The sequence below is a fragment of the Dipodomys spectabilis genome, unplaced genomic scaffold, assembly GCF_019054845.1.
Source record: "Dipodomys spectabilis isolate Male_0828 unplaced genomic scaffold, ASM1905484v1 ptg000567l, whole genome shotgun sequence".
NCBI classification, from domain to species: Eukaryota; Metazoa; Chordata; class Mammalia; order Rodentia; family Heteromyidae; genus Dipodomys; species Dipodomys spectabilis.
The window spans coordinates 1,476,840-1,548,928 of NW_024871244.1; positions in this window are offsets into that span (position 1 = coordinate 1,476,840).

The window sequence follows — 72,089 nt, forward strand, 5'->3', positions numbered from 1 at the left end:
ATGTGCTATGTGATTTCTGTTTTCTTTGGGGTTTTTCCCCTGTGCTTTATTCCCTGCTGTATTTGATTTTGGTAGCCTGTGTATTGTGTATATATTTACGTTAATTAGAGAAGGGAAGAGGAACAAAAAAATGGTGAGACAAAGGACAAAGGCAAACCAATGCAATAGCAATACTCACAAGACAATATGTTGTAAATATACATTACAACTTGTGAGGAATATTGGGGTGAAGGAACACTGAAGAAAATCAGGGAAGGGGTATCAAGTTTGCAAAGTTATTTATTCATTACCTTAAAATTGCTGTAACCCCAATGTACATCACTTTGACAATAAAATTAAATTTAAAAAATAAGCTGCATGAAATAAAATTTCACTGTATTGGTATAGTAAATATTATTCTTTATGTAGTACCTTTTTAAAAATCAATACTGTTTGGCGTCTCATTTGAATTAACTATCCTTTTTAATCAGAGGACCATCAACTTGAATGCTATCTGACTAGACAATATTTTCACAATATACTTACCAATATTTTTAAAAAAGAATAAATATAGTACTTTCTCATACTAAAAGCGAAAACAGTTTAATTCTATGGAAACCTATAACTTTTAAAAGTAAATAAGTTGTTAAGAAGACAGAATATATGTGTTCTTCAACATTCCAATGACCAATAACTACTCATTTTCAAATTCAGAAAATTCCATACCTGAGAGATTCAAAACAGTACCGGCTTGCATGTTACGTAATTCTGCAATAGATGCATTTTTCCATGGGGTGTTACAGATTGAGAGTCAACAGAAAAATAACCACATTCTGGTAGAGGATAAAACTATGTACCATAGGTAATAATTCTTCAAGAGTAAGCAATTGTTTATCACAGTAAGCTATGTTTTTTATGACCACCAATCCCAATATTTATGACATAGAGTCATCCTAGTCCAACAGTTTTCAAATTTTAGGGTGCACCTCAAACTTCCCTTAATTCACATCATGAATAGCTTATCTCTACTGTGAAAAAAATACAACTCTGCTAATGGGATGCCACACATGTTTTGGAAAGAACACCACAATAAACTGGGTTGCATCATTTCCCCCCCCCCCTGTTATTCTTGAGATGGGAACACTTGCAAATATTATTTATATTTATACTTTTTTAACTATCATATAAATTCTGGATGCTAAGGTCAGAAGATTACAGTTCAAAGCCCATCCAGGCAGGAAGATTCCCTAGATTCTTATCTGATAAACTTATCAGCAAAAGTCAGACACAAGTGGCATTGAGGTTGAAGGGGGAGAGCACGAGCCTTGAGCATAAACAGGCTCAGACACAGTGTCCAGGCCCAGAGTTCAATCCCTAGGACAAACCAATAAAACAAAAACAAAAATAAAAAGAAACCTCAAAACTAACATTTTTCTCATTGTATACAGTGGCAAATAATTAAGGAAATTGCTTCCTGTGTTACGTACAGGTAGAAGAAAGTAGAAGTCACATGATCATTCTCTTCATACCATGTTATAACAAAGACTCCAAAAATTGCTCTTATTCTAAATTTATAAATTAATATCATCAATTTTTGTCAACTCTGTCTACACCATTCACATTATCATTTTATACATTAATTATTGGAATTATCTATTAACTAAGTTCTAATTATAACTCTCTTGAAAGAATATTCTAGGAAAATAGAATGCAAAATCATTTGTGAATTTGTCAATTAAACCCTCTACTTAAAAAGAAATTTTAGCATCCGATAGAATATGAAATTAAAAACAAAATCAAAATATTTATTTTAAATCTAAATTCTAATTTAGCAAGATCTTCAAAATCCTACATTAGACAAACTTTTCTATTTTTCTAGGCTTAAATTGTTGTAATCCTACATCATTTCTTTGAGATACAACAGAATGATGATTATTTACTTTTTCAAATTTTGGATGGGAATCATGAGTCATTTTGCATCTAGGAATGATCTGTAATGAAGAGAGAATTTAAAACACAAGTGAGGATTAAGTATGAGTTGCATTTCAACAGAAAATTTGACTTCTCAAAACATAGTGACAAAATTAGCCCAAACGTCCAGTTATGTATTCCTTTCTGGTTTGTTTTTTTTAATTAAGACAAAATTATACTACCTGGTCCAGGGAAGGTATCACTATGTAATTCCACTCTCTAGTCTCCTGTCTTAATCTCAGTGCTAGAATTCTAGGCTTGTATCACATTGCCCTGCCATAGTTTCTTGGTTTATTTAATCTAGATACAGACTACCAATTCTGAACTTCTCCAGGGATATTATACACCATAGTGACTGTTCAGACTGCTTATCTACTATTTTCAAAGATGTTCTCACATTTGACACAGGATATGAATATTTTCAGAATCACTTGCGGGGTCTCTGATTCATTCCTCCATGGATGCGATCCCTATAATAATGATTAATTGACTCTCTTACTATGTCTGGACAGTACCTATGTAATATTCTCAAACTTTTTTGAAGGAAGTTCACGTGAGGACTTTCTAATATTAAAAATTATCCCTTTATTCGAGTCTTAATCAGGATATATATTCTGTTGTTTTCTAACTTTTCTACACATTCTGAGAGTTGTTTCATTTGTGTATTTGTGTGTGCACATATAAGTGCCTCTGTGTGTTTGTGTATGTTTCTATGTATGCATGCAAAAGCCTCAACCTCTTATTCGGCAATCTTGCTCATAACTGGTATTCCACCACCTGAGCCATTCTTCCAATCCAGCTTTTGGCTGCTTTTTTATATGTACTGTTGGAAAGACTGTTCTGCCAAAGCTGGATGCAAACTGAACTTCCCAGACTCCTTTTCATTCTAAGGTTTTATTTCTCCAGGAGTATCAACTTTTAAACTACAAACATTTTTGTGAGGGTAATGTCTAAGCTGTAGCCCAGATTTTTAACTCAAGAATTCTTTTTTTTTTTTGTTTTGGTGGGGGGGGTCCGGTCATGGGGCCTGAACTCTGGGTTTGGGCGCTGTCCCTCAGCTCTTCATCTCAAGACTAGCACTCTACCACTTGAGTCACAGCGCCACTTTCGGCTTTTTTCTTTTTGCTTATGTGGTGCTGAGGAATCGAACCCAGGGCCTCTTGCATGCAAGGCAACTGCTCTACCTCTGAGCCACCTTCCCAGCCCCTAACTCAAGAATTCTTATAAAGATAGATGAACACACACATTACTTATCCTCAGTTACACTGTTAGAAATGTGATCTAAGCTGGGTTGTGGTGAGATATGAGGATTGGGGTTCAAAGCCAGCCCAGGTATGAAAGTCCCAGACACTCTTTTCTCCAATTAACTAAAAGTAAACTGGAAATGGCACTGTGGATAAAGTGGTAGAGCATTAGCCTTGAGCTGAATAGAAGAGAGACAGCTCGCAGGCCCAGAGTTCAAGTGCCAAGACCACCACCAACAAAAAAATATACATATGCAAGTGAAGAAAAAAAAAGAAATGTGATCTTAGCCACCAGTTCATTGCTAATATAATCCCTGCTCTCACAAGATGGACATTTTTTTTTTCAGTTAAATCCATGCTCATATATCTGACTTGCTTTGGGAACAATATTATTCTTCCATTCTACTTTCTACAAAATTGCATGATTAGCAAGCATGATTTAGAATGAGAGTGGCCTCATAATTCATGTTCCATGTAGGAGTCTTGCTTTCTGTATATCACTCCCATAAATCTACATACTGGACTTGGCTTTATTGTTTCAATGTTGTCTTATTTGTAGTTTGCTATATTGTATTGAAGCCTTATACTTAAACACAGAACTTCTCTTTCTCCTATTATTGCTATTGATTCCCTTACTGTTAGCTCATGTACATTTGAGAAATTATGAACAGCACATACACTCACAAAAAGAATGTCCTGAGAACCTTCTTCCCATTTAAAATTCACCTTAATTTACAGAGAACTTACAAAGTTTGAACTCAATGTACTCATATATAATGTATTTATAAGCAATATGAATTTCATATTTTCTATTTACTGAGTTGTCTCTGTAACACGTGTTACCTCAGGTCCAAAGGTGTCCTAGTGTTATTTCAGTGAAGCCAGAAAGCATTCATTATATTTCAAGCAGCACCATCGATTGTTACTGGAAGTAACTTTTACTGGATGTGGAAAATGACACCAGGAGAGGAATGGAACATAGAGGATTAACAAAGTTCAAGTTACCTTGTGCTTTCCTTTTTACTGTACAAGAAAAGTATCCCAAGACTTGAAGGAAACTCTGTCCCTGGCTTTTCCCGAGTGTGTTCTTTACTCATATAAAATTTTTCTGTAAACTTCTAGTTGAGAGTATTACAAAAGGAAATAATGTACCATTTGACGACCAGCATAGTACAAAAGGAAATAATGTTGTTTTAAAAGTGTTCTCCTGCAAAGGAACAAAGAGGTTTTAAAGGGTCATATGGATGGACATTTCACCCCGAGATGATTCTCTTGATGCAGGAGTCAGTTATCAATTCCTTTGGTCTGGTCCTGAGTTCTCCAGAGCAATAAGGATTCCAAAAAAGCAGGATCCAGTGAGTATGATCAGCAAAAGGAGCCTCTTTTCAGACCAGTACTCTTTTAAGGAAGGTCCCAAAGAAATATCTGGGATTTTTGTTTGCTTGTTTGTTTAGTTTGTACTGGTTCTGGGGCTTGAATCCAGAGCCTGGATCCTGTCCCTGAACAGTTGTCTTTCCTGCCCACCTGCCCCCAAAGCTAGTACTCTACTGCTTGAGCCAAAACTCCACTACTGGTTTTTTGGTGTTCAATTTACTATAAGAGTTGGACAGACTCTCCTGCCTGGTTTGGCTTTGAATTAAGATAATAAGAAAGCTAAGTGACATCAACTGTATAGACTTCTCTTTTGGAACAAGAAATGTTAGATGAAGTTTATTGTAAAGCTAATATATGACAATTTTTAAAGGAAGAGGATATGTCTAGCAAAGAAGCCATAACTTAAATAACTCAGCAAAAATAGATGCACTGAATCATTTTGAAATTATTTTTTCTGCTTGGGAAGATTACTGATCTTGTCCGTCCTTTTGGGAAACTTAAAGTAATATTTGCACTTTTTGTTGGTTGTGGGGCTTGAACTCTGATCCTGGGGGCACTCCCTCAGCTCTTCAGCTCAAGTTGAGCGCTCTACCGCTTAAGCTACAGCAACACTTCCGGGTTTCTGGTGGTTAATTGAAGATAATGGTCTCAAGGACATTCCTGACCAGGCTGGCTTTGAACCACAATCCTCGGGTCTCAACCTCCTGAGTAGCTAGGATTACAGGCGTGAACCACCAGCACCCAGCTCATATTTGCACTTATGTGCACTGAATGACACTATGTAGACAAATAATGGAAATTTGAATCAAATGATGGCATTGCAGCTTTTCAGAAAATATGAGGTAGCAATAAATATGTCCTCTTTTCCATGTTGTTTCATTAATGACTCATGAGCTATGGGACCCTTACATTAGCATCCTCTGCCATCTTTGTAGTTGTATTTAGTATCAGGAAATGTTCAAAGAGGAATATAGAACACTGAGATTTTTAGAAAGCAAAACAGATAAGGTATGAAAGAACAGCACAGAAGGAGATACATTTATTACACAGAAATTAAGAAGTAGCCTAAGAGATTAAGAATGCTAAAGGCAATATGGAATAAGACTAGTTGATAACTATTTCTTCAATAACCAAAAATGGTTCTCTAAAACAATTTCTGGTATACCTTATTTACTGTCATTTGTTCATTAACTCTGGAATTATTCCTTCTCTTCTGTCACTACTGTTAATTTGTCTCTGCCGTTTTGGTGACATGAATGACCAAAAATATTTCCAAATCTCACTTAGACTACCCCTCTCATTGTGATTAGCAGTGACCATTCAAAAACCTGGAAACTTTGAATTTCCAGAATTAATCTTCACCTGACTTGTAAGCACATTCAAGCCATTAATTGCTGTGACCTAATGAACAAAACTTTTTTTTCAACACAATATCCTAATATAAGTAAAGTACATGAATTAGGGACTATAGTCAGGTGTCAGTGTGACAGACCAGCTCAGCCAGAGCACTGGGACCGATGGGACAGGGATCTTGGGATAGGTGGGCAAGGTGTCAGCGAAGTGACAAACAGACACAGACTCAAAAGTGTTGCATCTGGGTGTATCTTTATTGAGGAGAATTAACATTTTTATACAGTGTGTGATTGTGACATAGATTCTTTGTTTATTTAAGCACGTAATCAATTTTTTTAAAGGCAAAGCATTGATGAATTACATGAAAATTGATGACTATCCCACCAACAGTTTAAGCTAAGTGGTGTGAAACAAGTCTAGCATATTGTTTAATAGAATGCGTCATCTATTCAGCCTTTTTATGTTTAATAATTAAGAAACCTAAGGCAGGGATGTACTTATATTGTACTCTTTTTATTTTTATTTTTATCCAACAATTTTCATCTTTATAAGCTCCTGTATAAGGAAATGGTTCTTCGGTTGGTTATATTTTGTGTGAAACCACCATCTATTCCCTATAACGTAAGTTGGACTAAACTTAATATTAACTGTTGGGAGAATCTTTCTTTTTCTTTTATAAACAGAGGTCCCTTTTTTTTAGAACTCTCTGAACTACTGGGATAACTCTTTCTAACTTAGTTTAATTCATTGATTTTGTCTGTTGGCCACATCTGGAAATTTTAAGTCTATATATTTACTATGCGTGAGTTGCAAAACCGCTTGTGAAGTTGTAGGAGTTTCTGGAGGCAATTTAACATCAGATGATAGATTGATTGGGGCATTGCCCACATTTAAACTTTGGTCTTAGTCTTTATTACTTAGAGAAGCCATCTCTATTGGCCTGGAAAGATATAACATGCTCTGTTCGCGGATCAGTAGAAAAATAGCCGAAACGAGAATAAAGGCAACGAATGTACAGCCAAGAAGAATATAGTAAAAATAAAGGTAGAGGCTATAAAGGTGCAGCGAAGTGTATGGGAAGCCTTGAACCAACACCCCCTCCCTGCAGGCATGCTTCCTTGAAGCTCTTTGTCTAACATGATCTCTCACGCAGACTCCGCAGAAGGTGGCATGGCACCAACTGGCCACAGAAAGATGTACACTCAGCTGGAGATACCAGGAACCACTGGAAGTGCAGAAACTTAAGCGTTTGACTTTGTTTCTCTGGCCAGAGACTATTCATTGAATTTGCAGCCCCTTATTCTGTTGCCGATGTCAAATCAGAAGCCATCTATCCACCACAGGCAGCTTTATTAGATGTTCAAATTGGTTATGGAAGTGCCCCGCTCACCTACGCCAGCCTCTCTTTGCTGAACCCAGCTAAGGACTCTTTGCAGACACATCCTCATGGCTGTTTTGCCTGCTGTGATCTCTGCTCCTTTCCAAACGCTTGCTTCAGCAGCTTCCCCTCCATTGTGCCTGTGCCTCTCGGACTGGGTTCCCATGGTGTTTGGATATTGAGCTGCTTGTTAGAGGAGGAAACAAGGGTTGTTGTGTACATTGGCAGGCCTGAACTGGCCTGGAGGCAGGACAGACGCTCTCCCAAGTGGGACTTGTCAGGGCACAGGGCAGGCATCCTGCCACTGGGCCTTGGGTAACTGTGGTGAGCAGCAGTCACACTGGAACTTCTCTTTCTCAGAGAACAACCGGTTAAGTCTAACCAGATTGTCTTCTCTAGGGAATCCGGTTCTTCACCAACTCCTGGGGGATGCCTGGGGCTTGAGTCTATGCCAGGCTCCACTCCTGTCCAGAACCTTTCATTCCAGAAGTTTCAACCAAGTGTATGTGCCATGGCATGTCAGTATGGAGAAGCAATTTTATATTCCAAGTGTGGGTTCCTTATTTTGTATTTATTAACTAAATGTTTTTTGCGTTTGTTTTGTTTTGGTTTGGTTTGTTTTTTGCTAGTCAAGGGGCTTAAACTCAGGGCTAGGGAATAATTCCTGAATTTTTTTTTTTGCTCAAGTCTATCACTCTACCACTTGAGGCACAGCACCATTTCCAGTTTTTCTTTTTATGTGGTACTGAGGAATTGAACTCAGGGTTTCATGCACGCAAGGCAATCACCATATCATGAAGCCACATTCCCAGAACCCTAAATGACTTTCTTAAGTTGACATTACATTTTCATTCCATAACTATGTACCATAATATTGTCCACATGCTAGAAAATGATGTAGAAAGAATACAATAAAATAAATGCAGTATGGCTAGATGGACAATGAATAACCCTCACAGTCTAGCAAGGGCACAGAGGGCTTACCTCATGGAAATGTATCAACACGCTGAGTGAGACAGCTCCTGACCCACAGCCCACCTCCAGAATGAGTAGGCCATCTTGGCTTCCAGCCACCTGGGGATGTTGGGCCACCTCCTACAGCATGGATTCAACCAGTTCCTGAGACAGAGAGAGAGAGAGAGAGAAAACCAGAATTACAGTTAAATCCAATGCCAGTGGCTTAGAACTCTAATTCTAACTAAACAGGAGGCTGAGATATGAGGATCATGGTTCATAGAAAACCCAGGCAGGAACGTCTGTGAGAATCTTATCTCCAAAGAACCACCAGAAAACTGGAAGGGGCACTGTGGGCTCAAGTGATAGAGTGGTAGCCTTGAGCTGAGGAGCTTGAGAACAGTGCCCAATCCTAGAGTTCAAGACCCACTACTGAAAAGAAGTGGACTTCCCACCACAAGAAGTAGACTGAATAGCACCCATTGTCCTAGGGATCATGGTAGATAAGTCAGGCCGAGCTTCCTGTGAACTTGAGGTCATAAGTAGGTCACCTGGCTTCTCTGTGCCTCGGTTTCCCCAGCTGCAAAACTGAACAGGTAATAATGAAAGAGAGCCATGTATAGGTTCATAATCCCACACCTGTTACACTATTAATAACAGGTCACACCTGAGCCCTTTCTGGTATCTTCCAGTCATATACTCACAGAATTGCCAAAACCTTATCTGAAGGCCGCTCCCTCTCTGCCTAGCCATTCTCCAGAGATCTCTCTGTATAAATCCCTTGTTTCCTCACAACTGTCCTGTGAGGAGAATGAGGTTCAATGTCTGAGGCTCTACAAAGAACTTCACGTGTGGTCAAGAATCCAGTGCTGTGGACTGAGTTTGTGATAATCCATCTAAACCAATGACTGAGCATGGTGCCACATGTTTACCATCCCAACTAGAGAGGACCAGGCCCGGTGGAGCATATCTTTCACAGGAGGACTGTGATCCAGCCCAGCCTGAGCATATATTTAGTTTCTATCTCAGAAATGCTCCAGAGAGAAAGGTGGCTCATCAGAGGCGAGGCGAGGAAACAAGTACGGGGGTCATGGTGCCCCAAGGGGGGTGTTTGACCCCGGTTGAATTGGTGTTGGGGCGGCCACTCACCTGCTGAGAGAAGCTGTTGGCAGCTCCTCCAAGTGCGGCAGCAGCAATGGCAGCAGCATTGCGGACATATAGGCCCAGAGCAGAAGACTAGGGGCAGGGACCAGGTCGGGGATTTAGGCCTGCTGGCAGCACGCCATTGCCTGAGGTTTGAAACCTGGCACCACATGAACAGAAGGAAGGGGCCAGGTGGGGTTGGGAGCATCAATTTCCTACTATACTCCAAACTCACCTCAAGTCTCTTCCTCACCACTCAGCCACCTCTACATTCCTCAACTACTGGTAGTGGTGTAAACTAACAGAGAGAATCCCAGTGCTACCTGGCAGCATGGAATGTGGACGTGGCCAGCATTCTTGTATCCCATTGGTCAGAAAGGAGCATGAAAGAATGGGGGTGTGGTCAGAATCCTGTGAAGCAAGTAGAATGGGTGAGTGTCAACAGGCCATCCTGGGGCAATTTGAGCTGACAGGATGTTCCCAAGACCTGAGAACGAGCCCTAGGGCTTAACAAAATAAGAACAGATTGACATGCAGATGGCAGTATGCTAATAAATATATATCTTTATAGAGTTCCAGAGATGTCTGTACATTACTCAGTTATATAGACTATATTCCTACCAATTCCTGAGTATTCATTATGTGTCCATGTAATTAATGTTATTGTTTAAGTCCTTAAACTATTAATGAAAGCACTCAGTGTCCTGAAATTATTGTGTTCCTGTAAGTAATAATATTCTTTTAATGCTTAATAAATATTAAATAAAATCAACCAGCCTTCTGAAATGATGCTGTTTAATTTTATAGGATCATCATTCACTATCAACTCATTCAACTGTGACATTGACAAAATTCCAGTAGTATTGCTTTGGATGGGAACCAGTTTCTTAGTATCTCATGCCATTGGTTGGTGTCAGGACCAGGATTTGAAATGAGGACCTATGTTGCCACATGGGCCTATGGCTTCCATGATAATCTGTCAGCCTTCAGCAATGGAAGGTGATGTACCCTTTGCAACAGTGTCATTCAGACCGAGAAGGGTCACTGCAAAGGAAGAAAACATAAAAGGCATTGTTTTCCCTGCAATACCTGGGGTTCTAGGATCACAGGAGCACCTGCGTGTCCAGTGGCTTTACCCCATCCTAGGGTGATTGAAGCAGAGGCAGACTTGCCATGACCTGAGTTCAAGCCCCATGCTGAGAAAAAAAATTAGCTCCCTGGCTTGCAATTCACAGTTTATTCTTACAGGCTTTGGATTTCAACTCAGGATCTGGGTAAATCTGCAGCAATGTGGATAAAGGGGAAGATCACCTTACATGAAGATAAAAAAGTCATGCCTGTTCACTAGTCCTGTATTCAAGACCCAGCCCTGGAAAACATACTATTTATATATATTGTAAACCTAAGATTTATACATACCTATAGATGTTCAGTCCATACATGTTTGGTGTGGTTGTTCCTTGTATCTTTTGTTTTATTCATTTATTTACCATTGATTTTACTATGATGAAACCCATTCTCTTTATTACATTGATGACAACTTATCACAGAACATCTAGATTTGTAGAAATGTTCTCCATCATGCCTGACCCTCAGAACTCACAGAGAAAAGGAAAAAAAGTTTCACACTGTTCTTTTTACTCCACGATCCACTTGTTGGTAGTGCTGGGATCTGAACTCAGGGCAGAGCAAAACCAATTGGCCAATCAGTCAAGATAATCATATGAACCAATGAGCAACTAAGGAGTGTGGCCATTCCCAGAATCTGACATTGATCCCCAGGGTGGTCCACTATAGTCATAAATTCATAATTTAAACATAGGATCTATATTGACATACATGTGTGGACAGCATCTTGTGTTCAGTGCAATTGTTCTCCTTATTTTGTCTCTAAATCATGGAGGTATTGTGTATTTTAATAAGTATGGTGACAGATATACCTGTGCTGACATGAATGACAACATGTTCGATGGTTACATTGTTGTTTATGCATTTTCCATCGTATTTGAGACCCAGGACTTTCATAGGAGAGGATAAAAGGCACAACGACTGGCTTCTGACATCAGGATGGAATTTTGTCAGTGCTGGAATTTGAGCTCAGGACTGGGTAACTCTGTTGCACTGTGGGGGACAGGGAAGCTCACCATCTTTGAAGACTAGAATGTCAGGCCTGGTTCAGGGCCTGATTTGAAACCCCAGCACTGGACAAAATAGCAAGCCCACCATTTTTAAACATAGAATTTCTCATTACCTAGAGGTGTGGTATGCATCTTGCATTCAGTGTAGTTATTCGTTCTATTTTGTCTTATTCATGGATGTATTGTGTATTTTATTGCACATGGGTTGACAGATATAACTGTGCTGACATGGATGACAACCTATTCCCATAGCTAAGAGTTGCCTGTATAGCATTCTCCATCCTCACTGAGACCCAGGACATTGTCAGGACAGGAAAACATGTGCCAACATAGGCTTCTCACATCAGAATGAATCTTTTGGTAGTACAGGAATTTGAACTCAAAGCCTAGCAGGCACAATTGGTGAATGTGTCATGGTGAGCACACCAGGCTGTGAGCCACTAAGGAACTAGGCCATTCCTGGGACCTGAGATGGAGCCCTGGTGGGGGCCAATATAGACATAAATTCATAATTAAATAGAGCATCTGTATTACCTAACATGGGTGGGTGGCATCTTGGGTTTGGTGTAGTCATTCTCTTTGTTTTGTGTCTTATTCATTGATGTATTGTGTATTTCCTTGAGTATAGGATGACAGATATAACTGTGGTGAACTGGATGACAACCTATTCCCATGAGTATAGAGTTGCGTATACATTCTCATTCCTAGTTGAGACCCAGAACTTGCACAGTACAAGAAAACAGGTGCAACGACTGGCTTCTCCCATCAGTGTGAATTTTTGGCAGTGCTGGTATTCGAACTTTGGGCCTAGAAGGCCCAACTGCCCAATGGGTCCACGTGATCGCACCAGACTGTGAGCCACTAAGGAGCTGGGCCATTCCCAGGAACTGAGATCGAGCCCCAGGGAGGCCAAAATAGTCCTCAATGATCATTTAAACATGGGATGTATATTCACATCCGTGTTTGGACTGCATCGTGCATTGAGTGTAGTTATTCTCTTTATTTTGTATGCTATTCATGGGTGTATTGTGTATTTTCTTGAGTATATGATGACAGATATAACTGGGCTGACATGGATAACAACTTATTCCCATGGCCACAGGGTGGCCCATGCATGCTCCATCCTAGCTGAGATCCAGGTCTTGCACAGGAAAAAAAAAAAAAAAAAAAACAGGTGCAACAATTGACTTCTGACATCAAGATGAATATTTTGGCAGGGCAGGGAATCTGAACTCGGGACCTAGCAGAACCAAGTGGCGAATGGGTCCAATTGAGCGCACCAGCCTTTGACCCACGAAGGAGCTAGGCCGTTCCAAGGACCTGATATTGAGCCCCCGACCCCGCGGGTAGAGCGGGGATCACAACAGTCATCCATTCATAAGGTGAAAGTAGTATGCAAATAAGTACACATTTGAATAGAGTAGGAGAGATGGTAATCTGTGGTGGAATCCAATCTGTGGACTACCGATTCTTGGATCTTTCCTAATGCCTCCATTTCATGATTGTGATTATTATTGTCGTGCTTCATCAACTGTTCTTTACAAATAATCGATACCCCATGAGTCTTGCCTATCATTTCCTACTTGTATCATGCACGAACTACTCATTCAAGGATGAGATCGATCACATTCCATGACTCATCCCAGGTCCACAAACGAGTATCTCAGGATCTCCCGCCATTCCCTCCTCGTAGGGAGGCTGAATTCAAGCTTCAGGCCTGGAAAAGATACTCCTTATATACTTTTTTTTTTTTTGTCCACTCGTGGGCCTGAACTCTGGGCCGGGGCCCTGTCCCTCAGCTCTTCACCTCAAGGCTAGTGCTCTACCATTTGAGCCACCTTCCCAGCCCTCCTTATGTATATTTAAAAGATAAGATTTATACTTCTGGAAAGATGTTCAGTACATATTGTGTTTGATGTGGTTATTTATTTTATTTCTTGTTTCATTCATTTATTTAGAATTTATTTTATTGACTCTGATGACACCTATACCATTTATTATATTGTTTACATCCTATCACATAACATCCAGATGTTAGATGTGTTCTCCATCATGCCTGGCAATGCCAGGATCTGAACTTTGTGCCTAGCAGGCCCAATTCATGATTGGGTGAGATTGAGCATGGCAGCCTCTAGCCAATGAAGATGTCAGGTGGTTCCCAGGCTCTGAGATCGACCCCCAGGTTTGGCAAAAACAGCGATACATGGATAGGCAGACAGAGGTATACAAATAAATATATATTGGTAAAGAATTCCATAGCCATTTCTCTATGATAGAAGGACACCTACTATGTTCCTACCAACTCTTAGGTATTTATTAAACCGCCATTGAAGGATTATTATTCTTTTCATGATTTATAAATTATTAATTAAGATCAATCAGCATTCTAGGATTATTGCATCCAATTTCAGAGTAGACCGATGCTTAAACTACTTTTTCAATCGGTATTCCTATGCATAGGTATGAGCCTCTTGTGATCTCCTGCTATTGGTGTCAGGACTGGGATTTGAACCCAGGGTCTATGTTGACAGGTTGGCCTATGGCCTCATTGATAGCCCACCAACCACCAGCAATGGCAGGACAGGTCCACTTTGCAGGTTTGCCATTCAGACCCAGGATGGTCACTGTGCAAAGAAAAAAAAATCGTAAAACCCCAGCTCTCTGCAGCTCACCACTTTTTGAGCTTTCCAATTTTTTTTTTCTTCCTGAAAGTCCTCTTGGCCCAGGATCTCATGATTGGCTATGGGTCCAATGAGTGCACCCCAGCCAAGCGAGATCCAAGCTGAAGCAGAGTTTCCATGACCTGAGTTCAAGCCCCATGGTTGGCCAAAAAAAAGAAAAAAGAACATATAAAAATTAACTATTTAACTAAATTTTAAAAAATGAAGCTCCCTGTTTTGGAATTTTTGCCAGTTTTCTTTCCTAGCCTGGGATTTGAACTCAGGGTCTTGGTAAATCTGTAGCAATGTGAGCAAAGAGTTCCATTACTTGAGTTCAAACCCATGCCAACCAAAAATGAAAAACTAAGTCACTGAACTCAGCACGGGGAGGTAGTTGTGGAGATGGGAGGGAAGGGATGGTAGGGGAAAAACACAGGAGTAGTAAACAATGCTCAATAGGAAATGTACTCATTACCTTGCTCCTGGAACTGTAACCCCTCTGTAGAACATTTTTACAATAAAAAATGTACAAAAAAAGAGAAACAATGTAGTTCACAGAGAAGCACTTTGCAGGTAAGGGAAGGATGTTTGAATAGCTGTACAACTCTACACTGCTTTTTTTAATGTTCAGTATGGAACTGAATAAACATAACTGCTTCCATTTAAAAAATTAAGTCACTCTCTTGGAACTGGGGCCAGTATTTCTGCCATTGCTAGTTTTTGAGCTCACCGTCCAGATAACTCTTTTGCACCATGGCTGAATGCGAAGCTCATTGTCCATGAGGAAAAGAAATTCAGGATAGAGTTCCCAGGGCCTGAATGAAGGCCCTGCAATGGAAGAAATATTTCTATAAATGTGTAATACATGACATATATATGCATGTTAATTTCCTATTATGATTTTTATTATTGATTTTGTATTTTATTTTTCTTTGATTCATGTATTGATTATTGTATTTAGTATTGTTATACACATATTATATTTTGCACATCTATTATAAAATTATACACAATAATTTAGGGCATTGACTCATTTTAATTAACATTTTATTAAGTGTTGAAACATGATACATAATTAAATGGTAGCATTTGTCACAGTCTTCACATGTTTAGAATCTCTCCCAAGTATGAGCTTTGAGTTCAAGCCCCAAGACTGGCAAAAAAAATTGAGCCTGGTGAGACATATTCTTCTGGGACTCAGAGGAGGGCCGAGGTTATAGGTAAGAGGTAGAGTTGAGGGCAGGTGCTGGTGGCTTACCCCTGTAATCTACTCAGGAGGCTGAGATCTGAGGATCCTAATTGCAAGCAGGAAAATCAATATGAGACACTTTTCTCCAATTAAAAACCCAAAGAGCCGGAAGTAGAGCTGTGGTTCAAGTAGTAGAGTGCTAGCCTAGAGCACAAAACCTCAGGGATAGGATGGCATCTAGGCCTGAATTCAAACCCCAGGACTGGCACACACACACATACACACACACACACACACACACACACACAACACACACACACACACACACACACACACACACACACACACACACACACACACACACACACCAATATAGAGCATTTGCCAGTCAGCCTGCACAAGTTCCATCTCTAACAAACCAATATTAAAAAAAAATAAAGTTGGAGAAGGGAAAGAAAGATTTGCTCCTGGAAGTGATATAGCCAGTGCCAAAATTCCACAGTAGTTCTAATATGTGGGTACAAGACAGAGCGCCTCAGGCAGAAGGTAAAGCATGGGCATAGGTCCTGAGGTGTGCTGCAGAGCAGGTGGTGTGAGTGGTATGAAGGTTCTATGGCTTCAGCAAAGGCAGGCATGAAATTCAAGGCTCTGTCATCCAGGTCAAAACTAATGCTCCAACACAATGAGGTACTGGCTATACCAATCTCTCATCCCCCAGTTCCCTGGCCCTGGAATCTAAAGTATATGCCTCTGTATTCTGGGCATCCAGAATTGTCTAGAAGGACCTGAGAGGCCCAGCTGGGGCCAGAAGATAGACTTGCCTACAATAAGGTACGTTGACATTTCCTAGACATCGAACAATACATCCACATCCATGCCACCTTGGCCTCACCTCTCATGTAGCCGCAGATTATCCTTGTTTGGGGGGCCTTCAGTCAGCTATCAATGTCTAGCTGGCTAGAGCCACTGGCATCCACCCTTCCTCCACACCACTACCAGCCTGCTGGGAGTGGGACATGCAGCCAGGTGTCCAGTTGAGAAAAGGACAGGACACAGCATGACTGACCCTGCCCCCCCCCCAGAGGCAGGAGAGAACATATGCTAGACAGCACTGAGGACGCAGAATCCCCTGAATGAGGACAAATTTATGGACACCCGGACTTGGGTCCCAAGGAAAACCTGGAATATGCATTCAGGTCTCTGGCAATTTAGGACTCATTGTAGACCATGAATAAAGACAGGGTTGCTATTGAGGAAGGGCACCATCCAAGGTCAAGAAGAGGGAGACAAGCATCCAGGAAGTGGGTAGAGAATGATGAGGGAAAAATACACACACACACACACACACACACACACACACACACACACACACACACACACACACACCAGTAGCCCAAGGCCTCAGCAGTCCCTGAGCAACTGAACTTCCCAAACTCTGAGAAGACGGCACTACCATCCTCAGACGAAATGTTGACAAAACTCAGAGCCTCTCACACATCTGGAATGGCTCATAAAACAGCATGGCATTTCATACTGTACACACCACTATTAAGAAAACTCAGCCACATTATTTTGATTGTCGGTAATAGGGTTTGAACTTTGGGCCTGCGTGCGATCCCTCAGCTCTTCAGCTGAAGGTGTGCACCCTACCACTGGATCCACAGCACTACTTCCAGTTCTCTGGTGCTTCACTTGAGATAAAGTCTCACAACATTCCTACCCAAGCTGGCTTTGAACAGTGATCCTCAGATCTCAGCCTCCTGAGTAGCTAGGATGACAGTTGTGAGATACTGGCAATGCCAGGTTTCAGCCACCTTCTTACAACCAGGGGGAATTCAGCTTGTCAGGCCATAAAGCACATGCAACCCTTCACTTTCAGACTTTGACACCAGTATCCAAAGCCATTCTTCCTTGGTTGGAGAGAATATAATCGACACTACCCTCCAACCCTGCCCAAACCCTGCCTATGATTGGCCACAACCTCTGGAGTTCTTGGTAAGACATGCCCAGCCTGCTATAACTTCACACTCGGGCAAACTTGGGAAGTTCTTAAAAATGGCTGTACACTGAGGCCAGAACCTGGTGTCCCAACCACAGCAACCCTACATCTTCACCATCTCTGCCAAGCAAGGGGTGTCTTTCTTTCTTGTTTTTTTGGATGAAGGGCTTGAACTCAGGGCTTGGGTACTGTCCCTGATGATGAACTTTGCTCAAGGCCAGTGCTCTTCCACTTGCACCATGGCACCACATCCGGTTGGAGATTAGAAATGAGACTCTCATTGGACTTTCCACCCTGTGCAATGATACAAGACCTCTGGATCTCAGCTTCCCGAGTAGCCAGGATGAGCCATCAGCGCATGGCCTATGGTGTCTTATTCTTTACAATTTCCAACTAGTCCTCCTCTAGACACTACCACCTAGATCCTCCTCTACCTCCCTCATGGACAGCAAAGGGAGGCTCAGAATCGGGGTAGGGCCATGGGCATTAAAGAGTCCCCTTCAAATCACTTCCCTTTTCTAAGCTCCCATCCACTTCCTCGGGATGGCCTGGTTGTCTGGGGCATATCAGACCCACTAGGACTTCTTAGGCCTGCCCTGTAACCCCCCGCCACACACAACCGATACCTGAGAATTTCTGGGGCCAGTTGCTCCATGTCCCAGTGAAAGCTTTTGGGAGCTTTGCTGATAACCGTGTCTAGGGGTGCCCAGAGCAGAAGGAGTGTCCAGATGCCCTCTGTCATAGGAGACACAAAGCATGGATGGATTTACTAAGTGCTAGAGGGCACACCATCCATCTGTCACCCAGGTCTCTTGGAGTGAAGTTTTACGTTGACAGTGCTAGGGCTGGATATCGGGGTACAGGCGCTGTCCCTGAGCTTCTTTTGCTTGATGTGAGCACTCTTCCACCTGAGCCACAGTACCACTTCTGGCTTTTTCTGTGTATGTGTGACCTAGGAATCGAACCCAGGGTTTCCTGTGTGCTAGGTGAGCCCACTAATGCTAAGATAAAATCCCAACATTGGATAGCTGTTCTGTGACCCGTTGGGCCTGTTTCAGGACAGTCTTGCACATATTTACCGAGTATCTAACCAGCAGCCTTGGCTGGAAAAGAACATGGTCTGCTATGTTGTCCATGATCTATGGCACCTTTTCTCTCTGTGCTTCCTGTCACATCCTCCTTGTTAAGCAAGACACCCTTTCAAGTGCTGCCTCTAAGAAGCCCGCTCCAATCACCCTGGCAGAGGGGGATCTTCTTGGCTCTGCAGGCTGCTAGCGTTGTCATGCTCTGCCTCAAGCTGGTGTGGTTGAAAGCGTGCAAAGGTGAAGGCCTGGCTTTCACCACCTAATTTCTGAAGACTCTGATACACTACCCAGGACCAGTGCAGTATCACACTCTGTGAGAGGGCACTTGAGGCCCAGGCAGTCTGGGGGCAACAAATGGGGCCATTTCTTGTGTGGGTTTGAACTGAGCATCTGAGAGCTTTCTCTCTGAGTTTTCATGCTCAAGGCTGCTACTCTACCACTTGAGGCAAAATTCCACGTTTGGATTTTTGGTGGTTCCATGCACAGAAGAGTCTTATCGCCTTTCCAGCTTATGGCTGGCTTCGAACTTTGATCTTCAGATCTCTGCCTACCAAGGAGCCAGAATGTCAAGTGTGAGCCTGAGCCAGAGAGCGTCCAGAACCTTTCCTTTAAGCTTCTGTTTATCTTGTATCAACTAGCAAGCCCTACTTAAAATAGTCATTTATAGGGGATCAAGTTCCTCTCCTAGGCCAGTTAACCCAAGGAGATAAAGTATCTTTGGAAAAGGCTAGTCAGAGTTGGCCTAGGTGAGTGTGTGTGTGTGTGTGTGTGTGTGTGTGTGTGTGTGTGTGTGTGTGTGTATGAGTTTCAGGGATACCTACTCCACTCTCTCTAGTGCTTCTTTCACCCAGTGGTGAGTACATCCAGGATCCCCACCCCAAGAAAATCGGGAAGGGGAGGTTACTTAAGGTCATATCAAGTGGGATGATCTGAATTCTATCCTGCAACTGAATCCAGGAGAAATAATAGACAGAAGGAGATGTTTAGAGGAAAATCAAGGGACGCCACTTACCTTTGGCTACAAGTACCGGAGAGAAGAATGAATCCATCCTTTTTGGTAGTAAGATAACATGTGCCCACTATTCATTTATTTTATATTTTGTGAGTCCCAGGTCTTGGATTCAGGGACTGGGTGTTATCCCTGAGCTTCTTTTACTTAAAGCTGAGGCTCTATCACTTGTGCCACAGCACCACAACTGGCTTTTTTCGGGGGGGGGGGAGGTAGTTTATGGGAGATAAGAATCTCACAGACTCTCCTGCCTAGGCTGGCTCTGAGTCACGACCATCAGAACTCAGCCTCCCGAATAGCCAGGATAACAGGCAAGAGCCACTGGCACCTGACCACCACCATCCATTTATAGTCCCCTAGGGCCAGTGCTGGGCTACCTTCACTGCATTCCCCTTTTTGTGATTGGGAAGCAGACATGGGTCGGTTTGATACTTCAATAGCCTACCTATCTTTGAGCATTGTTCCGGCTCAGTCTGATGCTGGCTTCCTTCTGATCCACAGCAATGACTTCGTGCTGTCACAGAACAAATGTCCCCCAGGAAGTGTCGGATCTGTGGTCTTTCCTCTGCACACTGCCCCCTATCCCTGAAACGACACACTGCAGCAATGTAAGGTAGACATAGAGTGAATTCAGTTTCTTATAATCAGGGTCTGGCCAGATAAGTATCAGTGAGGATCAGAGGCTCGGGATAGTGCTGTGCAGTTGGACAATGCGATGCCTCCTCATCCACTTTCCTTTAAATGACTTAGCAGAGGGTAGTGGGGAAGGACTCACCAGACAGACTGACAATGAGTAACCATCACGGTCTACCCCAGGCACAGAGGGGCTTACCTAAGGAAGCTAATTCCACAGTCCAAGCCAAAATGATCCTGACCCACAGCCTACCTCCAGAATGAGAGGGTCACCTAGGGTCCCAGCCATATGGGGACGCTGAGCCAAAACCTCCAGCACACATTCAACATGTTACTGAGCGAGAGAGAGAGAGAGAGAGAGAGAGAGAGAGAGAGAGAGAAAGGGAAAGAGAGAGAGAGAGAATTACACTTAAGCCGGATGCCAGTGACACAGGCCTACAATGGTAACTACACAGGAGGCTGAGATATGAGGATCATGGTTCATAGCCAGCCCAGGCAGGAACGTCTGTAAGACGCTTATCTCCCAGAAGTGGTGTTGTAGCTCAAGTGGTAGAGCCCTAAACCTGATCTGAGCAGCTTGGGGACAGTGTGCAGGCCCAGAGTTCAAAACTCACGACTGACAATAAGTGGAATTCCCACCACAAGAAATGGACTGAATAGCACCCATTGTACTAGGGAGCATGGCAGACAAGTCAGGCGGAGCTTCCTGTCATCTGGGGGTCATGAGTAGGTCACCCAGCTTTTCTGTGCTTTTTCCCCAGCTGCAAAGCTGAATAGTGAATGATCCCCTTCCTCATGGGGATATGGTAAGGATGAAAGAGAGCAATGTTTTGTTTCCTAATCCCATACCTGTGGCATGATAAATAACAGGCCCCTTCTTAGTCCTTTCCAGGTATCTTCCTGTTATATGCTCACAGAATTGCCAAGAAACTTATATGATGACCGTTCCCTCTATGCCTGGCCCTGCCCCAGATTTCCCCTTGTATTGATCCCTTGTTTCCTCACAACTGTCCTGTGAGAAGACTGAGGACCAATGGTTCGAGGCCGAACCCAGAGCTTCAACTCTGGTCAAGAATCGGCTGCTGTGGACTGAGTTTAGGACAACCATCTAAACCGATGACTGAGCATGGTGCTACATATCTACCATCCCAAATACAGAGGACCAGGCATGGTGGCGCATGCCTGTCACAAGAGGACCATGATCCAGCCAAGCCTGAGCATAAATGGAGTCTCCATCTCAGAAATGCCCAAGACAGAAAGGCTTGGCTCCCATGGAAGAAGACCTGACTGGAAAGCCTAAGCTCTTGAGTACAAACCCTAATATACCAAAAAGTATCTGAGGCCCGGTGCCAGAGTCTCATGCCTATAACCCTACCTACTCAGGAGGCTGAGGTCTGAAGAACACAGGTCAAGATTTAAAGTAGGTTTGGCCTTGCCCATCAGACGTCATGATGAGATGACCCAGAGGCTGACCCATGCCAATAAGGTCCATACTAACAGGGCTCACAGCCTTACTAAGTGCTGACCATGTTCTCTGTCCTCCTGGGGAGTCAACCCCTATGGGCCCCACCCCCTGGTCCTCCCGTGCTCCCTCTGCCACCAACCAGGTCCAAGGGAGTAGGCAGTTCCAGGTCACAAAATCCCTTGCTCTTATAATTTATAGGTGCTGAGTCCCCTTCAAATCTCTCACCCTTCCAGTCCCCTAGAACTCAGCCACAAAGCACATGAACCCCCCAAAGACAGTGATAAGAAGTTACCAAAGGCTCCAGCACTCCTTGTTTCAACCAATATCTACACACACACACACACACACACAGAGCCATAACGGGTGGCTCCTTTCTGTCATCCTAGTTACTCAGGAGGCTGAGGCTTGAGGATCACTGTTCAAATCCATACACACAGGAAAGTTTGAGGCTCCTATCTACACTGAAGCACCAAATAGCCACAGGTGGACCTGTGGCTCAAGTGTCAGAGCTCTAGCTTTGAGCAAGATATCTCAGGGACAGCAACTAGGCCGTGAGTTCAAGGCCCAGGTCTTCTACCTCCGAACACACCCAGACACAGACACAGAGAGTCAGACAGACAGACAGACAGACAGAGAGACCGACAGACAAACACACACACACACACACACACACACACACACACACACACACACACACACACACACACACACACAGGATAGCCCAAGGATTCAGCAGTCCCTGAGAACAGAAACATGAACTCCCTCAATTAGCATCAGATCTCAACCCCTAGAAGGTGGCAGTACCTACATCAGACCCACTGTAGACAAAACATTGAGCCTCACACATATCTGGAATGTCTCATACACCAGCATGGCATTTCCTATCATACACCCTGCTATGTGGAAAACTTAGTCACCTCTTTTTTTGTTGTTGGTCCAGGGGTTTGAATTCTGGGCCAAGGTGCTGTCCCTCACCAATTCAGCTGAAGGTGAGCATACTCCCAGTTGAGCCAAAGCAACAATACTTGTTCTCGAGTGGTCTATCATCAATTTTCACAGACTATTCTGCCCAAGCTGACTTGTAACCATGGTCCTCACATCTCAGTCTTCTGAGTAGCTAGGATGAGAATTGTGAGCTACCAGTGGCTTCCAGCTTCAGCCACCTTCATATACACAGAGGAAACCCATCTCGTCAGGCCACAAACTTTTTGCAACCCTTCACTTCAGATTTTGATAACCATCATCCAAATCTATCCTTCAATGGAGGAAATAAAGACACAACAATCTCACACCTGCACCCCTTTGCCCACTCCCTGCCTGTCACAGGACATGTCCTCTTGAAGCTGTGGCTTTAAACTGGGGCAAACTTGGGGAGTTCTTAAAAATGTCTGTACAGCGAGGCCAGCACTTGGTCTCCCAAACACAGCACCCTCCCCACACCAACACACCTCCACCATCATTTGCAGGCAAAGATGTCTTAATTTCTTTCTTTTTTATGTTGTGGGGCTTGAATTCTGGGCCTGGGTGCTGTCCCTGAGCTCTTTAGCTTAACGCAAGCATTCAATTGCTTGAGCCACAGCACCACTTCTGGTTTTCTGGAAATTCCTTTTAGGTAAAACTCTCAGGGTCTTTCCTGACCAGGCTGGCTTTGACTCGAGATCCTCAGATCTCAGCTCCTGAGTACCTAGGATAACAGCCATGAGCTACTGGCACCCAGCCAAAAAAATTTTTCCATTCCTGTCATCCTTTCCCCTCAGGAGACTGAAATCTGAGGACTGCAGTTGGATGCCACTTAGCAGCAAAGCCCATGAGAACTCTTTATCTAATTAAACACCCAAAAAAGCTGGAAGTGGAGCTGTGATTCAAATGGTAGAGTGCTATCTTGGAGCATAAAAGACAAGATCCACACCCTAGTTTCAAGCTTTTTCTAGCGTGGACCCACCCAAGGAAGGGAAGCAAGTGGGCACATGGGAGCTCAAAGCCAACACATAATACTCAAAACTCCCAGAACAGACCCCATCCAGCTCTGATTCCCTAGATATTATGTCCTACATCATGGCAGTCTTAGATAGGACTGACCATGCACCAATTTGGGACATTCAATTACAATCTCATACTGAAGATCCCATGACCTTATCAAAGAATCAGGATCTCTCACTGTACTGCCTAAACACTGGGCAGTGAGGTAAGGTCTAGTTATCCAACCATATGATATGGGAACCAAAGGGATTCCTGGTCAAGGGACGGAGACTGGGGGGATGTAGGTCCTCTTGGGGAGGTGAAAAGGGCTGCTCTATCCCAGAAATGTTCCTACATTGTGAATATTATCAAAGAAACAACCTTGCTCAAAGCCCAGTGACTCTGGTTTTCCCACCAGCCTCTACCCAGCTCTGCCCCACCTTCAGCCTGCCCTCTCTGAATCCCAGATCTGCCATCTAGACTAAAGACTGAGCCAGCCAAGAGACACATTTCCTGCCCTCATTCCCACGCTGTCCTGTGGCAGTGGCATGCTTACCTCAGTCTTTGGAGAAGGAAAGAACACCGGGGGTGGTATAATCAGATTGAGCCCTGGAATGTCCTAGTCCCTAAGGATATACTGCACAGGCATCCTGCAGTGAACGGCAGCCAGGTTGTCAATGATGAACCCAAGGTGCCAGGACTTTTAATAGCAGTGTGGCTGGATCAAAGGCTGGTAGTCTTTGTTGTCAGGCGAGGTCATGGCTCCAATGTCCTTACACACCTGACCTTTCTCCCTCTTCAAATTCCTACTTATGCTTTGCCCCCCCCCCCACCTTGAAACTCTCTCACTCCAATACCTCCCTAGATCTTGGAAACTTTCTTCTGATCTGACCAGATGAGGCTGGGGTTAATTGAAACCTGGTGACCCACCCTGAGCCCTAGGTTCTACCCGAGGCTAGTTCCCTATATAGTCGGTGATCACACAGCTCCTGGCTGTCATGAAGTTGCTGAGGGGTCAGTGGCTTGGTCCTACATACTGACTTTAGGCTCTGAAACTGTCTCCACATAGAATGTGAATAGTTGGCTCCCTTGATCCATGGACTCCAAACCAAGGCTTGCATGTTCCCCTTCTTACTTCTTTTCCTCGTTTTCTCCCTCTGTCCTTCCCTCTTCTCTCTCTTCACTTTCTTTGTGTCAGTCCTGGGCCTTGTACTCGGAGCCTAGGTGCTGTCCCTAAGCCTTTTTACTCAAGGCTAGCAGTCTATGGTTTGAGCCACACATCCACTTCTGGTGTTTTGTTTTTGGTAGTTAATTGAAGACAAGAGTCTTACAGGCTTTCCTGCCTGGGCCAAAAGCCTCAATCCTCTGATCTCAGCCTCCTAAATAGCTAGGATGACACCTTGAAGCACTGGCATCCAAATCAATCCAAAGTTTCTTCATGGGCTGTGGAACCAGTCCTGGAACTTTTCATTGTCTATGACATCCCAGAATCTGTTGCATACTGTAATGGTTTGTTGGATAAATAAATGAGCATCTCTCTATGACAATACTACAGAAAAGTCCCATCTGATTCAGGTAAGAATCCTCTGTGGGGGAGGGGGGGACGAATCCTGATGAAGTTCTCCCACAGTTCTCCCTCCTCCCTCTTACCCCATCCTGGTGCCACCACACTGAATGGTTTTTGTCTCTGAGGGTGTGAGCCACTATGTACTCACTATATTCCAGGGCCTCTGGAATGACTATCATCTCTAAGATCTCTGTCCAGCAGCTGACCAGCACTGTGGCACTCAATTCCCCACATAGGTGTGAATGAGGTTGCTGTGAGCTGAATGCCTGGCTCAAGGGGCCTCCTGTCCTCCCCTGGGACCAGTCAGGATCGTCCACCACATCTGGCCCCTAAGTTTCATGCTGCCGAGGAAGGATCCTTGAGGCAGCCTGGGTTCTCTGAATCTCCCAGAGTCCAGTACAGGTCCTGGGAATCATCTATGCTCATAGCTGACAGGCTGAGCATGGTGAGGTCACAATCTCTGCCCCCCTCAATGTCCGTGAGTGGGGTGGTCACTCTAGAGAGATTCAACAGCTGCCAGAGAAAGGCAGTCAAGGCACATCGTTCAAAGCAGGACACAATCTGGCTTGGGAACTCTGCCTGTGTCGCTTTGAACATCATTGTTTGATGGCTGAAATCATGCATATAATTTGATCCATAATCCCAGGCATTAGTCGAACTTGCCAGCTTAAATTAAAAAAAACCTGGAAAATGTGATATTTAATTTGTCCCAATCAAACTTAAAGGGTTCCAAAGTCAGTGGTCCCCTTTTCCTTCAGACAACCTATAGCAGGTTACAGAAACTAGCATTCAGCGAGACCTAGCTAACTCCCACTTCCTGATACCGAGCAGGCTCCAGCAGGGGGAATGGATTTGCCAACTACTGCCCAGCTAGAAACAGCCCAGGCGGGACACAGATTGGATTCTGCAGGAATCCAGGGAGGATTGACACTGGGCACTGCCCCAAGAGGGTATCCTCACCACCAGTGGGGCCCAGAACCCTGTGCCCGGATGCCCACAGAGACTGTTAATGCCCTAGATATGGTTCTCCTCTCATCCACTCTCATGGTGAACCATCTGCCATGTCACATCGTACGCCAGTCCCCAAAACCTCATAGCTTCACAGCCCCTGCCCTATCCTTTCCCTCATCTCGTTCCCTAATTATGTTGGGCAGACACATTCCACACCCTTGAATTATCTCCAACTAAACACACAAGAGTAGAGTGTCTGGCTGGAAGAATGTGGCTGTGATCTCATTTGCCTCACCAAACTTCGGGCTGGGGATAGAAGGACAGACATCCACTCCAGTCCAGGGTTCACACTGTTCTTCTAAGGGAGGCCCACTCAGGCCCAGCAGCTACTGTGGGCTACAGGAAAGGGGGAAGAGAGAGGTGGAAAGGGGAGGAAAGTAATGTCTACTGAAATCTTCCATAAAGGAGCCATAAAACTGTGAAGGAGAAAAAAAAATTGTGGCTGGGCTTGTATTTGGTATTGATGAAGAAAGAACAACAACAAATACACACAGAGAGAGAAAGAAAATGCTTTTGCTGTTTTAAACATGGTGACTTAAATATATTTTCATTGTTCTCATTTCCTTGCTCTCCCAACACACACACAGACACACACACACACATTCACACACACACACACACACACACACACACACTCACACACACACACACACACACACACACCTCTCCAGAATGGTGAAAGTTGACTCTTCCATGCAGCACCTGCAATTTGCCAACTAATCACTCACCTGAGGACGGTCAGGCTGTACAAGGAGAAAGATTCTCTCTCTCTCTCTCTTTCTCTCTCTCTCTCTCTCTCACTCTCACACGCTCTCTCTCTCTCTCTCTCTCTCTCTCTCTCTCTCTCTCTCACACACACACACACACACACACACACACACACACACACAGACTCAGAGTAGTACCTCTCCTAAGTTTGTTGATTCCTCATCTGGGACAATGTATTAGCTGGAGCATGCGGGTTCCCATTCTCTGTTCCCTTGTCAGGACCAAGGGCTCCCACCCAAGGGGAGCACCACTCTAATGGCACAGCATGACCCCTCCTCTCCCCTTCTCCAGGGCCAGACTTTTCTCCTTGGGAACGATCACCCTTAACTCCCCATTCACCAAAACCCTAGGCCAGGACGCTGGGTGAAGGAATCCCCAGACAGGTGGCTCCTCAGAGCCAGGACTGAAACAAGCAGTGGGTCATGGGGTCCCAAGGGGGGTGTGTGACCCAGGGTGGGGGCGGTGTTGAGGACATGGATGTGGTCCTAAATGCTACATACATGGACAGACTCCTACTTCCAGCCTAGATTCTTCTGTCAACTGGGCAAATTCTTGTGGAGGACAAAGAGACCAGATGGACAGGGAGCACCACCAGACGCTGGCAGAGATGGGAAATGTGATCACCCTGTGAGTACTGTTGACAGCTGGGGTGGGGGATAGACCAGGTATATGTGTGTCTGAGGGCCTGTATTCCACCCATATATTCACATACTATCTGACCCCCAGTGCCCTCACCTCCCTAGTGGGCTTTTCTGGGACCCTCCTCAGATGAAAGGGTGACTGAGCACAGAGGACTAGGGCTCACACAGCAAGGGAGGCCTATCTTCTGCATCCAACACCCCCTACTCCCAGAAAAAAAGAAAAAGACCCAATAAGGCAGGTGCAAAGGTGCTGTTCCCCATCTCTGCCTAAAGCCACCAGGTTCCCACCAGGGAGAGGAATGGAGCAGATGTGGGACTGTGTTGCTCCCACTACTCCAGCCAGGGGCTCAGTGGTGACCACTTCTCACCCATTCCTGCATCTCCCCATTTCCAGGGATACTGGCCACTAGGGATGGGTGTGAGTTCCCAGAGTCAACACCCAATCCCCCACCCCCCTACTCCTGGGGCGCATTTGTGGCAGAGTCAAGGCTGGCCTGCCTGGTGCTGGGGAGACATGGTTGGGACACAAGAGGGGAGGCGGGATTTGCATGGTGGCAGAAGTAGTGGTAGGGGGAGGTGGCAAGGTGCTGACCTGCGGGTGGCCACTCACTTGTGCTGCTGGGAGAATCTGTAGGCTGTGGTTCTGTGTGCAGCTTGCAGTGATGGCAGTGGCATGGTGGACGCTTGGCCCCAGAGCAGAGGACCAGGGGTCTGTACCAGGTCCGGGCCTTAAACCTGTTGAGGGCACACCATCACTGGATGAATCCAAGAGGTGCCGCAGGTCTGAGCCAGAGGCGATGCAATTCTGCAGGGAGCGCAGGAGAAGGGGCAGGGGCAGGGGCTGGTGGATGGCTGGGCTGAGCATGCCAATTCTTCAGCTGAGCTCCCAGCCAGGGGCCTAACTTAGGGCATAGCTAGCCTTTGAGCCTCCCTGGGGTGGTGCGAGGAATGTGCCTGATGTGCTGGCTTTGTGTGCTCTGTGCTCCTGGCCCAGACCCATGCTCCTACAGCAGCAGAGGCATTGAGGCTGCCACCCTTGATGTATGTGCCTGCTCTTATCTCTGCAAGTGTTTCACCCCCTGTGTGCCACTGGTTTCAGCAGATATGTGCCCCCTCAGCCATGCCCTGTCCTCCCTGGGTCACGCCTCTTCCCCCCTCAGCCACGCCTCCATCCCTGGTTTTGTGCTGTCCTGACTCTGCCCTAAGGCTATCAGGCTATGGCAGAAGAAGCCTCACCTCAGGTCAGGGCTTCCCCCCAACCCCAGCAGCTGTCCAGGGGGTGCATCGAATCTCCCCTCAGCCCAACCGCTGGGGGACTCTTCTCCATCCACCCCATACACCAAGCAGGTACACGGTGTCCCTCCATGTGTGTGTGTGTGTGTGTGTGTGTGTGTGTGTGTGTGTGTGTGTGTGTGTGTGTGTGATTTTGGGATACCTACCTCTCAAGGACTCAGAACAATTTTAAAAAATAGCACAAAGAACCCTGTGTAATGCTCTCAGCACAATGAGCCTTTTGAAGGACTCAGCACATAGCAACCTTTGGGATCCTCATAGTAATCTAATGACAAATAAGATAAGACATGCCATTTTGACATCATTAAACTTACATATCATAGTATTATGACATCATATGTCATAGTGACATTATAGACATATTGTGAATGCCTATTCTGTGATTTCATTCTATTTCAAGTGAGCGATATTGGTGGATATCAGAAATCCATTATGACCTCAAAGCCATTGTGACATGAAAATCCCTTTGTGACATCACAGTGCCATTGTGATAGTAACCTGTTGTGACATCACAAACTGGTTCTGTCCATTGTGACCTCATCACCAATGTGACATCACAAAGCCATTGTGATATCACGTTGCTGTTATGACATTACAATCACCTAGAGACCTCCCAAACCCATTATGACATCTTTAGCATCTTTTGAAAAAACACTTGGTCTTTGTGACATGACAGTCCCTTTGTGTATCCATATCCTTAATGTGAAATGTCAATTGAGATCAGATATGCCAAAGAAATATCACAAAGTATTTACAATATAATCATCGATGTGACAGCACATTGTCATTATGACAACATCAGCTCATTGTGACATCACAAATCTGTAATGACATCATACCACTATGACATCACATTGTCATTGTGACATCATATATACATTATGAATGCCTATTATGTGATTTCATTATATTTCAAATGTGGCATGTGGGTTTATATCAAAAACACATTTTGACTTCATAACCATTGTGACATCTCAATCCCTTTGTGATGTACCATTGAAATTGTGATATCTAAACAACTGTGACAACTCAAACATGTCCTCTCCTCAAAAGTTCTGTGGCATGTTGCCACTGTGTTATGTTAGGCCCATTGATAGCTCAATCTATTTTTGACCTCATATTATTTCAGGAATGTCATGAAATATTAGAAATATACTTTGACGTCATGAGCATAGTGATATCACACTGCTAGATGTAATGACCATTGTGTCATATTGTCACATCACAAATCTGTTCTGACTTCATCACATTTGTGCCAACAAATGCTTTAGAATCCTCACAAGCCCGTTCTAAATTTATATACTTATTGTGAGTTAATGAAAATTGAGGTCTGGAATGCCATTGTCACATCACCAATCTACTGCGACATCACAAAACAATTTTGAACTCATCACTATTATGGTATCACCAATTAATTAGAATTTGACATCATATAGCAATTGTGATATTACTGTACCATCATGCTTTTACAATCCTATTATGACCTAATCACATCTTAGAAAATGCATGGCCTTTGGGACATCAAGCTCCTTCTGTGAACTTGTATCATTGTGAACTTGTAGCAATTGAAATTTGAAATAATATGTGATATTACAAAATAGTTTTGACATCATTAACCCATTTTTATATCATTAACACTTTGACAACCAAAACCTGTTAGGAACTTTAGCACTTTTGACAAAAAAAACATGGCATTTGTGTCATCACAGTTAATTTGTGTATGTCATGGTGACTTCATTCTCATGTCCTCACTGTAAACTAATAGCAATTAAGATCTGACATACCATTGTGACATACAAACCATTTGTGACATCATCACCAGTTTGATATCAATCATTATGACACAATCAGCACATTGTGACATCAACAAGCTACAGTGACCACATAGAATGACACTGCATTGCCATTTTGCTGTCTTAGACATATTGTGAGTGTATATCCTGTGATTTCATTTTATTTAAAATGTGGCATATCAGTTGATATCAGAAACACATTGTGACCTCATAACCATTGTAACATTATAAACCCTGTGTGACATCATAACTGGTGTAACATCACATTGTTGTTATGACATCTTTTGCTTATGGTGACATCACAAAATGGCAATGACATTATAACATTTGCCATTATGTCATTGTGATATCATAGTCACATTATGAATGCCTAATCTGTGATTTCATTGTATTTGAAATGTGGCATGTGGGTTGATATCAGAAACTCATTGTGATGTCACAACCATTGTCACATCAAAATCCCTTGTGATATCAATTTGGCAATGTGACATCACAATGGCAACGTGATGGAACTAAGGCATTGTGATATCAAAATAGTCATGAACACACAGTGGGTTTCTGATATCAACCCACATGCCACATTAGAAATAGAATCAATAACATAATAGGCAAACACAACATGTCTATGACATCAGAATAACAATGTGATGTTGAATTGCTATGATGCCATTGTAATTTTACATGTCAAAATGAGCTGCTGGTGTCATAATGGCAACATGATGTCACAATTATCATGTCAGAAAGCATTTGTTATGTTTCCTTGGTATGTCTGATGTCAGTTGTCATTAGTTCCCCATGAGGTTATGGATCCACAAAAGGTTCGGTGATGTTACAGAGGCCATGTGTGTTTTCAAAGGTGGTTATAAGTCATAATAGTTTTGTAATGGCACAATATAATCCATAACGTCACAATGGAAATGAGATGTCCCATTGGGTTTTTGATGTCAAAGTGGTGATGAGGTCACAATGGCTTTGTGATATCACAGGTTGTTTGTAATATCAGAATGATATATCCAATTTCAGTTACCCATAATTCAATATGAGGATACCAGTTGATAGAAGAAGCTTCATAGTGTGAGGTCATACTATGTGAAAACCCAACGGGACAGTGATTTCACAATGACAATGTGATGTTTCAACATCATGTTACAATAATGGTTTGATGTCACAACTGGTGATGCCATACTGATGTGGAGGTCATAACTTAGTCATAACTTGTGTGATATGCTGCCATTAGGATATTTTAGGCTTTTAGTAAGCTTATAATCAGTTTTGAAACTCATAATAATTCAGGTATGACATATGATATCAGAAATTTACTCTGACATCATGAACACTGTGACATCATGACCATTGTAACATCACATTGATAGATATCAAGACCATGGTGGCACATTATGAACTCACAAATCTGTTAGGACTTCATATTTGTGAAACACATGACTTTAGAGACAACACAGTCCCTTTGTGAACTCATATCTTCATTGTGAATTATTGACATTTGAGATCTAGCATGCTATTGTGACATTTCCAACCAATTGTGACAGCACAAACCTATTATACCAAAAACACATTGTGATCTAATAGCCATTGTGATAGCACAATTCCTTTGTGACCCCACATTTCCATATTGATAACACTAACCCACGGTGAAATTGCAATGCTTTCAAACCCAATCCAGGTATGAAATGTGATACTAGAATCCAATGTGACATCTAGATTATGGTGACATCACACTGATAGATGTTATGAGCATTTTGTCACATTCTGGCAACACACACCTGTTAGGACTTCATCACTTTTGTGAAAATGCATGCCTTTGGAGACATCAGAGTACCTTTGAGAGCTCATGTACTCATTGTGAGTTAATGACAATAGAGATCACATGTGTCATTTTGATATCACCAACCCATTGTGACATCACACACTTCTTGTGAACCCATCAGTGTGGCATCACAAATTGTGATATCAAAATATTATTAAGTCATCATATTGCAACATCACATTGCCATTGTGATATCACTGTACCATTGTGTTTTCAAAAACCTAGTATGTCTTCATAGCATTTTAGAAAATTCATGGCCTTTTATACTTGTCTTTTTCTGTGAACTCATACCTTATTGTGAAATTGTAGCAACTGAAATTGGACATGTGATTATGAGATGTGACTTCACAAAACTATTTGATTTCATCACCAATGTGTCATCGCAAAAGCATTGTGAGCTTTCATTGCCATTTGGCCTCACTATCACATTGTGACAACGCAAACCTATTAGGACCTCTTAGCACCTTTGAAAAAACACATGACCTTTGTGACAACACAGTCCCTTTGTGGAACTATGCCCTCATTATGAACTGACAATTGATATCAGACATGCCAATTTAACATAATGAACCCTTTGTGACATCACCAGAGTGACATAACATTGTCATTATGACAGCATCAACTACTTTTGACATGACAAAACTACAATGACAAGACAGCATTATGTGATCACATTGTGATTGTGATGTTATAAAAAGATTGTGAATGCCTAATTTTATTTTTTTTTTGTCAGTCGTGGGGCTTGAACTCTGGGCTTGGGTACTGTCCCTGCTCTTCAGCTCTAGGCAAGCTCTCTAGCCCTTGAGCCACAGAGCCACTTCTGGTTTTCTAATGGTTTTTTTTATTGGGAATAAGATTCTCATAGACTTTCTAGCCTGAGTTGGCTTTGAACCACGATCCTCAGATCTCAGCCTCTGGTGTAGGTAGGATTACAGGCATGAGCCACCGGCACGTGGCTTTTTCATTCTGTTTCAAAGTTAACATGTGTGTTAGTATCAGAAGCATATTGTGACCTCATAACCATTGTAACACCTTAAATAACCAATGACATCAAATTGTCATTATGACATCATCAGTTCATTGTGATGTAACCAAACGACAATGGCATCATAGCATTATAAATCACAGTGACATTGTGACTTAACAGTGTGAAGGCCTATTCTGTGAATTCAATCTATTTCAGAAGCCCATTTTTACCATATAACCATTGTCATATCACAATCCTTTGTGACTTCACATTGCCATTGTCATATCATTAACATGCTGTGCCATCACAAACAAGTCCTGTCCTTATAAGTTTTGTGACATACTGCTATTGCCATATATTAGGCCTTTTGTGAGCTGATAATATGTTTTCAATCTCATATTTCTGGTTTGACATGTGATATCAGAAATCCCCTGTGACATCAAACTGCCAGATTTCATGACCATTGTGTCACATTTTGACCTCACAAGACTGTTAGAACGGCATCACATTTGTAACAAAACATGCCTTTGTAGACATTACAGTCCCTTTTTGAACTGATATATTCATTGCCAATTAATGACAGTTGAGATCTCCCATGCCACTCTGACATCGTGAACCCATTGTGACATCACAAACTTATTGTGACCTCATCATGAGAATGGCATCAACAACTAATTGTTGTATCAAATCATAATTTTTCATAATATTGTAGTATTGCTCTTGTGATATCACTCTCCCATTGTGTTTTTACAAACCTGTTATTGCCTCATCAGATCTTAGAAAATTCATGGACTTTGAGACTTCAAGCTCTTTCTGTGAACTCATGTACATATGACCTCTAAGGAAAGGAGACAAATCATCGAGTCACATTTAATATAATAAACCATTTTTCACTAGAAAGGGGATTGTGATTACCTTATTCTGGACTGGATACCCAGGTTCAAGAGCAGCCTTGACCACCAAACCTCAGACCTCCATGGGGCAGCCCTGCCCTTTCTTAATTGTTCTGCAAACAACCAATCACAAAATTATGATCTCCAAAGCTCCAAACCTCAATGGGCAAGGCTTTTTTTCTATTCCATTCTTCCCTCCTCTACAGGCATGTCATTCCTTCCTGGTCTTTCCCTTTTTCCCTTCCACCACTTCCTTCTTCTCTTCAGGCCTCTCCACTCTCCACAGGCCTGCCCTACTCTGACCCAGTGACCACTTGCCAACCTTCTGCTCTCCCTCAGCTTTCTCTCTTCTCAGGCTTTTCTTTTCCTGCTGTCTCACCACTTTCTTCCATCCGGGTAACTCCCATTTTTATCTCCATTACAATGCTCTGAAAATGCAACTTATATATAGGTTGTATCCCTCCTCCTTCCAACGGATCTCCTGCCTAACAGTTTTCAACCATCACTTCCAAAACTGCCCAATGCTCAATCACTTCTTGACAGCTCACCGTGTGAGGCTTGACACCTCCACCTATAGCGGCATTCCCCACAATCTCCAGTGGGCCAAGCCAAGAATTTACAATGAATATCGGCTCCCACAGATAATTCTGGCCCCACTGGTTATTATAGTATCCTCATAGTGATTTAGAAGAAATTGGAATTGTATATGTCATTGTTATATTACAAACTTGATAAGACATCCTTAACTCTTTGTGACCTCATCACCTCGGAGGCATCACAAACTCATGGTGTTATCACATTCCCATTGTATCAACATGATCACATTGTGAATTCCCAAAACTATTATGACCTCAGAAGCTTTGAAAGAAAGCATGGCCTTTGTGACATAACAGGCCTTTTGTGTACTCATATCCTCATGTTGAGCTAATGACAATTGAGATCAGGCATGCCATTTTAACATAGCAAAACCTTTGTGACATCATCACCAGTGTAACATCACATTGTCATTATGATAACATCAGCCCAACATGACATCATAAAACAACAATGACATCAAATCACATGTAATTGTGATGTCACAGATACATTGGAATGCCTATTCTGTGATTTCATTCTATTTCAAATGTTGCAGGTGGGTTGATATCAGAAATACATTGTGGCCACATAATCATTATAATATCACAATACCCTGATGACACCATATTACCATTATGATATCACTAACCCACTGTGACATCACAAAACAGTCTTATCCTCATAATTTTTTTGACATTCGGCCAGTGTGATCTCTTTGGCCTCTCTGAGTACATAAATTGTTTAACTCATAATACTTAAGTCATGACATGTGATATCAAAAATCCACTGTGATATCATGACCACTGTGACATCACACCGCCAGAAGTCATGACCACTGAGTCACATGAGGACATCGCAAACATGTTAAGACTCATTACACTTGTGCCAACATAGGCCTTTGGATACATCATTATCCCTTGTGAACTTATATAGTCATTGTCAATTAGAGATCTGGCATGAGATTGTGACATCACCAATCCATTGTGAAATCACAAACTTAAGTGACCTCATCACCTGTAGGGCATCACCATTTGTGACTTCAAAACAATACTATCTCATGTAATGGTAGCATCACATTGCCAATGGGATATCTCTGTCTCATTGCATTTTCTTTTTTTAATACCAAAATTAAGTATGATGTATTTTTTATTTATTTTTATTGTGTATTGTGAACATATTGTACAGAAGGGTTACAATTACATGGGCAAAATAATGAGTACATATCTTATCAAGCATTGTAGCCTCCTCCTTTGTTTACCCTTCACATCCCTTCCCAGCCTCCCCCTGCCCTCCCCAATGCTCCCCCCCCCCCCCACCAAACTTGTAAAGTTCATTTTCGACATGACAACTTGTAATTCTCATTGTTGCAATGGGTCCACCTGTATCCTAATTTAAACGACCTGTTTTTCCCCTTCCCCCCCACAAATTTTACTGACATCAAATACAGTGAAAGTAGGGTTATACTGTGGGGGAGGTACATACAAAGCAACAAAGAAATAATCTTATAAATGCGTTAGAAAGACATGCATAAGAGAAAAAACATTAAAATACATACCTGAGGGTTCATTTTCCTAACATCATATTATCTGAGCTTTTCTGCTTGACTCATACATATACTAAATATTGCAAATAAGGGATACCATGGGACCTATGTTTCTTTGGGCTTGGCTTACTTCAATTAATATATTTTTTTCCAAGTCTTTCCATTTCCTAACAAATGGGGCAATGTTATTCTTTCTGATGGAAGCAGAGAATTCCATTGTGTATCTATACCACATTTTCTTGATTCATTCATCTACTGAGGGGCATCTGGTTGGTTCCATATCTTAGCTGTGGTTGAACAAGTTTACACTCACACCAACAATGCAGTAAGGTTCCCTTCTGTCCACACCCCCTCCAGCATCTGTTGTTATTAGAGTTCTTGATTTTTGCCATTCTAACTGGGGTGAGGTGGTATCTCTATGTTGTTTTGATTTGCATTTCTTTTACGGCTAGGGAGGTTGAGCATTTCTTCATGTGTCTATTGGCCATCCTTCTATCTTCTTCAGAGAAGTTTCTCTTTAAGTCGTTAGCCAACTTATTTATAGGGCAGAGGTTTCTTTGAGGATTTTTGGTGGAGAGATTTAATTTTTTGAATTCCAAGTATATTTTAGATATGAGAACCTTGTCCATTGTATGGCTCGTGAAGATCTTCCAATCCGTAGGCTTTCTATTGATCTTGCTATCTGTGTCCTTTGCCATGCAGAAGCTGTGCAGCTTCATGCAATACCATTTGCCCAACCTTTCTTTGATTTATTGTGTTTCCGAGTCTCTATTAAGAAAATTTCAGCCTGCGCCAAGGAGACATAGGGTTCCTCCTATTCCATCCTGTAATGTATTCAGAGTGTCTGCTTTGTCTCCGAGGTCTTTGATCCATTTGTGGTTGATTCTGGTGCAGGGTGATATATAAGGATCTAGCTTTAGTTTTCTACAAGTAGTTAATTTTGCCTGCACCATTTACTGAAAAGTCTGTCTTTCTTCCATTCTATTTTTTTTAGCTCCCTTATCGAAGATTAGATTGCTATAGGTCTGTAGGTTCATTTCTGGGTTTTCAATTCTATTCCATTGGTCCTGAGGTCTGTTCTTGTGCCAGTACCAAGCTGTTTTGATTACTATGGCTTTATAGTAGAGTTTGAAATTTGATATTGATGTTCCTCCAGCAGTGTTCTTTCCGTTGAGTAGCGTTTTTGCTATTCAGGGTCTTTTATTGTTCCATATGAATATTTTGATTGCCTCCTCTGTTTCCTTGAAGAATGAGGTTGGAATTTTGATAGGTATCACATTGAATTTGTAGATAGCCTTGGAAGTATTGCCATTTTCACAATGTTAATCTTTCCAATCCAGGAGCATGGGAGTTTTTCCCATTTTCTAAGTTCTGTTTTGATTTCCTTTTTCAAGTTTTTAAAGATTTCATCATAGAGGTCCTTCACTTCTTTGGTTAAGTTAATCCATAGGTAATTTTTTTGTGGGGCTATTACAATTATAGTTAATTTCCTAATTTCAGCCACACTTTTTTCATTGTTGGCATACAGAAAAGCCATTGATTTTGGGGGGTTAATTTTATACCCTGCTACTTTACCAAAGTTTTGAATCAGCTTGAGTAATTTGGGAGTGGAGTCTATGGGATTCTTTAAATACAAGATCATGTCATCTGCAAAGAGGGAGAGTTTTATTTCTTCTTTCCTTATTTGGATCCCCTTTTTGTTTGCATCTTGTCTTTTTGCTGTAGCTAGGCATTCTAATAATAGATTGAAGAGAAGTGTAGGGAGTGGACATCGTTGTCTTGTTCCTGAGTTAAGAGGAAATGGCTTTAGTTTTTCACAATTTAGTATAATGCTGGCTGTAGGCTTGTAATATACAGCCTTTATTGTATTGAGGAATGTTCCATGGATTCCTAATTTTTCCAAAACCTTCATCATAAAGGGGTGTTGGATCTTGTCGAATGCTTTTTCTGCATCTATTTCTGTCTCATTGCATTTTCACCAGCTTATTATGTACTCATATTTTACAAAATTCATGGCCTTTCTGTCTTCTAGCTCCCTACGTGAACTCCTATCTTCATTGTGATCTAGTAGAATGAAATTGGACATGTAATGGTGATATTACACATTCGTTGTGACATCCCTATCCAAGTGTGACCTTATCACCACTTGACATCACAAACCCATTATGACATCATATTGCCACATTGATATCATCATAACCTTGTGACATCACAAACCTGTTGTGACTGCTTAGCACCTTTGAAAAAGCTCATGGTGTTTGTGATATTATGGTCCCTTTGGGTTATCATGTCGTCATTGTGAACAAAGACAACTGACATCAGACATGCCAGTGTACCATTACAAACGCGTTGTGACATCTTCTCCAGAGTGAGATCACATTGTTGTTATAATACCATCAGCCCATTGTTACATCCCAAAACGACAATGACATCATGGCATTATGACATCAAATTTTCATTGTGAGGTCCTAGAGACAATGCAATTGCCTATTCTTTGATTTCATTCTATCACAAATGGGGCATATAGGTTGATTTCAGAAACCCATTGTGACCACATCATCATTGTGAAATTACAATCCTTTTGTGACCTCATATTGACATTGTGATATCATTAATGCAATGTAACATCACAAACCTGTCTTGTCCTCATAAATTTTGTAACAAACCAATACCTTGGCCTGGGCTGGATGCTGAGAGCTAAATTCAGTCTCAACCATGAACCCTCCAAAGAGCAGTTCAGCCACTTGTTAACTGGTCTGCAAACAACCAACCCCCAAAATAATGATCTCCAAAGCTCCACTTCAAAGGACAAGGCTTTTTCCTTTCTCTTCATTATCCTTCTCTACAGATCTGTCCTACCTTTCAGTTCTTTTTCTTTTCCTTCCACCATTCAATTTTTCTCTTCAGGCTGCTCTGCTCTTGACAGGCCTGCCCTGCCTTGTCCAGGTGGCCAATTGCCATCCTTCACCTCCTGCTCTCTCTCAATTTCCTCTCCTCCCAGGTCTTTGCCCTCCAGCAGTCTCATCACTTCTTTCCATCCAGGCCTTTAACCTTTTTCTCTCCCCTTCTCTTGCTCTGAATATGCAGCTTATATAAAGGCTGTACCCTTCCCCAACTACAATATGTTTTTTACCTTCCAGTTTTCAATTATCACTTAACAAATGTCCATTCCCAATCACTTCTTGGCAGCTCACCATGTGGGGCTTGACATCCTATCTCCTTCAGCAGCATGCCCTGCCCCCTCCAATGTCATGCACCCCTCTCTCCATTGGTCCAGACTAGGGGGCCATGATGACTATCTGTTCCCGTGGATTATAGGGACACTTCTGGTTATTACTGTGTCCTTATGGTGAACTAGTAGCAATTGAAATTGGACAAATAATTGTGATATTACAAACTGTTGACATAACTAACCCATTGTGACCTCATCACCACTGTGACATCACAAACCCATTGTGACTTCACATTGTTGTTTTGATACCAGGATCACATTGTGACATTCCAAATCTATTATAACCTCTTATAACATTTGAAAAATACATAGCTTTGTGATATCAGAGTCTCTTTGTGTACCCAAAGCCCCACTGTGAAATACTGACAATTGAGAATCAGACATTTTGACATCCAAAACAATTTGTGAGATCATCATAATTGTGACATCACATTATCATTTTTATACCATCTTCTCATTGTGAAATCACAAAACTAAAATGATATGATAGAATTAAAACTTTACATTGTCATGGTGACATCAAAGACACATTATGAATGCCTTTTCTGTGATTTCATTCTATTTCAAATGTGGCATGTACATTGATATCATAAACAAATCAGGAACTCATAACCATTGTGATGCCATAATCCCTTTGTATATCATGTTTCCATTGTGATATTACTAACCCGCCATGATATCACAAACCTATCCTCTCATCATAATTTTGGGACATGCTGCAATTCTGATACCTTAGGCCTTTTTGTCCTCAGAATCTGTTGTTGACCTCATTAGATTTCACAGATGACATTTTATATCACAATTCCCAGTGACATCATGACCATGGTGGCATCACACTGCCAGATGTAATATCCATTGTGTCAAATTCTGACATCACAAACCTTTTAGGATTTCAGTATATGTGTGACAACACATACTTTTGGAGAAACCACAGTCCCTTTGTGAACTAATATACACATTGAAAGTTAAGACAATTGAGAATCATCATGTCATTGTGACATGCCCAACACAACAATATTTTGTGACCTCACCACAACTGTGGAATCATCAACTAATTGTGACAGCAAAACAATAATAATGAGTTGACATTGTCATGGTGATATCACTGTCCCATTGTATATTCACAAACCAAAATGACCTCCTAACATTTTTAAAATTTCATGTCCATTATGACATCCAGCTCATTCTGTGAACTTGTATGCACATTGTGAAATAGTAACAATTGAAAATGGACTTCATCACAACTGTGCATCATAAAGCTATCATGACCCCAAGTACCTTTGTAAACACACATGGCATACGTGACATCATTGGCCCTTTGTGTACCCATATCCTCATTGTGAACACATGACTATTGAATTCATATATGCCATTGTAACATCACAAACCCCTTGTGATCCCATTGCCAGTGTGACAATACATATTCATTATTACACAATTACCTTCTTGCAACATTACCAATTTACAATGATCTCATAGCATTATGACATTATATTGTCATTATGATGTCATAGACACATTGTAAATGCCTATTCTCTTATTTCATTCTATTTCATGTGTGGCATGTGTGTTGATGTCAGAAATATATTGTGATCTCATAAATATACGGCATCACAATCACTTTGTGACATCACAGTGCCATGGTGATATCACTAACACACTGTGACATCCAAAACCTGCCCAGACCTCATAAGTCTTGTGATGTGCAGCAATTCGGATGTCTTAGGCCCTTTATGAGCTCATAATCTGTTTTCAACCTTATAAATTTCAGTTATGATATATGATATCAGAAATCCACTGTCACATCATGACCATTGTGACATCACACTGACAGACATCGTAAACATTGTGTCACAATGTGACATCACAATCCTCCTATGACTTCATAACATTTGTGAAAACACATGACTTTGGAGATACCACAGTCTGTTGTGAACTCATATTCTCTGTTATTTTATAACAATTGAGATCCATTATGCCATTTGGATATCACTAACCAATTGTTACATCATAGCCCCCTTACTGTATGGTATCACTAATTAACTGTGATATCAAAACCTTATGTGATACCACAATGTGACATGATGATCATGACACCTGTCAGTGTGATGTCACAATAGTCATGATGTCAGAGTTGATTTCTGTTATCTCAAGTCATAAATGAGATATGAGGTTGAAAACAAATTATGAGGGCAAAAAGTCTAACATATCACAATGTCAGCATGTCACAAAAGTTAGGAGGACAGGAGAGGTTTTTGATGTCACATTGTGTTAGTGATATCACAATGGTACTGTGATGTCACAAAGTTAGTATGATGTCAAAATGGTTTGATGCACAAAAATGCATTTCTGATATTAACTCTCATGCCACATTTGAAATACAATGAAATCACAGAATAGGCATTCCCAATGTGTCTGTGATTTCACAAGAATTGTTGTCATAATGTGATTCTGTCATTAAGTTTGGTGATGTCACAATGAGCTGATGCTCTCATAATGAAAATGTTATGTCACACTGTTAAGGATGTCACAAACAATTTTTGATTTTATAATGGCATGTCTGATCTCAACTGTCAGTTCACAACAAGGATATGTGTACACAAAGGGACAGTGATGTTGAAAATGGCATGTTATTTTTCCAAGGAGCTAAGAGGTCATAATAGATTTGAGATGTCAAAATGGAATCATGATGTCACAATGACAATGTTGTTACAAGGGGTTTGTTATGTCGTGGTAGTGATGATGTCAAAATGGGTTTGTGATGTCACAATGAGTTTGTAATACCACAATCAAATTTCCAATCTCAATTGCTACTTGTTCACAAGGAGGATACTGTAATAATCAGCAGGGCCCAATAATCTATAGGGTGTGATAATCAGCATGGGCCCATTTCCTGGCCAGCTGGAGAGCACAAAGAATGCCACCAAAGAAGGTGAGGCATCCTGTGGGAGGGACTGGTGCATTAATCACCACGAATTGAGCTGTTAAGAAGTGATTGGCTGTGGGCAGTTTGAAAACAGGCAGTTGGAATGGAGAAGGGGTACAGACTTTATGTAGGCTGCTTGTTCAGAGCAGGAGAAGGTGAGAGAAAAAGAAAAAGTCCTGGAAGGAAGGAAGTGGTGTGATAGCATAAGGGGAAAAACCTGGGTGGAGAGGAAGTTGAGGGAGGGCAGAAGGTGAAGGATGGTAACTGATGAGCCTTGCAAAGCAGTTCAGGTCTGTGGAGAGTGGAGAGTCCTAAAGAGAAGAAAGAACTGGTAGAAGGGAAAAAGGAAAAGACCTCGAAAGAAGTATTGTCTGTAGCGAAGGAGAGACAAAGAGAAGGGGAAAAGAGGCTTTCTCTTTGATGTTTGGAGCTTTGGATATCATAATTTTGGGGGTTGGTGGTTTGGAGAACATTTATTATATAAAACGTGTCTCTATGGATTTTTTTGAACTACAGAGGTCCTTATTTTTGAAGACTATCGAGATAATCCATTTGGATTGCATCAGGCCTTGGCCCCACGGAAAAATACCCATAGGTGACAGTGTCAGCCCTCAGGGTTGAAAGTCTACCTCGAGTGTTTGTCTCCGGAGGTCCAACATGGACAAAAGTCATTTATGTACCTCTAGAGGTGCATCTTCGCAAGCTTGCCAGCTTGTTTTGTACCCCTCTGGAAGCCATTTGTGGCTTCCTTGGGATGCCATCTAGAACCAACTTGAGAGATAATGTAGGGCTTCTGTGGGAAGCCATCTGGAACCTTATCAAGAGTACATCTGCGACTTAGTGAGAAGACCTCTGAGACCTACACTGGAGGTCATCTGGGTGCTTCTCCAGAGGCCATCTTGGATTCTCTCCAGAGGTCACCTGGGGCTTCCTCAGGAGGCCACCTGAGACCTCTTCAAAAGTAGTCATTGGGGCTTTCTTAAGAGGCAATCTAGGACCACCTCCTGAGGTCATCTGGAGCCTCTTTGGGAGGTCACCTCAGGCTACCATGATGAGAAATCTATGACCATCTTTGGACATCATCTGGGACTTCCTTGAGAAGCTATATAAGACCTTCTCTGGAGGTCATCTGTCGCTTTCTCAAGAGGGTTATCTGGAACTTTCTCTGGAGTTCATGTGGCCTCCTTTAGTGGCCATCTGGGAGCTACTTGAGAGGTAATCTCAGTCTCATTGAAAAGACATCTGGAAATTCCTTTGGAGGTCATCTGACACTTCCTTGGGAATCCATTTGGAACCTCCATGAGAGGTCATGTTGGGCCTCCTAGGTAGTATATATGTGACATCCTCCAGAGGTCATCTGTAGCCTCCTCAAGAGGCAATCTGGGACGTTCTCTCTGTCATCTGGGACCTCCTGTAGAGGTCAACATTGAGAGGTATGGGACATGTGGGTTAAGTGTCTATGGATCTTGGTCTTTGTATGTATGCTGATAGTTCTATCTATGTCCTGTATGCACCTGTTTACTCATGTTCTCAGGATGGGAGAACAAGGCCTTAGTTGTCATATCCAAAAAATATTCTTCCCCAGGTTTACAGAATCCCTCAGAGGAAGATGCACTGATGTACTCTCTCTCCTATTCTTTTTCATCAGCAACTTTAATGAGTCCTCCCATACTAAAAGTGGTTACTTGTACCAGACTGAGGTGGTACAATGTGGTATGTTACCCTTATTACCCTTGAGACAGGAACATGGAGGAGATGGTGGGCAGGACCCCTTTCTAATATATGTTCCCTTTACAAGTAATGACCTGTGTAACAGGAAACAGAAAAATCCATCCTTTTCAGAAAAAAAAAAACAGGGGCTCATTACCTCATTAGAGACAGTAATTTTCTCACAAAAGCACATCTGGGATGACTGTCAGCAAATTTTACAGGTGTTTTTCACCTGGTAGAAAAGGGAGTGATTACTGTCGTTGACTTGACGGTGGTCCTTGAACCAGACAGTAGCCCCACTATTGACCCAGACTATTTGGAACAAGTCTTTCTCCAGACTTACCCAAGCTGAGGCTTACAGCAGTCGAGATAAGGAGGTGTTTACCAATTATTTCCAGGTTCAGCTAGCAGGGATACCACAGTGGCTAGAAAGCCCAGTCTTCAATCTAAGGTGAGTGAGATGGTACTGTTCCCCAGTGAGTACCCTAATGCTTTTTCTGGAAATTCTGCCAGAAGCCTATAGAACCTATAGGCTATAGATCTTTAAATCCTGGAGAATCAAAGAGCCCTAAATATGGCCTTTGTTACCCAGTCAGCCACAGATATTAGAAGAAAGCTTGAAAAGTTAGAAGGTTTTGAGGTAAAGTGGTTGCTCAGTTGGTGTTTGATAACAGAGACACCCTGAAAAAAAACGAGTCTAAAAAAAGAGTTTGAGTTTTGGTAGGAGCACCAGAATAGGGATCAAGAAACCTTTGGCAAATACAGTACAGATCATTTGCAAATGGCAGTAGGGAACCTCTAGGACTAGATCAGTGAGCTTAATGCAAGCAAAATGGACATTAGAAAAAGGAATGTCCAAGGAGGACACATTCACCACCTGGAAAATGTAAATGACAGGTTAAGTAATCACATTAATTACAAGGAAAATGTGTTCATTGCTCTGGAGAAACATGCAAAGGATCTCTGAATTCCATTAAGAAATTATGGCTATGTAAATGGAGCTGGGGGACTGGGAATGTGGCTCAGTGGTAGAGTGCTTTCCTTGCATGCATGAGGCCCTGGGTTTGATTCCTCAGCATCACATAAGCAAAAAGAAAAAAGCCAGAAGTGGCAATGTAGCTCAAGTAATAGAGCACTACCCTTGAGCTCAAGAGCTGAGGGACAGTGTCCTGGACAGAGTTCAGGCCCCACGACCAGACCCAAAAGAAAAAGAAAAGAAAAAAAAAAGAAAAGAGCTGGACCTGATATAAGAATATATTAGGTTGAAGTACATGTCGATTATAAGCTTTGAAAAGTGTCACCAGAAATTCAAAGCAACAGAGAAAGTAGGAAAGAGTAGTTAGCAGAGAAGACGGGAAAGTGCTGTGTCATAGAAGAAGAGGCCAAGAAAAGAGAACAGGAAAATATCAGGCTCAAGAAAGAGATTGTTTCTCTTCAGAAAGAGTTAAAAGACCACTTGCTTTGATAGAGAATGCCATGGAAAGGGAAAGACCATTAGGAAGAAAAGCAGAAATGCTAAACAAACAGTTGAAAGATCTGTCACAAAAATACACTGAAGTGGAAAACTAGAAAGAGAAACTACTAGAGTAAAAGCCCCAAAAGACTGCTGAGATCTTCACCAAAAATGTAATGCAGAAGCATCGTGTCCCAGTGGAACAGGTGGAGGTGGGAAAAATACCTCTCAATGGCACCTTTGTGAACTTAAGGGAGGAGCTGAAGAGCAAGCAAAGGTGTTATGAGAAGGAGCAGAACTTGGCCAGTCAAGGGAACTCTCCGGTGACCCTGCCAAAACACATGTAGGTTAAGGATCACATTGAGAAGGAGAGTGGGATCATGAAAGCAAGTTTAAGATAAAAGGAGGAGAATAAAATGGAAGAAGTCTCCAAGTTTCAGAGTACTTTACAGGAGTTAAAGAAACTAGAGACCCTAAGATACAGGGAAACATCTGAGCTGATGAGGTAGCTTGGGAGACCACTCTAAAACTAGTTGTTTCTCTAGAAATACTGGTCATCAATATTAAAGGAAGAAGCATAAACAGTGGTAATAAGTGTGCAAATGTTGATACTGAACTTGTGAAAAATGCATACAGGCTCAAGTTTTCTGTCAGTTTATGTGTAGATATTTGCAGCCTGGTAAATTGCCCGAGGACACTGCCTAAAACTGTTCTGAAAACCGGTGGGGCCTCAGCCTGACAATACTTTGTAATGTGTGTAGGTAATTTCCAACAGTTAAATGCTGAAATGCTGGAACATATGAAAATAATTCATATTTGAGGAACCTCAGATGGTGAATTTGGGAAAGTGGACTCCACAGAGGTAAAGCCTAGAAAGTATGGCTATTGGTATCTGTTAGTAATAATGGACATTTTTTCAGGCTGAGCTGAGGCATGTAATAATACTTTGATTTGGCTTACCCTTAGCTGTGGGGTCCAAAAGATGGCCCAGCATTCATGGCCCAAGTTCTCAATTATTAACTAATGCCCTAATAAATTGGAAGTTACAATCCATTTATAAGCCTCAGAGTTCAAGCATTAGAAAGAATGAAAACGACCTTAAAGGAAACTTTAACCTAATTAAATACAGGGACTGGCCATAGCTAGGTAAGCCTCCTCCACTTCACTCTCTTTCGAGCAAGATGTAGCCCTTATGTTAAAGGACTCAATCCCTTTGAAATACTTTAGTGTAGAACACCCCCTTGGCTTCCTAAAATTAGGAAGGCTATATTAACAGAAGTGTCTAACTTCAATCTGCAGGCTTTACAACATATTCTTTTATGTACCTATCCTTTGGTAACCAAGGCCCACTGGCTGGCTAAGAAAAACTCCACCTGAGGATAAGAAAAACTCCACCTGAAGGGGAGGGACCAAGAAGGTGATGGAACAGCAGGGAAGCACCACAGCTCTCTCCAACCAAATACAGAGTTTGGATTTCAATGCTCTTTTTCTCCAAGTGACCCACAAAAAAAGGCAATTACTCAGAGAGATAAAGGAAGTGCAAAAAGAAAAGGGAAAATCCTACACAGACAGTAAAGTGGGAAGACCCTTCCCTCAGTCTTTGTTGGTGATGGGGCTCCACGTTGCAGAGCTTAAGTGACAGGGTTTTGTGCCAAGTTGCTTAAGTGCCCCGGGTCTGAACCCTCTGAGGACCACACACCCACAAGCTTCCCAAGCCTCCCAGGAACTCAAAGAGCTGGGCCAACCCAGAATATACAAACAGAAATCTCAGAAGGCAGAGCTGGAACAAAGACTCCCCTCAACCTCCCTGGAACAGCGCCTCTGCCTGGCTGGTACAAGTAGCCCAGCCAGTCAGGAGCAGTAGCAGCTGTCAACAGTGGCAAAGGATCCTAAACTCTCAGGGTGGCACCTCTGTCCTGCTGGTGTAAATAGCCTAGCCTAACTTGAAACAGCAGCAGCAGCTGGCAGTGGTGGCAAACCACCCAGAATTGGGGCACAATGCCTCTTGGCACTTGCCCAGACCAGCCAGGGGTGGCAGCAGTGGCTGAGGTGGGGACAGCTGCAGTGAACAAGTCCAGACCCGTGGTGGTTTCTGCCTCTCCATACTGGCATGCATAAGCAGCTCAGGGTGGCAAAAGTGGTGAACAACCCCAGACTTGAGGCAGGCTGTGGTGCTGAGCAACCCCAGAAAAGCCTCATGACCTTTCCTACCTGGGCTGGCTTTGAACCTAAATACACAAATCTGAGCCTCCTGAGTAGCTAGAATTACAGGTATTCACACCAGTAGGGTCTTCCTTTTGCAACCCCCCTAACTTTTTCTAAAATAGATCATTTCTTAGTTCATACATGGAATTTAAGCAAATACAAGAGGATCGACATAATAATCTGTATTCTATCTGAGCATAGTGTAATCTAACTCGTTCTCAAGAACAAGGCATAAATAGAAAAAAAAACATGGAAATTAAACAGCACTCTGTTGAACAATACATGGATCACAGAAGAAATTAAAGAAGAAATTTAAAAGTTCCTACAATTCAGTGAAAATGAAGAAACATCACAAAGAAACCAATGGGACACAGCGAAAGCAGTCCTGAGGGGCAGATTCATTGCTCTCAGTGCACACATCAAGTAAACATAGAACAAGTAAACGATCTTATGATGCAACTAAAACTACTAGAGAAACAAGAAAAAATTGAACCTAAAGTTGCTAGACAGAAAGAGAACCGAAATAATAGCTGAAATTAATGAGACAGACTATGAAAATTATAAATAAAATTAATTTTTAAAAGCTGTTTAAATAATAGACACTAAAACTGAGGGACCACTGGCAAGAGTAACTAACAAAATAAGAGAGGAGACCTAAATCAATAATATCAGAGATACGACAGGAAAAATTACAGCAAACATCCAAGACATCAAAACAATCATAAAGAAATAATTCCAGACTCTACTCACAAAGGAAGGAAAACCTAGCAGAGACGGATGAATTTCTACAGATGTACAAATTGCTATCCCTCCCCCCTTTCCTTTTCAGCCATTCTTCTCTACCATGTATGGTGGGGGCAGCAGTTCGGTAAATAAACTTCTTTTCATGCCTGAATAGCGTGTGGTGTTCTCTTCATGGGCTACTTAATGAAACCTACCTATTTAATATACCTTACAAATGGTGCCATGACTGGGATGAGGTTTTTGAGTTGGAAATGCTAGAATTTCCTAACCACCCCTTTTCTGCAAACCAAACTGCCTTGATAAACCATGTGAGACTTTTCAGCAATTGGTGAAAAGTCAATACCATTGCTGGCCTTCACATCCATGTGCACACCACTTCTCTACTCTGGTGAATGAAACTACTCTCCACGGCTCTCTGTTGCTCAATCTCTGCTCAGATGTGGCGCCATTCCACAGAGCTCCTATGGCCTTTATCAGAAAGGATGGTCATCTCTGAAGTGGAGAATGCCTGGTTTGGGGGGCTTAGACATTTCTCTCTATAGGGGTCTGGGGCAAGCCGGGACACCGCTTCTTCCTAGTCAGCTCTCCTTCACTCACCAAACTGACTCTCTAACACATTTAATGGGGTCCTGTGAGTCATTCCCGAGCCGTGAAACCCCGCTGACAAGCCTCCTGCGCTCCCTGGATAGCCATATAACCTAATATTTTTTGCTCTTCTCAGATTTAGACAATTTATGTCTCTGCAATGGTACATTGTGAGAAGTCTCTTTACCTTCAGGATCTCTTTGCTCTCTACTATTCATCCAGATCCAATGTGGCCACAATTTTCCAGCACCTGGCCACACCTCTTCCTGTCCTTGGCCTAGATAAGACTTGATCATAGGTGGGTCTACCCCCTTCCTTTTCAGTCATGCTTTTCCACCACGCATGGTGGGGGCAGCCTTTTGGTAAATAAACTTCTTTTCCTGCATGAAAAAAAAGAAATACAAATTGCTCAAACAGAACCAAGAAGAAATACATCAATTACAAATGTCAATAACCTACAATGAGATAGAAGTAATAAGAAATCTTCCAACAGGAAAAGCCCAGGACCTGATGGATTCACTACAGAATTCTATAAGACCTTTAAAGAGGAACTAATACCCATACTCCTCAAGCTCTTCAGAGAAATAGAAACAGAGGAGGTAATCCCAAACTCATTCTATGAACCCAATATCACATTCATCCCCAAACCAGGCAAAGACCCAACAAAAAAAGAACTACACACCGATCTCTTTGATTAAGACAGATGCAAAGCTGCTCAATAAAATTGCAACCAACAGAATCCAGAAACATATCAAAAAATCATACATTATAACCAAGTAGGCTTCATCCCAGAGATACAGGGATGGTTTAACATATGTAAGTCAATAAATGTAATCCATCACATCAACAGTTCCAAGGTCAAGAACCACATAATTATCTCCATTGATTTGGAAAAGGATTTTGATAAAATTCATCACTCATTCATCTTAAAAGCTCTGGAAAAAATAGGAATAGAAGGAACATTTCATAAGACAATAAAAGCCTTACATAGTAGATCAAAAGCCAATATTATGCTTGATAGGGAACAACTACAACCAATTCCCAAAAAAACAGGAAAAAGGCAAGGATGCCGACTCTCTACATTCATCTTCAATATGGTTCTGGAATTTTTAGCCAGAGCAATAAGGCAAGAAAAATACATTGAAGGGATCCACATAGGAGAGGAAGAATATAAACTCTCTCTTTTTGCAGATGGCATTATTTTATAAATTAACGATCCCTAAAGCTCCGTCACCAAACACTTAGAGCTTATAAACCAAATTGGCAAAGTAACAGGATACAAAATTAACCCACAAAAATCAGTCAGCTTTCTGTAAACCAACAAAGTACAAACAGAAATGGACATCAAGGAAACAACCTCATTCACAATAACCTCAAAAAAAAAGTATTTAGGAAGTAACCTAATCAACGATGTAAAAGGTCTATTTCATGAAAACTATAAAAGCCTAAAAAAAGGAATCTTAGAGGATACCAGGAAATGGAGAGACTTCCCATGTTCCTGGATAGGCAGAATTAATATGGTGAAAATGGCCATACTGCCAAAAATAATAAACACATTCAATGCAATTCCCATTAAAATTCCAACCACTTACTTTACTGAAATAGAGAAAATAGTCCAAAATTTCATATGGAACAACAAAAGCCCTAACATAGCCAAAAAATATTAGGCAAAAGAAAGGATGCAGGAGGGATCATGATACAGGACTTCAAGCTCTACTATAGAGCCATAATAACAAAGACAACTTGGTACTGGCACAAAAAGAGACCCAAAAATCAGTGAGACAGGTTAGAGGACCCAGAAGTATAGCTGAACATGTACAGTCAGTTGATATTTGACAAAGGAGCCAAAGACATACGGTGGAAGAATCATAACCTCTTCAACTGCTGGTGCTGGGAAAACTGGCCACATGTAGAAAACTAAAAGTGGACCCTAGCCTATCACCATACACTAACATAAACTCAAAATGGATTAAAGACCTTAACATCAAGCCTGAAACTCTGAAAATACTGCAGGACCGAGTATGAGAGAGACTTGGACTTATAGGCAAAAGCAGGAACTTCCAGAACAGATTCCCAGGGTCACAACAAATTGGAGAATTACTCGATAAATGGGACTACCTTAAAATAAAAAGTTTCTACACAGATAAAAAGTAGCAACTAACTAGAAAGAAAGCCAAATAATTGGGAAAAATATTTACCAGCAATATATCAGACAAGGGTCTAATATCCATTATATATGGTAAACTCAAGAAACTAACCCTTTACAAACCTAACAAACCAATTTTGAAATGGTCAAGGGAGCTAAAGAGAGACTTCTCAGAAGAAGAGGTAAAAACAGGAAAGAAACATTGAGGAAATGTTCATCATCCCTGGCCGTAAAGGAAATGCAAATAAAAAACAACTCTGAGATACCACCTTACCCCAGTCAGAATAGCCCACATCCTAAATTCAGCCAATGACAAATGCTGGAAGGGATGCAAAGAAAGAGATGCATTACTTCATTGCTGGTGAGAATGTATACTAATACAACCACTTGGAAAGAAGTCTGGAGTTACCTCAGAAAGCTAAATATCGACCTGTCCTATGAACTCGCCATACCACTCCTAGGCATCTACTGAGAAAAACAGGAACCAGTATACAAAGACACACACACCTTTATGATTATTGCAGCACTGTTCACAATAGCTAAGATATGGAAACAACCCAGATGAGCCACTACTGATAAGTGGATCCAAAAATTGTGGTACCTATATACAATGGAATACTATGCAGTGATTAGACACGATAAAATGATGGCATTTGTAAGGAAATGGATGGAACTAGAAAAAATTATTTGAGTGAGGTAAGCCAAGAACAAAGAGACAAATGGCACAGGGTCTACCTGATATGTGGATTCTAAAGCCAAAATGCAAGAAGGTATGACAAAGTAAACAGAACTCGAGAAAAAAAGGACAGCCACTCTTTTTGATGTATCACCGTTAATGACTTCATGTTCTTGACTATGTAGATGGTAGAAATATGCACACAATGGAGGGAAGCCAGGAGGAGGAACAGAATAAGTGGGAAATGGAACAACATACAACAAAGGTGTCCATCAGCTGCACTGGACATAGAAGAAAAATAACTAAGTAACCCAAACACACTGATGGGAAGGGAGGAATGAGAGGGAAAGAGGGAATAGCTTACACTAAGCAAAAGGGAAAAAATGTAAACATCACCTGAAGTAGGAAAAATAATTTGGATTGTCAAAGCTCATAGAATTAGCAAACTTTAGACCATGATAACGATACTTTGCCTTGTCAAGTTTAAAACGTGTTTGTGACTTTAACTAAGTATCACAATTCCACAATGTTGTGAAATATGTGAAATATATGTAATCACCTATCGCAATTTTTACAAAAAAGTGTGAGAAGGGAAGGGTTATGAGGAATGGGTGACAATGTTGTCAGACAGCTTGTATTCATGTACTGTTTTGTAGAACGGGAACTTCTTTCTACAACTACTTAAAAATAATAACAGTACAAAGTATTTAAAAAATAAATAATCATGATGGCAACAGATAAGTTCAAATATAAAATAAGAAATTAAATCCAATTGGAAGGCAAATTTCTTTGGGGAGAGTGATGTAGTTTATTCTATAGCAAGTCTCCTTCAACAATAAATTCAAAAGCTAGACCTTAAGTAAGTGAAATAAACTAAGAAATGGAGATAAAAAAAAAAAAAAAACTTCACCCACTCTTTCTTGCCAGGACAGCTGGTGTAAAAATTCATCATGCTCCTGAATTAGAACCAAAGTGACAAGGACCATATTTGGTGGTGCTGGGACCAATATACAGAGAAGGCTGCAAGATGAACTGTTCAGAGAAGCTCAGATGATCCTTTAAGGATAAGACTTACTAAGTGTTAATTACTGCTAACTAGTGTGTTTCTATAATTTGCTTGTTTTCTATTAAATTTACATTTTAAGCCTGTTCATTGGGTGGAGAGAAGGGAATTTTTAGGATTTGGTAAGAAGGAATCAAGGATTTGATTGGACATGAAAACCAGTGGGGGGTGTATAAAGCAGCGGGGCCCTAATAATCAGCAGGGCCCACTAATCAATGTGACCCCATGTCCTGGCCCACTGGCGTGCATGGGACATACCACCAAAGGGCCAGGTATGTTGTTGGAAGGGGTAGGATGTCATCCTCACTTGATTAGCTGTGAAGAAGTGATTGGGGAATGGGCAGTTTGTGAAGTGATGGTTGAAAACTGTTAGGCAGGAGACTCACTGGAGTGATGGAGGTGTTCAAACTATGTATACGCTTCATGGTCAGAGAAATGGAATTGGAGAAAATCAAGGGAAGGAAGTGGTGAGACAGCAGGAGGGGAAAGTCTTGGGAGAAGAGGAATTTGAGGGAGAGTAGGAGGGAAAGTATGCCAGTTGGCCACCAGGTCAGAGAAGTGTAGGACTGTGGATAGTGGAGAGGCCTAAAGAGAAAAAGGAAGTGATGGAAGGGAAAAAGGGAAATGAAGGAAAGTCTATAAAGAAGGAGGGAGTAAGGGAAAAGGACAAAGCCTTACCTATTGAAGTTTGGAGCTTTGGAGATGATAATTTGGGGAGTTGGTGCTTTGTATACCAATTAACTATGTGTGGCTGCCCACTCACTGGAGGTCTGAGATTTCGTGGTTGGTGCTGGCTTGTCACTGAGTGTACAGACCAGGACAAGTTAAATGCAGTCCCATTTTGAGTGTAAATAAAGTTATTTTCAATGTGCCTTATTGAATTGTCTTGTGTTTTATGCATCATAAGTTTAATACTTCATATTAGTAATCTCAAAGGCCACGAAATTTGTAAAATGTTATGAGGTCATAATTGGTTTGCAAATCCGAATTGGACAGTGATGGCAATATGGTGTCACAATATCAATTCATAATAATATTTTGATATAATAATTAGTTGGTGATTCCATAATGGTGATGAGGTCACAATAGGTTTATGATGTCACAATTGGGTTGATGATGTCACAATGGCATACTGGACTTCAATTTTCATTAACTCCCAATGAGAATATGATTTCAGAATGGGATTGTGAGATCTACACAGTCATGCATTGGCCCAAATGTGATGAACTCCCAACAGGTAAGTGATATCACAATGTAACACATGCTCATGTTATCTGACAATGATGACACAATTTTTATGATAGAGTGCGTTTCTAATATCACACATCATACCTGAAATATGAAGTCAAAAACATTATGAGATCACAAAGGCCTATGTATCACAAGGGTATCGTGTCAAAGTTATGAGGAAAGGACAGGTTAATGATGTCACACTGGTGATCCTGCCTCCAAGGGTTTGTAATATTACAATAGTATAAATGATCTTTTTGGACCACAATGATTATATGGGTAAACAAGTGAACTTTGTCGCAAAGGCCATATGCTTTTTCAAAAGAGCTAAGAGGTCATAACCGATTGAAATGTCACAATGTGATTGTGATGTCACAATGGCAATGCGGTGCTGCAATAGATTTGTGATATCAGGTTGGTAATGAGGTCACCCATAGAATAGTGATGTCACTTCTAGTTTGTAATATTAAAATCACATGTCTGATTTCAATTGCTACTAGGTTACAATGAGGACAAGAGTTCAAGGAAGGAGCTAAAAGTCCTAAAACCCATGACTTTTCTAACATGAGATGTCATAATAGGTTTGTGAAAACAGAATGGCACAGTGATATCACAATGTCAATGTGATGTCACAATATCATGTCATAATAATGTGTTAAGGGAGTTCAGAAGAAAATAGCTGAGGAGAGGTAGGATTTGAAACAAGTGCTCGCATAGAAAGCAGTTTTAGTGTTCCTGTGAAGTCTTAGGCTATAGAATCATACCCAAGTGCGCCATCACAGTACAAGGAGTATGGCCAGAGAGGGAAAATCCAGGCAAGGAAAGAGATCTGAGCACTTGCCAGTAGCCGCAGCTGCAAGGGCTGTGGTGGCAGCGGTGGTGGCCATAGACACCATACCTACAACCTAGAGTCCAGGACAAAGGAGCCAGACACAGTAGACTGGTGGATTCTACTCAACACCAGCAAGAACTGAGAAGGAGCAAATATCTTCGTCCTGCAGATTTCAGACCAGAGTGGGTCCAGGAACCAAGATTCTGGTGTGAGTAGAACCCTGACTTCCTCACTCCTCAGGGAGCAGAGGTGGGAAGGCCACCCCTGCCCTCACCACCACTGGAAGTCTCCATCTTTGATACTGACAAAGGCCCGGTTGAGCAGATAGCTCCGAGTCAGGCCTTGGAAAAAAAACAAAAGAGTCATTTTGCAGGTCACAGGAACTAGAAGTGACCTGCCAGGCTCAGTTATACCCAGGGGAAAGTCAGTCTGCCCAGGCAGAGTAAACTGTCCTCGGAGAAAAGACTTTCTTCATCGGGTAAACAGAGCCAGAGGCTGCCCCATCCTACAGAAGCCTAAACAACAATTGAAATTCAGTAAACATAAACCCTGAGAATGGCTCTAAGCTGGGATCTGTGAATGTCTCAGGTGCTAGCTCCTCAGGGAAAAGCTACTGTTTGCTGAAAGGCTTCAACCCAACCCAGAACCTAGCCTCACCACAGCATCTCCAAACTAGAGGAAACCACCATCTCCCTCTTTTGTGATACTCAAAGATATCCCTCCCACTGAACTAGCCTGGGAGGAGGATCACAAAATCCTGCTTTACATCGGGCATTTTCTGCCTGACCAAATTGACTTAAGAAACCAATCAAGCCATAGGAAAACCAAACATCACAAGCAGACCAGAGACTCCACCAAGACACTGGTTATAGACACAGGGGAGATACAGGCTCTTCCCATCCCCCCTCCAAAAAAAAACCCCAAAACAAAGAACTCTTTTTTGAACATATTTTTTTAATTTTTCATTTTTTTAAAGTGTTTTCTGTTGATCTTTATTTTCTCATATTTTTATTTTTGGTGTGTGTGTGTGTGTGTGTGTGTGTGTGTGTGTGTGTGTGTGTGTGTGTTTAATCTCTTTGAACTTTTGGTCCTTTTTATTGGTTTCATTTTTTCTCTCTTTCTTTATTTTTTGCATGACTTAATTGCTGTTCTGCTCAACTCCAGATACATACCTGTTGTCAATTGTTAGACCTTCTCCCCCATTATGTACTTACTTAAGCCAGAAATTTATCACTCAGTTCACAACCTCTTAGGCTTAACTTCGTTAATAGCAGTATTATCTCTTTATACTTACATAATTTTCAAGTTACTAATTTTAAAAAATTTATTTTTTAGTTTTCACGTTTCCTTTCTATCCCTCCCCTCCTCTCATCTTATCCTTTTCTTCTCTCAATATCATTTCTTTAAACTTAAATAATTTTTACGTGTTTCATTTCTTAAATTTAAATTTTTGTTTCTCCATTTTTTTCTTTTTAAAAAAAAATTCTCTCCTATGATTCTGTCCGGAATTGGTTATATTTACTCTCATTTTACCTCTCCACATCCCTCTAGTCCTATTTTGACCCACATTTCTCCCTGAAGCTAATAATTTCTGGTTTGCCAAATCCTTCTTCGTTGTTCTTAACCCATTAATCCATGGTTGTTTGATTTAGAATAAATTGTATCTGTTGAACTAGATTGTATCTGCAACGATTTTGGTTGTGCAACTGAAGGACTCTGGTTGATGCTTACCTTAAAATAGTGTTCTAACACAAAGTTGCTGTTTCTTTCATACCAAATGGGCAGAACAAGCCAGAAAAACACAAGAAAAATGGCAAGTCCAGGTATCTGAACTCCCACTAATGATAATCAGGTGACAGAATAATTAATGATAATAATAAGAAGAATAGTTAATGAGTAAAATAATAATTAATATTTCCCCAAAAGCTCTACAAACACTACTGGTAAACATGGTGAATGAAATGATTGAAAATTTGCAAAGGTCTCAGTGTGAGCGTGAAAGGGACCAAGAGGAGGCAATCCAAAGAGTAGTACAGGAATCTTGTGAGCATTAGGAAGCTACTTAAAAATTAATAAAGGAATTACATAAGCAGGCTGAGAACAGTTATAGAGAATTACAGGAATTGCTTTAATGTGAGGAAACTAATCAAAGAGTAATACAGGAATTGCGAGAGTGTGATCATAATAGACAGAGACAAATAGAGGCATTCAAAAAATTCACAAAGAAACAGCTGAAACAATTCAGGGAGACCACAAAGGGAATGCAGAATAGAGCCTGCCAAAAGGAATGGGAGTCCAAGGAAACCATAACCAATCAACTAAGTGATCTGAGAATAAACACTGAACACAAAATTAAGTAAGTAAAGCTCATACAAGATCTAAACCAAAGCTCCAACAAAGAATTTGAAGCCATCAAAGCCGACCAACTAGAAGGAAAAGAAATTAAAAACAAATAGAAAGTCTTGACAGTAGGTTAGACCAGGCAGAAGATCAAATCTCGGGGATTGAAGACAGCCTAGATATTATAGAGAAATAACGTACAACTATCCAGTATAAATCCAAGAAATATGATCGATCTATCCAATATTTGGAAGACACCATCAGAAGGCCTAATCTGAGGATAATGGGCATAGAGGAGCACCTAGAGACAGAAGTTAATGGTCTAGGAAATTTATTTAACAGAATCCTAGCAGAGAACTTCCCAAACATGCAAAAAGATAGGCCTATGGCCTAATCAGATACAAGAAGCTTTCAGAACCCCAAATAGACCAGAACAGCACAGGACATGTCACTGTCACATTATAATCCGCACAGGATCAACTCAGACCAAGGAAAGGATCCTTAAAGCTGTCAAGGAGAAAATACCAATCACCCATACAGGGAAACCAATTAGAATACCATCAGATTGCCAGCAAAGATGATTAAAGCAAGAAGAGCCTGGAGTGATGTAGGCCATGTCCTAAAGACAAACCACAACAAAGAATAGTGTACCCAGCTAAACTCTCCTTCATAACTGAAGATCAAATAAAAATTGTCCATAGCAAAGAAAAATTGAAACAATATATCTCCACAAAAACCATCCCTACAAAGGTACTTAAAGATATCCTACAGATAGAAAACTAACAAGACAAAGGCCAAGAAATGGCATCTAAGGGAAAAGAATTAGAACTCCACATGAAAAGCGACCAAAGACAGTCCTCTAACACATGGAGGCTGAACAACACACTGTAGAATCACCAGTGAGTCATGGAAGAGATTAGAAAGGAAATGCAAATGTTCATGATATTCAACAAAAATGAACACACAAATTACCAGCTCTTCTCAGACACAACAAAAACAGTAATCCGAGGCAAGTTTATAGCTCTGAATTCCTACATCAACAAATTAGAGAAATCTGAAACCACAATTTAATAAGACATCTGAACCTCCTTCAAAAAGATCAGCAAAATAAACCCCAATGCAGTAGACAGAAAGAAATAATTAAAATTAAATTAGAATTAAGTAAATTAGAATCCAAAAACACCCTAAAAAGAATAAAAAAGCAAAGAGTTGGCTCTTTGAAAAAATTAACAAAATTAGGGCTGGGAAGGTGGCTCAGAAGTAGAGTGCTTTCCTTGCATGCATGATGCCCTTAGTTCAATTCCTCAGCACCACATAAGCAAAAAGAAAAAAGCCAGAAGTGGTGCGGTGGCTCAACTGGTACAGCACTAGCCTTGAGCTGAAGAACTGAGGGACAGCACCCAGGCCCAGAGTTCAGGCCCCACGACCGGACCACCCCCCAAAAAAAATAAAAAAATTGACAGACCCTTAGCAAATTTTATCAGAAAAAGAAGTGAACACACCCAAATAAACAAACTCAGGGACGAGAATGGGAACATCACCATCAGAACATTATAATGGAATACTTCTCAAAACTGTATGCTAATAAGTTTGAGACATGGCAGAAATGGACCTTTTCCTATCAAATATCGACATGTTGAAACTCAACCAAGAGTTAACAACTTAACATGCCCATATCAAGTATAGAAATAGAAACAGCAATAAGAGACTTCACATCTAAGAAAGGCCCAGGACCAGATGGATTTGCAGTGGAATTCTACAAGGCATTCAAAGCAGGGCTCACACCAAACCTCCTCCAATTATTCAATAAAATTGAACGAGTAAGTTCACTACCGAATTCATTCTATGATACCAACATAACCCTCATCCCAAAACCAGGCAGGGACTCATCAAAGAAAGAGAACTATAGACCCATTCCTTTGATGAACATGGATGTTAAACACCTCAACAAAATTTTGGCCAATCAACTTCAACAATTCATCCAAAAAATCATACATACGATCAAACAGGATTTATTTCAGGGATACAAAGCTGGTTCAATATATGCAAATCAGTTAATATACTTCATCACATCAACAAGAGCATTGATGAGAACCACATGGATATATCAATAGTTGCAGAAAAAGCATTTCACAAGATCCAACACCCTTTATGATGAAGACTCTGGAAAAACTATGAACCCAGAGAATATACCTCAATACAATAAAGGCTGTATATGACAAACCTACAGCCAGCATTATGATTAATGGTGAAAATCGAAAGCCATTTCCTCTTAACTCAGGAACAAGACAAGGATGTCCACTCTTCCCACTTCTCTTCAATTTAGTATTAGAATGCCTACCAACAGCAATAAGACAAGATGCAAACATAAAAGGGATCCAAATAGGGAAAGATGATGTAAAACTCTCCCTCTTTGCAGATGACATGGTCTTGTATTTAAAGAATCCCAGAGACTCCACTCCCAAATTACTCATGCTGATTCAAAATTTTGGCAAAGAAGCATAGTATAAATTAACTTTCAAAAATAAATGGCTTTTCTGCATGCCAACAATGAGAAGTGTGGCTGAAATCAGGAAAGCAACTCCATTCATAATAGCCCCACAAAAAAATAAAATACCTAGGAATTAACTTAATCAAAGAAGTGAAGGACCTTTATGATGAAAACTTTAAAAACCTGAAAAACAATGTCAAAACAGAACTTAGAAAATGGAAAAACCTCCCATGGTCCTGGATTGGAAGGATCAACATCGTGAAAATTGAAATACTTCCAAAGGCTATCTACCAATTCAATGTGATACCTATAAATATTCCAAAATCATTCTTCAAGAAAATTGAAGAGGCAATTCAAAAATTCATATGGAACAATAGAAGACCCCGAATAGCATAAATGTTCCTTAACAGAAAGAATTGTGCTGGAGGAATATCACTACCAAATTCCAAACTCTACTACAAAGCTATAGTATTCAAAACAGCTTGGTATTGGCACAAGAACAGACCTCAGGACCAATGGAATAGAATTGAAAACCCAGAAATGAACCTACAGAACTATAACCACCTAAATTTCGATAAGGGAGCTTAAAAAAATAAAATGGAAGAAAGAAAGCCTCTTCAGTAAATGGTGCTGGCAAAATTGGTTAATCACTTGTAGAAAACTAAAGCTAGATCCTTACATATCACCCTGCACCAGAATCAACCCCAAATGGATCAAAGAACTCGGAGTCAAAGCAGACACCCTGAAAACATTACAGGATGGAATAGGAGAAACCCTCCATCTCCTTGGCAAAGGCCGAAATTTTCTTAATAGAGACCCAGAAATATGAAAAATCAAAGAAAGGTTGGATAAATGGATTTCATGAAATTGCAGAGCTTCTGCCTGGCAAGGGACAAAGCTAGCAAGATCAATAGAAAGCCCACAGATTCGGAAAAGATCTTCACTAACCGTACAACAGACAAGGGTCTCATATCTAAAATATACCTGGAACTCAAAAAATTATATCCCCCAACAACAAATCCTCAAAGAAAGAATTCCCCAATAAAAAAAAGTGGGCTAAAGACTTACAGAGAAACTTCTCTGAAGAGGAAATAAGGATAGCGAATAGACACACGAAGAAATGCTCCAACTCCCTAGCCATAAAAGAAATGCAGATCAAAACAGCATTGAGATACCACCTCACCCTAGTTAGAATGGCTATAATCAATAACTCTAATAACAACAGAAGATGGTGGGGATATTGGTGGGACTGTATACTTGTTCAACGACTTTGGAAATCAGTATGGAGCTTCCTCAAAAGACTCTACATAAAGCTCCCCGATGACCCAGCACTCCTACTTTTGGGCATTTAACCAAATGATTACAAACAATACCATACTAAAGCTACCAGCACAACTATGATTTTGCCTCATTATTTACCATAGCTAAGATACTGTACCTACCCAGATGCCCCTCAGTAGATGAATGGATCAAGAATATGTAGTTTATATACACAATGGAATTCTACGCGTCCATCAGAAAGAATGACATTGCCCCATTTGTTAGGAAATGGAAAGCCTTGGAAAAAATTATATTTAGTGAAGTAATCCAGGCCCAAAGAAACATAAGTGACATTGTTTCTCTTATTTGCAATAACTAGTATATGTCTGAGACAAACAGAAACTGTTAGACAAGTTGATGGTAGGAGAAATGAACCCTAAGATAAGGACTCAAATTTTTTTTCGTTCTTGCTATTGTTTCTGCCATATTTATGATGTGATTTATTTGTTGCTTTTTATGTCCCTCCCCTACGGTATAATCCCTGTTTTCACTGTATTTGATGTTCGTATAATTTGGGGATGGCAAGGGAAAATCCAATTGTTATACAGGTGGACTAATTACCACAATGACATGTACAAATATTATGTCGAAAAATGAACTTTACAACTTTGGTGCAGAGGGGGTGGTGGGGTGGTAGAAGGGGAGATATGAAGGGATGGGAAGGGGAAACAAAGGAGGAGGCAAAAATGCTTGATAAGAAATGTACTCATTACCTTGTTCATGTAATTGTAAACCCTCTGTATTTTCAACATAAAAAATCATAAAATAATAAATTAAAACTCATGTCAATTTTGTTTTGTCGGTCGTAGGGCTCTAACTCTGGGCCTGCACACTGTCCCTCCTCTCTTCCGCTGAAGGATACCACTGTATCTCTTCAGCTACAGTGCCGTTTCTAGTTTTCAAGAGATATCTTGGAGATAAGAGTCTCACAGCTTTTTCTGCCCAGGCTGACTTTGAACCACTATCCTCAGATCTCAGACTTTTGGGTAGCTAGGATTACAGGCATGAGCCAACAAAGCCCAGATCTAAGACAATTTTTAAAAAGTAACCTTATTGAAACTTCTGGCTTTTTCCAATAAACAACCTTTCTTTTTCAGCATTAGTTTATATCTATGATTTGTTTTTAGATGTAACTGTGAATTTTTTAATCGAATTATATATGTTTTACTATTACTCAGTATCTCACAAAAATCCATAGTTATTGACTTTCCCCAAAGTCAATTATTACATACTATATTACTTACTATTATTATTACACTCTATATTACATATAATGTGAAGTGAAAATAGTTTGGATCATATAAGATAAATTAGTAGCTGCTATTTTAGCATTATAAATTCACATCTGTGATTTTAAACGAAGATTTAAAAGGAAAGATTTTTGAGTTAAAATGAAGTATGAATGTGTAGTGTGTCCCAATTGAAACAAAACTTCTGAATTCATACAGACAAAATTATTTTCTTTCCACTTATGACTTTGCAGTAATACTATTGGAAATAGTGAGGCAAGAGGAGGAAGAATTCAATCTTTTTTTTTTTTTTTTGTCAGTCGTGAGGCTTGTATCCTGGGCTAGAGCCCTGTCCCTGTGCTCTGAAGCTCAAGGCGAGTGCTCTACCGCTTGAGCCCCAGCTCCACTTCTGGTTTTCTAGTGGTTTATTGGAGACAAGAGTCTCACAGAGTTTCCTGCCCGGGCTGGCTTTGAACTGTGATCCTCAGATCTCTGTGATCCTCCTGAGTAGCTAGGGAGCTAGGGTTACAGGTGTGAGCCACTGGTGCCCAAAAAGGAGGAAGAATTCAAATCATATCAAACAATGTCTTTGTATGAAGACCTGAATATTCCCAGTTGTCACAAAATTTCAAGTGTGTATCTTAGAATTCCATTTGGAAAAGTTCTAAATCATTGATTCTTTTTGTAGTTTCTGTTATAGGAAACAAAATATAGACACAAAACAATTGAAATAAAATGCACACATATGTTGAAGTCACAACTGAAAAAACAACCAACAAAATAGAACTCCCCCAGGAACAAAAGTATGTTGTGCCCAGTTTTTTTTAAGCACAAAAACCTCAAATACACGTTAACTTGGCGTAGAGCCAAAAAGATAACTGTGTCTCAGAAAAACGGTTTTGTTAATTTGTAATTAAATTCATCTAGATGAATCTAATATAGCAAAACCCTTGAATGGATCAAATTGTTTAAAACAAATGTGACTGTATGCAGAGTGAGATCTGCACATATTTAAAAGAATAAAATAACAAAATCATGACATACTTAAAAGATTCAGAAATGTAATGAATAACTCCAATAGTATCCATATTGAGAACTAATTCCTACTGATTTAACAAGAAAAAATATGCAAATAGTAGAATCTGAGCATTGTACATGAGTGTACATAATTTTAAACTACTCCAAATTACACTTTGTAGAAGACTGAATGTGGCTTATCTAAAGGAAAACATCAACACATAATATGAATGAAAATAAAAGTCTCATGAAAAGAGAGAAGTAGTTTCTGGAAAATAATAGTTTAATAAATGGTGGTCAAAATCTTTCTAGTACTGACAAAATTGCATATCTATTTATTTAGATCCAAAAAAGACCCAAGTTACTCGCGCAGATTTGAAACTTTGGCAAAGTATCAGTATACATCTGTAACATTATTATGGGAGTTGACTCTGGCAAAGAATTCACTTCCTCTTCGTTCTGACAAATGAATATATGAAAGAACTTCTCCAACTAAATATCAAGACCTAACTAAATATATAACCAGAAAAGTCATCATGTAAGCCATATTGCAACTTAGGTAGAAGAAAAATCAGTCATACTGATTCTGTATTTATTGTAAATGTTGATTTTTTACACAAATTATTTCCTTTAGCTTGCATTTTTAAAACATTGTGTAACATGATGTATGTCTTAGTAACTAATTTTGGATGCCTCGTTAAATTTTGTTCTGAGTATAATGTCTCACTTCAGTTCCTAACCCATGAAATGATGTTGATTACAAAAATAAATTCTAATAACCACTGTTTATAATACACAAAATCTCATAAGCATGACACTAGTAAGCATTGGTTAACATTTTGATATCATGGTCTCACGACTGATGAGGCCTATCTGCATGAGTATCATTGTACCTAGATTCCTCAGCCTGAATTTTGCTACTGTTAAAAAAATATTTATAGCCAGGCGCTGGTGGCTCAAGCCTGTAATCCTAGCTACTCAGGAGGCTGAGATCTGAGGATCACGGTTCAAAGCCAGCCCGGGCAAGAGAGACTGGAAGTGGCGCTGTAGCTCAAGTGGTAGAGCGCTCGCCTTGAGCTGAAGAGCTGAGGGATAGCGCCCAGGCCCAGAGTTCAAGCCCCATGACTGACAAAAAAAAATTATATCTTTATTTGTCACCGATCAGAGACTAAATCTGAGTGTAAAGCCTAAGGAAAATGATAAAGTAAGAATTTAGTTTTTCTGGATATAAAATAAACAAAATTCAGCATAGATTAACTCACTGGTTCAAGTCAACTAATTTCTCCAAAACATTCTAAGCATTACCTTACAATGTGTATTGTTCTCAAGAAGGGAATGGGTAATGTGAAAAGAGGACTAACCAAGCATTGTCTTCGAATATACATAATTTGGATGACCCTCTACATTTGGATATAAGCATTTCTGATAAAAAAAAAACTGTTTGAATAATTGATTTTCAGGTCAGGTATAATATATCCTAGATTCATATACCAAACTACAGTCAAAAAATGGTATATACCAATTAACTAAAGAACTTCCTGGCAGAAAAATGGCATCTCTATACTATGTGATGCCCAATTCTTAGGTATTTCATTATGCCTCAATTTAATGAATGTGATTGTTTAAATGATTCATGAAGTATTAATTAAAATTGATCAGTGTCCTATAATATAATTGTGTATAATTTTATCCTAGGATCATTCAAGAACGGCCCATTCAATCATGACATACATCACATTCCACTGGTATTCATATGGATAGGAATGAGTTTCTTAGGATCTTTTGCCATTTGGAGATGGCAGGACCAGGATTCGAACTATAGGCTCCAGCTCCTACCACTTAAACCTGAGGACAGGGAACTCACCGGTCTGTCCATGAACATCAACAAGACCAGTGATTAGGCAGTCACCAGTGGCTCTCAGCAGTCCTCCTTGATACTTACAAGGCTGTGATAGGAGGATCATAGTCAAAGTCACCCTAGGCAGGAAAGTCCTTGAGACTCCTGTCCACCTTCAGTTCCAACAAAGCCAGAAGTAGAGCCATATTGCTACAGTGGTAGATGTCTAGCCTTAAGCAAAAGCAGCTCATGGACTGTGCCCAGATCCTGAGTTCAAGGTTCGGGACTGGCAACAAACAGACATACACAACAATATGTGCAGCTATCCAGCTAAAGCATGTCACCCTCTTGTCCCCAGCTGGATTGGACAATGTTCCCTGGGAAAGGGGCTGGGGTAGCAGCTGTCATCTTGACTCCACCCATGCTGCTTACATCACAGGATTCCGGCCACACCCCCATTCTTTAATGTTTCTTTCAGAACAATGGGATACAAGAATGGTGGCCACACCCACATTCCATGATACCCAGCACCAGTATTCCCTTTGGTGGTTGACACTACCACCAGCAGTTGAGGAAGGAAGAGGTGGCTGAATGATGAGCATGAGACATGAGGCGACATTGGAGTAGAGTGGAAAATTGATGTCCTAGTCAGATAGCGAGAGAATAGAGTATTTCCCAGAGCCTGGGAAATGGCCAGCCCATCTTTGCCATCCCAGCGCCTTAATGTCTGAAACAACAGGACTCCGTGAAAGAGCTACAGGCAAGAAACTACTTCCAGAACACCAGCAAAAGTATCCTCTCATCAGACCTGCAACATTCACGAAAACAAAGAACACAAAAAAGGGAGGGATCCCCAAGACAAACACCACTGGGGAGAGTGATTCAACGCTGGCCAAAGGTGATGCAGACCATGGGCCTTCCCTGCCTTTGCACACAGTCACAGCCACCAGGAGCCAGAGTGTCAAGGGTCCTGATACCATCAAGGATCTGCAGAGGTGCTAGTGACACGTGGTGCCCACTGGACTGCAGCAAAAGAAGAAACAAGGCACTCAGTGCCAAAATTCCACCACTGAAGCAGGAGAATACAGACCTGCAGGATCGACCAGAGAAAGAGACTGAGAAGATAGGCCAGTTGCATGAAGCACCACAAACAGAGCTAGAGATCCACAAGTCACCCATAGAGAGGTTGCAGCAGAAAGAGATTTACAATCTGCACCGGCACAAGTGAAGCAGGTGGCCAATGACAGATAATGGAGCACGAAGCTCTTACCAGCCACCTGCAGGCCACAGAGCGGTGTGTGGCAGAGCTGGATATGGTGGCTTCTGCGGTCACTGCTGCATAGAAGGAGACTGAAATGTTCTCTGAACGGCTGAATGGCGTGACCTTTCAGCTTGAGGAAAAGACCAGAAGCTTTGATGACCTGCAGCAAGTGAACACAGAGTTTCAGAAGCTGGAAGTGCTCTGGACACAGAACACCACCGAAGAACAGAATCTGCAAGTTCCAACTAGTGCTGGCGGGGCATGAGTTACTGAAGAGACTACTGGACAACCTGAGCTGGATGGGGACCTCAGCAAGTCTGGTGAGAGACACGTTCACAGAGGACCTGAGCATTGAGAGGTCCGCATGGAAAGAGGAGACTCAGTGGCTGCCCGAGCAGGTGAAACAACTGACAGAGGAGAAGGAGAAAAGGGCGAGGCAGGTGCTGGAGAATGAGCTGGGGTAACTAAGAAAGAAGCTGACAGAGCCATGCCCCCGCCCCGCAGGACCATCTCAGGTGCAGCTGCAGTTACAGGCCTAGGCCTACTGCACACAGATGGAGTTGAAAAACCTGGAGTAACAACTTCACAACCAGGTCCAGGAAAACCAGAAGCTCTGTCTCCAGAACACAGAGCAGCAGGAGCAACTGCAGACTGGAGGATAAGGCCAAGGATCTACAAGAGATACCCTAGACCCCACAAGGTACATGTGTGTTTGTGTGGTCCATAGCCAGAGGAAGAGCTGCCCTGCTGTGGGACACTCACCGCAGGGGGAGCGGTGAGAAGGAGGAGCTCACCAGCATCCTGGATTCATAGCAACAAGTGAAGAAAGAACTGCGGGAACACCTAGACCACTCAGAGGAGAAGATAGAGGAATGGAAAGAGATGGCAGAGAGAGAGAGAGAGAGAGAGAGAGAGAGAGAGAGAGAGAGAGAGAGAGAGAGAGAAGCATCATGGGAGCTATAGGAGCAGCAAGAGCAGTCCCTGGCCCAGCTGCAGGTGCTCAGAGCCACCTGTGAGCAGCACATTGCCTCTAATGAGCGGCTGAACTGTGAGAAAGAGGCCCTGCAGCAGCACCTGCAGAGGCAGACCCAGCTGCTGGAGCTGCTGAAGCAAGTGCAGGGCCCGAACACCTGGGGGGACCAGGTGGTGCCCCCAAAGTGGCAGGAAACTCTCAAGTGCCGGGAAGTGACCAGACCATAGGAGGAGCGCCTGCAGGTCCAGCTGAGCTTCCTGGCTTTCCCTGGGGAAGTGGAAAGTGTGAGTCCTGAGGAAGAAAAGGAGAGGAGGTTACTTCCCCCGCCATGACCACCCCAGAGGATGGAGACATGGCCCAGACCTAGAGGGACGTGGATCTGAGAGCCCTCTCAGAGGCTGAGGTCCACAGGGGAAAACTCCTGCTGCAGGAGCAGCGGCCCTGCTGCAGGTGTCCAGCCTACCTGCAGCGCAGTGCCAGACAGAGCTGGAGCCACATGGCCCCTGCACTTGGAGCCGCCACCACAGCTGGCGTGGGGATGACAAGTGGGACACGTGGGCATCTGAGAAGAAAATCTGCTTCATCCACGACCTATCTGATGAGGTGGATTTCCAGAGTCCAGTGGATGAGCTCCACCATCAATGTAGCCAGCTGTTGGCACACATCCGCACCACGGAGGAGTCCCTCATGGCATGTAAAGAGCAGATGTCTGTCCTGGATAAGCAGTGTCAGGAGAATGCTGAGCGTGTGTGCTGGCTCTACCAGGAGAAGATGGAGAAGAAGAGAGGGCTGCAGGAGCTGCTGTGGGTCCTCGCATGGGAAGGCGTGGACAGCAGCCTCCAGATGCCAACACAGGCTGAGCCTCTCTCCCCCACACTGCTTCAGACGCTTCAGGCTCTGGGGTGGGCGAAATGAGGGAGGAGCAGAAAGGTTTGAAGAATTGCAAGTTCAAGACAGCTTGGAAACTGCCAGAGTTGGAGTTCCAACCCCGTAGATGACTCCCTCATGGAGCACATCCTGCAGCAAATGCCCCACATCCAGAGCCACTGACAGCTTGAGGGCTCAGGCAAGGAGCACTCCCTCCCTTTCTTCTGTAGACTGATGTGGATGATAACTCTCTATGTGACATACTGACGCTCAAAAGCCTCGGCAGCCACCAGAAGTAGGTGGCAGGTGGCCTCTCAGGTCTCCATCTGCCACAAGATGGGGGTAAACTGTGGGTCAGGTAGGGCAAAGGCTGCCGGGAAGCGGCCCAAATTCAAGGGACATCTAATGGTCCATTGGTGGCCAGGGAAGAGAACCATGTTATACTTATCACAAAGAATAAATTGTTTTCAAAGGGAAGAAAAGTCTCCAACAAAGATTTGTTCTTCCAGTCCTGGCGTTTGAGTTCAGGGCCTGGCCACTGTCCCTGAGATCTTTTTGATCAAGGCTGGTGCTCTACCAGTTGAGCCCCACATCTCCTTCCAGCTTTTTCTGTGCGGAATGAAACCCCTGGTGTCAGGCATGCTAGGCAACCACTTTACCACTGAGCCACATTCTCAGCTAGGATTATCCCCCCCCCCCCCCCCGGCCCAAACCCATATGGCCATTCCTCAGTTAAATAGGAAGTAGGGGCTAGGATGAATATGAAGCACAAGTCTGCTTCACACAGAAATACTCCCCTGCCCCCTCTTGGACCCACTTAGTTGAAGTTTCTCTTCTAACATTGAGGGATGAAAAAGGGAGGGGGGAGTCTTGAGAGAGGAGTACCAAGAACAGTGGCCCCCTGACTCCACAGCCTACCTCACGCAAGTGGTCCTCTAGATTCCAAACTTAGCTGACTCAATGTGGATTCTACACTGTCTCCTCACCTCTTCAATGCTCAGCATGAAATAAATGTCACCCTGGCCCCAGCCCACACACAGGGTAGAAGCTCCTAGTCCCAGACCAACTTCCATCTCTGACTGCCCCGAGTTAGGCCAGACCCACCACTCACTACAATGTTGGTGGCAATGACCTCATGTATGGATTCCAGTAAGATGGTCTCTAGCAAAGAGCAGAAGCAACAGAATGAGCAGGGCAGAAGTATGTGGTTTGGGTGATTGCTCTGAGATCTTCCTCCTTGGAGCCCTCCTGTCAAGCCAGAGCCATGCTAACCAAAGCATGGCCAAGTCCAGAGTGTGAGATGATATGCAAGAACACAGGACTAAAGGAGGTACTGCTTTGTCTTGGAGCACTTGAAAATTCCAATTATATTTGACCCATACCAATCTCAAAACCAACATGCAATGCCTCTCCTTGGTATTATTGGCTGTGAGCACTGTCCCTGAGCTCTTTTTCTCAAGACTGGCACTCTACCACTTGAGCCACAGGGACACTTCTTGTTTTCTGATAATTCATCGAGGATAAGAGTCTCACACACTTTCCTACCCAGGCTGGCTTGGCACCATAATCCTCCAGATCTCAGCTTCCTGAATATCTAGGATGACAGGTATGAGCAACCTGTGCCCAGCATGTGATGGCTTTTGAAGGCATCTTGGCGAGTCTGTATAAGGAGCCCCAAAGGGCCTGGATAGACCACAACCCAATCAAGGAGCTGGGATGGGGGAAGGGTGACCTTCTAACCATATTGTTCCCCAAAATTAAAGGTGCCAGAGGGTTTTGTATGCATCAAATACCTAGGCCAACAGCCTTGAGGCTTAGTGGGGAAAACATGGAGAATACCTAAAGATTGCAATATAGAAATCTCTGATTTTGCATGTATGTGGGGTGTGTGTGTGTGTGTGTGTGTGTGTGTGTGTGTGTGTGTGTGTGTGTGTGTGTGTGTGTGAACTCAGGGCCTATGCTCTATCCCTGAGTTTTCTTGCTCAAGCCTAGTGCTCTGCCACTTGAGCCACAGCCCCACTTGCTTTTTGATGGTTAATTTTATGTAAGAGTCTCAAGGACTTTCCTGTCCAGGTTGGCTTCAAAGCATGACAGGGCCCCAGGGCAGTAAGAGTAACATAACTCACAGGTACAATCCCTATGTTAGGTGACTACTGCCTCCTCAAGGCTAGACACGGCACATGCAGCCCCGTGTCATCGTCCTCTAGAGTTCAATTGGGGGAAGTGAGCAAGGCCAAGCTGACTTTTGCCCACCCTGAGTGCTGATGCCAGAGCAGGTCTGTTCCACCCTAGGGCAAGAGGCTCCCAGAGGCACAAGGAAGGTAGAGGTCAGATCCAGGCCGAGCTAAGAGCCTTTGCCCATGGATACCCCAAGTTGGTCTTCCTGATCACCGTAAGGCCTGTCAAAGAATAAACCAAAAAAAAAAAAAACTTGAAGCTGTGCCTCCAAGTGCTAGAGTTCTCGCATTGAACCAAAGAGCTCAGGGACAGGGCCCTCAAGCTTTGAATTCAAAACCCTCAGCTGATCCTCCTGCAGTTTAGCTAACTATGAACTAGTAGGATTTGTGAAGTATTTCTGAAGAATGATGATACTGAAGAAAGCATCCTAATTCTAATGAAAGCTGAACTTGTGACATACAGCTATGTGCTGAGTCCTTCACAGGGTCCTGTTTGATGGGTCCTTCCAACATGGGGGTTTTGTGCTGAGTCCTCAAAAAGTCATGTTTGTTGAGTCATCCCAAAGGGCCTTATGTGCTGAATCCCTGAGAAGAGTGGGCCCTGCTTGTTTTTCCAAAGGGTGCTGTGCGCAGTGTCCATTACACAGCTACTGTATACTGAGTCCTTCAAAAGGTACAGTGTGCTGAGCCCTTGAGAAGAGATGGATAAGGTGAAATTTTCAAGTGCTATGTGCCGAGTCCTTTGACAAAGTGGTATGTGCTGAGTATTTCCACAGAGCAGTATGTGCTGAGTCCATCAAAATTGTGCTATGTGCTGAGTTTTTCAAAGGGTACTGTACACTATTTTACAGAGTGTGCTACGTACTCAGGCCTTCAAAAGGGGCTGTGTGTGGTCTTAACACAGGGTGCTATGTACTGAGTCCCTGGGAAAGAATGGTACGCGTTGAGTTTTTCAAAGCATGCCATGCACTTAGTCCATTACATTGTGGGCTATGGACTCCCTCCTTCAAAGGGTGCTGTGTGCTGAGTACTCTCCGCAAGGTACTATATGCTGAGTCCTTCAAAGGGAGCTGTGTGCTGAATCCTTTACACAGGGTGCTTTGTGCTGTTTTTTGAAGTGTGCTGTGTGCTGACTCATCTCAAAAGGTACTATATTCTGAGTCCTTGAGAGGTAGTTATCCCCAACAATCACACACACACAAACAGACACAAACAAACATACACATACAAACATACACACAAGGGTCACCTTACACCTTCTTGGTGTGTGGATTGGAGGAGCATGAAGGAGAGTCTCCTCCAGCGATGGGGCTGAGGGGAGATTTGATACCCCAGGCAGGTACTGAGGTTGGGAAGGAGTGATGA